The sequence below is a fragment of the Pteronotus mesoamericanus genome, unplaced genomic scaffold, assembly GCF_021234165.1.
Source record: "Pteronotus mesoamericanus isolate MK-2021 breed Mesoamerican mustached bat unplaced genomic scaffold, CSHL_Meso_final scaffold_507, whole genome shotgun sequence".
Classification (NCBI taxonomy): Eukaryota; Metazoa; Chordata; class Mammalia; order Chiroptera; family Mormoopidae; genus Pteronotus; species Pteronotus mesoamericanus.
Genome location: NW_026555319.1, coordinates 7,295,753 through 7,367,651, shown reverse-complemented (window position 1 = coordinate 7,367,651; position 71,899 = coordinate 7,295,753).

Sequence of the window (71,899 nt, the reverse complement as noted above, 5' to 3'; positions counted from 1 at the left end):
TAAAAATAAAATCTAATTACTTCAATGTGTGTGTTTCAGACATATCTCTACAATGAAAGTGTTAAGCAAGACATTCTCCTAAGACGTTCCAAATATAAAGCTCCAGCAACATTTCCAAGGCCTAAGTCACAGCTCCTAGGATGATTTAAAAAAGAAAAAAATGTTCTCCTTCATTTTTCTCCTTCATGCCCAAGAGAATCTACGGGGTTTTGCTTCACAGAGGAGGACGACTGGATAACTCCAAGACTAATTAACCCTCAGGAAGATTCCCATTGTTTTAGAGATCTCTTTAATGTCCACGTAATTTAATGAAAACCCCAAACTCCATTAGCCAAATTGCATTCGACTCTTAAGGCCAGGCTAGGAAGAAAGCTAATGAAATTTTTCCTTCCACGTTTCAGTGAGAATTTACATGTTGATTGCAAAGGTTTGTCTCTTCACATTTTGTTGGGTCTGTGTCTGTGTATACTTAGCATATAATGCAAAAATGCCCGTGGAGACTCAAACACAGCTTCATTCATCACCGGGTAAGATAGCTTTATCCTCTGCTGGAAAATGTAACCCCCACCAAAAAAATATTAGCATTGATAATTGATAGGTAAAGAGAATACTAATTCAAGAATTAACTAATTGCTTCTTTTTCCAATTAGCTGATCTTTCTTCATTGACTGGAATCCTACTAAATTTCCACTTAATCATGTATTGATGGCAGATGATATTCTAAATGGTCTAATTCATTGCTAAGAGAACTTTAATAAGAGTCCTGTGTAAACTCTCATGAGTTCCCAAGAAAAGCCCCTAGACTTTAAGAAATCAGGGCCAACATGAAAGGAAGTGATTATTTCTAAGTTTTCCAAACATACACAAATGAGTAAACTGGGGACAGGGGCTGGGTTTGGCTGTGCAGCCATACACAAAAATGTTAAGCGCTCCAGCCCCAAGTGTTAACACTCAACCCTCACATCTTCCACTGTGGTTTTCTAGTGTTTCCAGGACAAACATCCCTGGAGTTTATCTGATCTTCCTCCCTGTGTTCCGGAAGTTTGTTAGCGCTGACCTATGACTCAGAGCCCTACTCATTCTTTCCTAAGGCAAGTGCCCTGGGCTGAGCTAAGGGCCTAAAGAAGACACGAAGGGACTCAGAAAGACCATGTTCTGGCCAGTGGGTGGACAGAAAAGCCTCCTTGCTCATGTCTGAGTCTCTTCTTCATGGTCTTCGTTCCTCTCCATCTTGGCTCCCCTGCCCAGGTAGCTGTGTGGATGCCTCACTCCTTTGTTAAGGCTCCGGCCCACAGCCCATCCATCACTCTGCATTCCGCCCTCTACTTAAAACACACCTGGGTGGTCCCATCCAGATGCTGGGGATGGTGGGGATGAGCACTGGTCCCAGAATCAGCGTCCATAGTTTGGATTCACCAACTAGCTGTGTGCTGTTCCGTGAGTTCATAGCTAAAGTCCAACGTGTGTGAACAGCGTGTGAAGCTGGGGAGTTTGGGGATAAAATGTACCAATGTCTGCAACTTCCATCCATGCATAAGAAACAAAATAAGGTGGATTGGTGGGTGATTAGAAGTATGGAGGGATGGACAGATCTGTGATAAAGCAATTGTAGCTCAATGTCCATTGCAGCCTCTAAATGATGGGTGTGCAAATGTTCATTGTACCATTCTTTCAGCATCTCTGTGTGTTTGAAAATTCTCATGATGAAATTTTGAGGATATAGAATTGAACCACCCAACCAATTCCATTAAAAATAAGTAAATAGCGCGCTCTCTCTCTCGCTCTCGCTCTCTCTCTCTCTCTCGCTCTGCTCAGCTCTGCTCTGCTTGGAGTTGGTCTGCTCCCATGTTCTGTGTAGCTTAATAAATTGGCTTTCTCTTGCTTTCTGCTATTAAAAATATAAGTAAATAGAGATGCACATACATACGCATGCGACAGAATAAATAATCTCGTGTGTTCGCTAACCTGCTGAAGTCCCTTGCATGCATCGCAGTCCCCTACAGAGTGACTATTTTGCTCCTCACCAAGCCCTGCACACGCAGACGTCATTCTGTTTCTTCTGCATCACCTCTTGTCACCTCCTGCCTCTCGGCGCGTGCATTAGCTGCCCCGCAGAGCTTCCCGCCCGCATTCTTTTGCTTGTGCTGGGTCCTCCCCCCGGGGCACCCTGTTCTCAGCTGTGCTCCCATCCCCAGCCAGCCTGTACCCAACCCCTATAGACCAGCCCTGGCCTTGGGCTTTGCACTTGGCATGTGAGTAACAAAACTTCACTCCCCATATGTCACTTACCTCCTTGCACTGTTTCCTCCAGGTGCCATCCTAGTCGTTCTTCCAAATGGCCAGCTGCTTCTTCCAGCTTTTGGTCATGGGGAACTGTAATAAATAGGTGCGTTCTGTGTTTGGTCAGTTCATTGATAATGATGGTGAACAGGCGAGACCGCTGACGTAGCCCCATGGTCCAAATTCACAACCACCCTGCTGGCTGTCTCCAATTCTCCGGTCACTGCCTCTGCGTTATCACTGTTCATGTCCAAGGAAGCCCTTGGATCGATTCGGGTAGGTAGCACCTTTATCCCTCTTTCCCAAGAGCACATTAACACATGTGCCACATGGCTAGTTAAAATCAAGAGGGACAGCCGGTCATCTTCCCTGATCCAAAAAGAAGAAACGAAGCCGCTTTAGCAGAATGTAGAACACCCGTCTCGTCCCTCTGGTCCCTGCCTCCTTTCTCCAGGGTCTGACTCCTGCCACACGAGGGGCACCTTTCATTTCACGGGTCTCCCCACCCTGCTGTGCTCTGCACTCTGTCCCGCAGGAGCTGCTCCTGTTTCCTGGTGTCAGGTGGGTTTGGGCAGCGGGAGGCGCTGGCAGGAGATGAACGAGGTCGGGTGTTTATTCCCTGGTTTCCTCCCTGCCAGGGCGCTGGGCTCCACCCGTGTCCCTCTCCCTCAGCCCCCGCTCCTGTGAGTTGGCAGTCTCTCTTCGGCTCTGTCCGTCCAGCCGTCCTTGAGGTTGTAAGAGCTTCCTGCATTTGCCGGTCCCCGAGTGCCTCAGTACCCCCTGTCGGTTTCCCTGCCTGTGGTCGCACCCTGAAATGCTCCTCTATTAAACTTCTAAGTTACCTGACTTGGGTGGCCCACCTGCATCCTGCCAAGACACTGACCTGTATTCCATCCATTCTAGCACCAGCCTGGGCTTACTCTCAGGACTGAATATATCCTAAGATCATCCTTAATGTCTGTGTGTTTTGCTGAAGTGAGGCGGTGCTCAGCCGGGAGGCAAAGGCCTGCTGAAGCTCCAAAGCAAGTCACTCGGAGAACTCCCAGGCCTCTGTCTTGCTTGATGATCTGGAACCTAGGCGTGATGACCCCAGACATCTGTGCACGCGGCACATGCATTCGTTCAAGGGGCATTTCCAGAGCTTCTGCGTGGTTCGCAGTATGTGAGTGAACAAACGGGCTGCTTGACAGGAATCCGATGTGGTTGGTACCCTAGAATTCCCAGCCTCGTGGGGAAGTCACAAATTTTAGGACATAACCATAAGGCGATGTGCCGTGGTCAGGAAGAGACACAAAGCGTTCTGAGAGCACAGCAGAGGGAGTCGCTAGCTCCCTTGGGAGAGGTTAGACTGGAATGGGAAGCCTAATAAATATGACACATTTGACCTGGGTTTTGAGCGTTAAGTAGGAGCTTTGCCAGGAGGGCTGTGATTTTCCCGGTCCCAGCCCTGTGGGCGGGGATGAACTCAAGGTGTAATTCGGGCCGTTGAAAAAGCGAATCCCAAGACTTGGGCAGGAGAGCCCCCCAGAGAGTGGCTTTTCCTTGGGACGCTCTGGGGTGAATGTGTGAGGACTAGAACTCTATCCTCCTCCCATTGAAGAAGATCTGGGAGTTACTGAGGGGCTGTTAGGAGGTGTCTGACACACAGAGGCAGACCGTGCCATTGTTTGTGCTGCTGGAACAAGCCTTACTTGAAGCCCACATGGATCCTGGCGTCTCAGTTGCATGAACCAATATAGCTTTACACACACACACACGCGCGCGCGTCTCCATTTTCCCGCCACTATGTTCCCCCACCCTACCCACCCCCACCCTCAATCCTGCCCTCCTTGGCTATGTCCCTGGGTCCTTTATACATGGTCCTGGATGACCCTTCCCCTTCTTTCCCCCGTGTTCCCACTCTGGTTACTATCAGTTTGTTCTTTATTTCAATGTCTCGGGTTATATTTTGCTTGCTTGCTTGTTTTTGTTGATTAGCTTCTTTACTGGGTACTGCTTTTCTGTTACAATATTTTCAGCTGAGAACAGGCAGGCTGGACCTCTCCAGGGAATGAAGGGGAGATGGAGCGAACATCATTCTAGACACAAAGAACAGCAGGTTGACAGTGGGTATACGAGATGAAAACATATGACTAGCAAAAGGAGAGATGGGAGTTTTGGTGAGATTAGAACCACAGGTAAAGGAAAGGATAACCAGGAAAAAAAAATACACAAAGACTCAAGCCAAGTTCTGAGCAGCCTGCTGTTCCCCATGCGGCAAGTGGACCTTTCTTCCCTAGGTAATAGGGAGCCATGGCAGGTTTTGCACAGAATACCAGGAACAGGGTTGCGTTTCAGCACAAACCAGCGCCTGGGCTGGACAGGGGCGGTGCTGGGCGGAGGGTTTGGCAGACTTCTTCCTCCTACTGTGCTCTGCTCCCTTCCCTGAGCCACATAAGAAAAAGGCTATTAAAAATGTAGCTCATCGATTATCCTTGGCCTGTAAAACTTGCTCCAAGGAGAAGCATTTCCCCGGCCAAGCCCTCGCCTGCGGGCCTGCCAACCTGCCTCTTTTCTCGAGAAGAGTTTCGGGGGGGACACCTGGGTATCAAAAATAAGGGTGCTTCTCATTTGCGAGGTCAGGAGAGAGAGGGGAGACCCCCAGGAGCGCGTTTTCTGACATTTCTTTCCCCACCCAGCAGCGTGAGGTGGTTTCCTCTTCTAAATATTTAACATGAGTCCTCTGCTGTGTCCTCAAGAGTTGATGTTTATGAAGAGGGAGGGCCGTGGAGACCGAAAGACACACACTCAGACAAATCCAACCCAACAGCCTTAATCCCACCCCCACTCACAGCACCGGGGAGCCCTCGTGATTTATGGCTCTGCTCGCAGAAGAGGGAGAAAGCTCTCCCTCCCCCTAAGAAGGGCTTCAACTGAAAGAAGCAGCTTTGCTCGGGCTCCCTTTGAAACCAGAAACCCCCCTCCCTTTGCCCTGCCAGCTTCTGAGCAAGCCAGGCAGGCTGCTGCATGGACGCCTTTAACCTCCCTTCCCTCCCCAAGAGAGGGCTCTGGAAATTCTCTTAGTGGATTCGCCTGATGGGGAGAAGGGGGATTCTCACTGCAGCTGGGATGGGGGGATGGTTTTGTATCTACTTTGGGGGAGTCTGGAGGGTGTGTATGTATGTGACTGTGTTTCTACATATGTGTACATGTATGTGCATGTATGTGGGTATGCGTTCACATATATGTGAGTGTATGTGTGCTTGAATCTCAAGGTCAAATAGCAATTTAGGAAGACCTAGCACTGTGCTGGGAGCTGTGGCTTATCACCAACCTCCCTTCCCAGGCACATTTTCTGGGGACAAGAGAGGGAAACTAAAGTGACTTTTTAGTGAGGGAAGGAAGCCGAGGGCTGTGACAGGGTCTGAGCTGAGTGGAGGGACCCGTCGAGGAGAGAGGGGCGTGGGGAAGCTGTTCCCCGTCATACTGCGTGGAGGACCCTGGGTTTCAAGAGAGGGCCGTCTTGAGAAGTAAGGAGTCGTTAGCAGAAGCGACATTCAAACTCCTTAGCGAGCAGCATGGCGCAGCCCCGGGCCCGTGGCCCTCGGTGTCGGCCCGTCGGCCGTCGGCCGTCGGCAGTCAGCCGGACCCACCGCGCACGCAGCCACGCCAGCCCTAGGTGCTGGGGAGGGATCTGCTTCCTGACAGCACAAGAGTAGTGTTCACTCAGATGAATCTAGAATAATGTCGTATGTGCATGACTGTAAAAAAAATTATGAACTACTAGAGGAGAAAACTTTCTAAGATAGAGAAAGTCCCCAAAGTGATTCCACAGGAAAGAAAAGGCTCGCCAGGCTGTCAGTAGGGTTTTGGGGGTCAAACGAGTTTGGAGAGAGCCTTAGAGTCAGCAAAGATCAGCTTTTTTCCCTAAACTGCGGGACTTTCCAGAGCCTTCAGTAGGTGTTACAAACGTCTCTAAGAAGGTGGGCTTTTAGGGCCTGTGTGGCATTGCTGGAGCTTATGTGAATACAGAACTCTTTTCCTGATGGGGAGCTTCTAGAGGTAATGGTACCGTTTTTCTAGAAAGGGGATGCGCTTTCTCAGGAGCTGGGGAGTTCGCGGTCCGTGGAAGTGATATGCCGAGAGCAGGTGGGTTTGCTGGGGCTTTCTCATGGGAGGTCTGGATGGGGGGCTGGGTGCTGGATTGAGGGGGTTCAGACGCCATTCGTACCCTGGGATTCATGGACGTAACAGGACACGTGGGGAGGCCAGACCTTATGAGCTTCTGACCGTTGCCTTGTTATCCCGCAAAAGGAATTCATTTTCCTTCCCAACACACATTGGTCTTCTCTTTCAGATACCCCTCATGGTTATCAATATTGTTATTGGCGGTAGTTAATATTTATAAAGCGCTCACCACACGCTGGGCACCATGCCAAGGGCACACATAATTCATCTCACTTAATCCTTTCAACAAAGTGACGAAGCGAGCTATTATTATCTTCATTTTACACCTGAGGCTCAGAGAGGCCATGTAACTTGATGAATGTTATATGGTTAGTAACTGAAGAAGAGCTGAGAAACAAATCCACGTCGGACTCTAGAGTCCAAGCTTGGCCGCGGAACGGCCGTCCTGGAATCGGCATTGGTATCTGGAGTCAGGAAAAGAAAATCCAACTGACCGACAACTGTGACTCTTCCATCGACTTGCTACGTGAGCTGGAGCAAATGACTTCACTCCTCTGGGCCTCAGTTTTCTTTGTCTAAGTGTAACTGGCTGAACAAATTGTGCTCTTTGGTTGTATTAAAAGGGAAATAGGAGACTAGAATAAGGAATATATTTGTGAATCTATTTACCCATTCATTACTTATCCACCTGTGAATTTGACATGACCCCTGAATACTTAATATCGTTATTTATAGCTGTCTCTGAGTCCAGGCCAATCTCTGGTTCTGCAAAAAAACTCAGTGTGGGACAAGTCACTGCTCAGTGCCTCAGTTTCCTCAGCTATAAAATAAGGGGCTAGACTTGCACGCCTTCCAACTCTGACCTGCTCTAAAGCAGCATTTCCCAAAGTGGGTGCCGTGGATCACCTGCATCCACAGAATCGCCAGAAATGTTTACTAAATAAATATTTCTGAGCCTCCCTTTTAATGTCTGGGGTATGATTTTGCATTTTTAACAAGCTCTCTCGTCAATTCCCATGCCCATAATTTGAAAGAATGTTCCCAGATTAGTAGTTCAGGGACCACATTTTTCAAAGCAGCTTTGTCAAACAACAATTCCTTTGCTCTGCAAACGGGGGGTTAGGGCGTGGCTATAACCAGATGAGAAAGGTTAATAATTTGAATCCCTTTTTGGAGATTTGCCACCTGCATTAGCATATTAAAGGCTCTAAGAAAACTTTAACCAAGGATTTGTATTTGATGATGGAGAATTTGCATACCCCCCTCTCCCCACCTAGGAAGTGTGCTAGAAAATCAGTGTTCTGCAGAACACATTTTGAGGGGGGAAAAAATCGAGGTGATTGATATAAAATGCATTCGTGGGGGCTCAGCGTCGGGGCTCAGCGTCAGATCTCAAGGGCTAGCAGTGAAAAATAAATGGATTCCAGCCTGAAAGGTGTGCTGCGGAGTTCATGGGAACCCACACACCTCTGTTGGAAGTTCTCCGAGGGTGCACTTAGGAACTCCCCAAAATAGCACACTTAATCCTTTACTCCTGACTCAGGCAAGGGAAAGGTGCTGGCAGGGTGATTCAGCCTTCGCTCCCTGTTGAAACTGTTGACTTTGCCATATAACCTCTTTGATGGTGCTGAAGTCAGGGCTTTGCTCATCTCCCAGGCACCCACGTTGAAAGCGCCCAGATTAGCTCCGTGACTCATGCGTTTACCCTGCCACTTACGTGTGTTATTCCAGACCGGAGCCCGGGCTGGCTCCACCGCGTGCGAAATTCCTCTGCACTCCCTGGCCCCAGCCGTCAGGGCCCGGAAAAGTAACCTTCTCATACCAGCCCTGAGGCCTGCAGCTCGGTCCCAGCCTGGACACTGGCTGGTCTGAGTCACAGCAACGCAACACCAGCTTCCCCATTCTCCCTTCGGCGCCCCCTCTTCATCCCACCAGTCCAGTTCCGGAACTCAGAGTTGACCGGGGGCCTGAGGCAGCCCCTCGTTCCTAAGCCCCACAAGATGCCAGGCATCTAATGAAAAGCAGGAGACAGAAACCCAGCCTCTTGCTGTTAAAGAACGTCTCAGGTGTTTCCTTGAGGATGAATACAGATGATTAGCGATTGGAGAACTGACTCAGAAAGGCTGCGTTAAACCGTGTGGCAGAGGTTATCCTATGGGACAGTTGTGAGGGGTTCCAAGTTGGAGACCGGGCGTTCTCAACTTTCCTTTCCAGCTCATTTGCCGTTTATTCAAGCTAGAATGCAGGCTCACCCTGTTGTGTTCATCACGATAGTCCAAGTGCCTCAGTTAGTGTCTGGCATACAGTAGGTGCTCCACAAAGGAATGTTGAAGGAATTCCACTACCCTTTCGGTAGACGGAAGATGATTGTATCTTGTTCGACGCTCATCCCACTCAAAGGTTGCGTCTCCATCCCCTCTCTTGCATGTGGTACTTGGCCTTTCTATGTGGTGGCTCAGAGCTCCAGGAAGCCCAGAGAAGATCAGTCAGGATTCTCATGACTAGCCCTGGAAGTCCTAGGATGTTCTTCCGTCACATTCTGTTGGCCATTGAAGCTCTCCTTGCGGCGAAATGGTCCCCTTCTTACAAGGATGCTTATGGCGCGAGGCCCATTCCCCAAGGATGTGAGTGTGTCCTCTATGGGAGAAGCGAAGGATCTGTTTCTGTCTTTAATCCACCACATCAACCTTCCAGGCTGGTTCAGAGGATTAAATACGATTTACACAAAGGGCCTTGGGTGTTGTCGCACATTACGAAAGCCATCCTTCCCCTGGGTGGCTTCAGCTATTTGGCGAGTGGAGATGGGACTGGGACTTAGTCCTCCCATGCTGCCTGAGCCAGGAGGCCTGGAGGAGGACACGGGCCACACGGCTGTGCCCAGCGGCCCTGCCTGCCACGGGGAAGGACCGGTGTGTCAGCCATTGCGAAGGGCAGCTGAGACTGTCACTGCTGTGGGCATCGGCTGTCTCGGCCACCCTGATCACTCTTCCTGTTCCTTCTGGCCTCAGCACCCCAATTTCCTCTTTTGGACACTGTCCCCACCCACTCCTGTTATAAGCAGTCCCCATGGGGCCGGACGTCAGCTCCTGCTGCCTTTCGCCAACGCGCCACGTGACCCAAGCTGAGCTAATCAGGGCTTTCCTGCCTGGAATCGGAATCTGCAGCAGAGTTACTCATAGACCAAACATCATTGTGTTTATTCACTCCCAAAGCTGTTCTTGGAGGGACTGTCCCTTCTGACATCTGGGCCTTCTACTTTGTGAAGGTACTTCTTGGTCCTCTAAAATTGAAACCACGTTTGCATGCATTGGCCGGACTAGCTTAGTGTCGCCTACTCTCGGATAACCTGGCAAGGACCCCTGTCCTCAGGGCCTTCGCCCTGACTGCCAAGGCGGCTTCTTTGCCTCGACGCTCCCAAACCTGGATCGCTTGCCCCTTCCCGTCACCGCTGAGCCCTGCTGTTGGTAAAATGTCCTCTCTAACACTGGGTTGGTATCTTCTCTTCTGCATCAAATCCTCAGCAAGTGGCTCAGTGTAAAAATGCGTGTGTAGGATCAGTCAGTTTAAACCAGTTCTCAATGCAAGCTGTGTGACGTTGGTCAAATCCATGAACCGTTCAAGTCCCTACTGATTTATCTCTCAGGAGAGAATCATGTCTTTCTCCCAGGCAGGAGGCTGGTGCCCACTGATTCCCTTCCATCTCTCACGAGGGTCTCCTGTTTGCACAGCCCTGGGCTGGGACTGGGAGAGGTACAGAGGTAGGTAAGGCATAAGCCGTACCCGCCTGGGCTTTTCATCGGAGAGGACAGGTAAAGACACTCAACATGATCAGTCACGTACAGGCACGGCGCAGAAGCAAATAAAGGACAGGTACCTTTACCAGTGGATAAATGCTCTAGTCGCTGTCTCCTCCCTGGGGAAAATCCTGTGGCATGTTCCCCTGAGCTCCCCAGGGGGCTGAGCGCAAGGAGCCCAAGACACTCCGTCATCTTCCCTCCCATTCCTGCCTCGTGGTCCTGCTCCCTCACTTCCCTTTCCTGCGAGCATCTCTGCAATAAGCTACCTGCATCCAACCGCCTGCCTCCAGAGCTGCTTAGAGGAGCGACCCAAAGACAGGGAACACGGGGAGCTTTGAAGGCAGGACCCAGAAATAAAGATTAGCATTTGATGATGATCAGATCAGAGGTTCTGAAAGGTCAGTCCAGGGGTGGCTGGTGCGAAAGATGGATTAAAGGAAGGTGGGACCTGGGGTGACGCGGGGACCAGCCAGCTGGCTATGGGGAGTGTCTTCAGAGAACAGTAACAGAGGCCAGGGCCAGGCCGTGGCACTGGGTCAAGCGAAGGGTATCAACTGTGTCAAAGTGTCAGCGCCCAAAACAAAATAATTTTTAAAAAACTCCTTCTCTGGCCCCGCTCCGAGCTGTGTGTCTCCCTTGGCTCCCTGGAGCCACAGTAAATTTCAGACCTACGGTGCCTCCCCGAGCCCCGGCTCCAGAGGCAGAAAGAGCAGTAATCCCTTTAAAAGAGTGTTTAGAAGCTGTGGGTGGAGTAGAAGGTGCTTTTTACAAGGCTCAGAAAAATTAAATTGAAGGCATACACGCACATTCATACACCCTCAGCTATGCTACGGAGGGAGGGGGGCGGGTTGCCTGGGGGAGGAACACGGCAATTACTATTTACTCCAAAGATCTGGAGTGATTTGTAGGTTGGGGAGGGAGAGAGGTTATTTACGGCATGAGGTAGAGAAACTTTCAGCTCCTGGCTCTCCCCAGGAAGGGAAGACCTGCTCCAGGGATGTTTCCTCTCCTTGCATTGAAATCGCTTCCACCAAAGAAGGGTATTTAAAGAAAGCAATATTCATGGACTCAAGAGAAGAGAAAAAAATAAAATAAAGATATATAGATAGAAAGAAAGGGAAAGAAAGAAAAGAAAGAAAGAAATGGAAAGAAAAAAAGGGGGAAGGGAGAGAAGCGGTCTTCGCTGATTTTGTGCTGTGCTTTGAAGCTTCAGCGCCGGGCGTGGTCATAAATTTTCTGGAGCGAGTGATGGGAATAATAGACGCAGCTCTTAACCGTGGGGCTTTTCGGCTCACGTGGCCCCCATTAGCACCCAGGAAGCTCCCTCCTGCTCCCCCCAACTTCTTTCAAGATGCCCCCTATTTCCAGATCAAAATATTCACTGCCATGCTTGGCCAGCGGCCCAGAAATATTTTTGATGAAGCCACTTCTTGCTTGCTCCCTGGCATTTATGGAGCCTCTGAGGCCACACATGTCCGGGGACATTTGAAGGGACACGCTGGGTGGGGTTAAGCTCTGCGGTGTGGCTCAGGGCTGGACCTCAACCCCTCTGAGTCTCGGCGGCCTCACCCAGGCAGCGGGCAAGGACTGTCAACGTCCAGATGTTGTAAAGATCAAGTGAGTTAGCTGGGAGGTGGGAGGGGGCGGGCGTGCACTAAGTGTCGGAGACGTGCTGTGGCCCTTCTTGCCCAGACGACGTTCAGAGCAGCCTGGTCTTCCCCTGCCTCCTTGCTTGTCCACGTATCGCCTCTGCCCCCTAAGGCAATGGTTCCCAGCCTTCTCTGTGAATCAGAAGCACCTGGGGACCTTTTAAAATGCTGGTGCCCAGGCCCCACCCCCCACGGATTCTGGAGAAGGGTCTGGCTCCTGGAATTTCCCAGAGCATCCCAGGTGGTTCAAGTGGGCAGCCAGGGTTGAAAACAGCTTCCTTCAGAAGTCATCTGGCCTAGAGGCCGCCAAACCTGGCTAGCTGTTCACCTGGGGACAGCGTCCTTCTCCTCGCCCTTCATGCACTGAGCCAGAATCTCTAGAGAAAGCGCCTTTGAACCTGCATTCTGAGGTGTTCTTTGAGTCATTCTAATTGCAACTGAGATGTCCCTCCTTCTGGGAAAGTTTCCCGGGTGTTCCAAGTCCAGGCTGCGGAGACTTCTCCTATGTTCCCATGTTCCCCCTGAGGGGGTCCCCAAATGTACTTCATCCTTTCTTCTGAGTGTGAACCAGCTGTTGGTACATCTCTGCTGGCTACTGGTGCTCAGTGTCATTTCCTTGGCTCCTAGCTCAGTGCCTGACACATAGCAAAGCCCCAATCAGTCTCCCGGGGATGAATCGGTGATTAGGACACCTTGATCTCCCCATTCCTGCTTCCCACATTGCACCCCGGCAATGCCCAGCTACTCCCCGTCTCTTCCCATGCTTTTGGCAAATGCAATGCCCTCTGTCTGAGGTCACTTGGAGGGGCTGTTCCCAGGGTTGGCTAACAATGTTCATCCTGGGGTGACAGATGCAGGAAGGAAAATAACTGGCAGAGGAAGCCTCAGGTCTCCCGCAGCTCACGCATGCCATGGGAGCTACTGTGTCTGCGATTGAACAGCTGTCCTGTCCCCTCAACCCCAAGACTGATAATTATGCAGTGTTCTCAGGGAAAGAGCGTAGGCTTGGGAGTTGGAGAGCCTTGAGCTCCAGTCCTGTCACTTCCTCGCTGTGTGATCTTGGGAAAGTCAATAACCTCTCTGAGCTTTAGTCTCAACTTCTTCAATAGGGAGGTGATGATAGTCAAACTGCAGGGCTGCTGTTAGTGCTGACTGAGGTCATAGGTTCATACTCTGCATTAGGTGTCATGCTAACCAACCCCTTGAAATGGAAAAACAGTCCAGGAACGTAGGTGTTAGAATGTTCTCCAATTTACAGGAGCGGGTGAAAGGTCGGAAAGCTTGAGTCACTTGCCTCATCTCATCAGCCACTTATTAGTGGAACCAACACCACATGGCATCTCGAGTATTTGCAAAGTACCCAGTCCAGGCACCTGGGACATAGTAAGTGCTCAATAAACGTTCTTTCCACTCCCTTGGCCCCATGCCGCCTGCACTCAGACTAACACCGCACGGGGTCAAGAAGGTGGATTCTCGGGGAAAATCAAATATTCAGGTGCTAATAACAAAGAACAGAGGAGTTCCTCATCCCAGGAGGAAGGGCTGCTCCTCTGCGTCAGCACTTCCCCTGAACATCATTGCTTCTGCACTTGAATCCCTCAGCACAGCCAAGAGAGACCCAGAAGGGTTTTGCTGGTCAGGCCGGGACCAGCTAATGGAGAAGGGGTCGTTGCTTCCCCTCCCTTGCTGCCCGGGTCGATCTGCATTGATCCCAGTTCGGCTGAGCAAGAGCCGTCTTTCAAAGTTTATTCTGGTGTCAATTTTTATAGTTCCCCCCGTGGATCAATACCATGCAAAAACATTAAGGCAAACTTTGTGAAAGCCAATCGTTCAATATGAGTTTTATGAATGGCTCCAGCCCCAGCTCTAAGCATTTCGAAGTAAGTGGTACCTTTAATCAGATGAGCGATAGGAGCCAGTCAATACGGCTGCTTTCTCAGCTCTTGGAGGAGAAAGGGCGAAGCTTCTGACTCCGTTTATCAAATGCATTTTTGTTTTCCTCAGTTGAACAACCTGGCCGGGGGTCATGGCTAAGAGCTCGGACCTAATGATGGATAAACCAATTTTTAAGTATGGAACAAGGCATGAGCACGCATCTCACAGCAAAAGAAAGTCCAAATAGCCAATAAATATAAGAAAGGATGCCCGCCCTTACTAATAACCATGCAAATGTCAATTACAACTGAAAGGAGAAATTTTTGTTTTTCATACCCATCTGCTTGGCAGAAATTGAAAAACAAGGTGGTGAACCTCAGTCTCAGACTCTGCTGCTGGAGATTAAGGTGGTTTCAACTTAATTTGAAGAGCAATTTAGAATTATTATGTAAAGCCTAAGTGTGCATATTGTATGACTCAGCAGTCATACTCCTCTGCGTGTAATGACACCATGTACTAGGTCTGTTCGGAAAAAGTCCAGCCATTGTTAATATAATGAGAACAGTATGCACAACATCGGTGTAGCCTGGCCGCCAAGGAGAGTAGACTGGAATGCACATGCGTCAACGATGATGACTTCACTGTACTAATCAGTGGGGGTGGTAGACGCCATTGAGTGAGCATGTGTACTGTGTGGCCATCACATTCAAAATGACTGAGTGAGTAGAGCAATGAATCTGCCTCAAATTTTGCATTAAGCTCAAACATTCCTCCACAGAAACTATTTGGATGATTCAGAAGCCTTTCAGAATGATGCAATGAGTGCAGCGCAAATAAAAGTATGGCAGACATGCTTCAAAGTGGTCGAGAATCTGCTGGAAGTGGTCCATGCTCTGGAAGGTCTGCAACGCGCAGGACACCTGAGAATGTTGACGTGCACGGGCTGCAGTCAACGAAGATCAGCAACTGACAGCGCAAGAACTAGAGGCTGATCTGGGGCTTCCTAAAACTACTGTGTCTGAGATTTTGACACAGGGTCTTGGCATGAAACATGTCATGGCAAAATTCATTCTGCAGCTTCTGCTGCCAGAGCAGAAGGAACATCATGCTGCAGTTGCTCATGACTTGATTCAAACTGCTCCCAATGATGCTGGGAGAACTGTGTGAGGTCCCAAGGTGCCAACTTTGAAAGGGACTGAGGCATCATTGTCCTGTGTACAATGCTTCTTGCATCTTGTAGCTCCTTCAACAAAAGTCTCTATTTTTCATATCACGTGGCTGAGTACATCCTGGACATACCTCGTGTAAGAGGTTCTCAAGCATCCAAAGCAATGATAATAGAATGTTAATGAACACATAGGAGATAAGCCTGTGGGTAAATAACTGTAAAAATTAGGATGGTGTTTGTGTCCTGTCTTGGAGGGAGAGAAGTGGGAGAAGAAAGAGCTACATGAGAGAGCTTGCATCATGTTAGCGATGCTGTGAGGAAGTGACGTTTCCTGAGGCCTGCCCTGCGTGTGTGGTCCCCCGCCCGACCCTCAATGTCTAGCAAGAGCCTACAACATAGGAGGCACTTCATAAGTATTTATTGACCGAGTGAATGATGAACTTAAAAACTCTGGGTGTTGGATACACGGGACCCTTACATTTTTCTCCGTGATTTTATTTGCTCACAATACTTCACTGGGGAAGAAGAGGAGGGGCGGGGGAGGAGGGGGAGAGAGTGAGGCAGTCCTGGTTTCAAATCCGAGCGCTGCTAATTAACATGATCTTTTGCTGAGTCTGGTTGTCACTGATGTGTTATGAGTATAGGAAGTTTTTTGGAGGGGTGATGGGATGGACCACGGTGAAGCAAAGAGATAGTAATGACATTGTGTATTTTCCCCCGGTGTTTTGCATACACAAGCTACTCCTCCATGACCCGAAATGCTGATGCATTGCAGAACCACCTTAGCCTGTTTTAAAAGCCCCTGAGTGGGTCTGACTGCCAGCGAATTCAGACTCTAGGGTAGGCGGGGAGGCATCAGCAGCTTCCATAACCTCTCCAGGGGAGCCTGGTGCCCACTGCGGGCTGGGACCCACTCTCTTGACTGGCTACACCCTGCTAGGGGAGACCGTGCATCGTTTCGCTCATCCCCGTGTGCCTTGCACCTGGCCCACAGTAAGTGATGGAGTCAAGATTTGTCAAATAAAAGAAAGAGAATGAAAACATAGCGGCCCTCATGGGTCTTCTGTCAACAGAGTGGTTCTGCATCCCTCCAGCAGACAAAGACGTTGAGAGCAGTGGCCTGTCCCCACCAGCCGTGTGCGGGGAGAGGAAAGGAGCTCAGATTTGAAGCAGGACCTGGGTACTTGACCCACCACATCAGAATCCCTGTTGTTTCTCTCTCCACCAGTTTTTCTGAGCCAAGGACTGGCCCAGAAGCATCAGATGAGGCCGGCTTCGCACCCGTGGCCTTCACGGTCTTGTGGGTGAGGGAAGATGCCCTCTCGGAATGTGGAGGAGACATCCAAGACTCTGTGCCACTTCCCGTACTCTGTCCTCAGCACGTTTTCTATTTTGAGTTCCTGCAACGTGCTGAAGTCATCAAAGGATACAGGGTCCCTGTCTATAAGGGGGACCTGCGGGAAAATGGGCAATTCTAATCTGGCTCGTGCCCCAGCTGTGGTCTGAAAACCTTTGTTAGGCACCTTCTGCTGAGATCAACGAAGTGCTGGCTTCCCAGCTTGCAGAATGGGTGCCAGAACCTGGGAGAAAACCCTCGGAATAATAGAGAAGCACTTTCTGAAGAAATGCCGCATAATCCCTGTCCTGGCTTGTCCACCAAGGAGAGATGCAGGGGAGAGATCGTGGACGTCAACGACTCTGGTTCAAAGACTTGCACTCAGAATTGGAGATGTTTTTGGAAATTCTGAACCAATTTATTTTGCTTCGATTTCACTTTTTAAGTATGCACTTGTGTGATATGTGATGAAAATATGGGTCTAAATAAGTCTAAAAGAGCTGTTTCAATGAGTGTAAAATAAAAATGCTAAGTAATTAAGGAAGCGTGTATCAAAGTTGAATGATAGCGTTGTTTCTCCTTTCCTTGTGAGATAAGAAAAAATGGCCCATCCAAGTGTTATCTTAGGCTTCATGAAATACACTAGTTGGCAGTCTCCCAGAGGGTGCTGGTTGGCCAGCCTACTTGGTCGACAGGGTTGGTATTATGCCAGTGTATGTGGAGAGTATGTGTCTAAGTTTGTGTGACTGTGAATGTGAGCAATTGCATAAAGGTGTGGGAACATTTGTTTGACTAAGAATATTGGTAGATGAGCTGTGTTTTGATGCCGTACTCCATTACCTGTGGAAGCAGGTTCGGGGTCAAGTGCACATTGGGTAGGTCCATGCATCTGCTACATGGGTAAAGCTGCGTTGGGTAGGAATGTGTATCAAATGCAGAGGGAATAGAAATGCTCGATATTTCCATTGCGGTGATTCCTATTAGGAGACTGTGACCCAGTACTGAAATTCATCCAGTGGTGCCCTTAAAAATTGATGGATTTTATTGTGTACAAATTAGACCTTTATAATCTAAAAAGGAGGGAGCCAGTAGCATGGGGTGACACAGAGTGTCCGGGACTGTTTTAGGTGGGGTGGCCTGGGGGAACCTCTCTAAGAAGGTGCCATTTGGTGCCAGCTCCAAGAACAGGGGACACACTTCCTCCTCCCTCCCCTGGTGCCTAGTGTGGCTTCCTGGCTCCAGAACGTCCCTGGGCTGCCCTTATATTCCTCCTGGGCTTTTCTCTCTTAAATAAGATGCTCCATTTCCTGGATTCCTTGCCCGCGGGTCACTGGCTCACATCCCCTGGCCAGGGCATTGCCCAGTCTGGCTCTCCCTCATCGATATTTCAGTGCCCATGGAGATCAATGGCGCATCACCGATGGGAAGTTGAACGTAAATCATCGCGGCTTTGCCGTCACCCCAGAAATCAATGTTCACACATTAGGGTTATTATCTCATTAGGAGGCCTTTGACAGATGGCCAGCAGGAGCCAGGACGCCGCCCCTGGGGCCCCCTTCCTCTTCCTCCGACAGCGCGGGAGCCAGCGGCAGGGCAGGTGCCAGCGTGGGGCCGGTCTCCGGGACGCTCTCCCTGCCATGCCCGTAGAAGCCGGTCCACGGTGGGACACCCCACTCTCAATCTCCTGTCACAAGCCCCGCGACCTTATCTGAGACTTGGATTGCTAGAAGGGCGTTGATTCTGAGCGCGCGGGTGCCTGTCTTTCTAGAGCTGGGCTGGTGCTCGTTCACCACTTGGTTCACTCCACAATCATTTATTGAGCGCCGATTGTGAACAAACACAAATGGAGGACATAACCCATCAACCTCTAAAGACTCTTTGACCTGGTAACTCCTCCTCGTCCTTCATGCAAAGCAACGAACATGCAACCTTGGCTAAAAGGAGGCTGCTTACAGTTTAGTTCATCGTGGACAAAAATGATCTAACTATTTGCCAGTGGGTGATGGGCTGAACGCTATACCCGCAGTCTGTCCATGCAGTGGGCCACTGTGCGGCCACGGCCCGTGAGCACGTGAGACAGGAGCTGCAGCCTAAAGGCAGGGGAAAGGTTGTAACAGAGAAAAAGGAAAGGAAGTGTATAAAACTCTATGCAATTTATGCTTCTACTTTGGTAAATTTTATACTTCGAAAATTTATAATCTCACTCTGGTAAGTGTGCTTTCAAATAGTCATTCACTAGTCATACCTCTTTATGTAATCTCTTCATTATACAGTCCCTCATTATAATTAATATATAAACGCACACATGTACCTGTAAGTGTGTGTGTATTTGCTGCGTATGGAACGTGTAGTGGTGGCTGATACCAACACCGTTCTTGCTGTCATGGAGCTTATGTTTTAGGTCATCTATTTAAACAGCAAAATACTAGAAAAAATACATAATGCGTTAACAGTGGCTATCTCTGGTGGTAGGTTCATGTATCATTGTCCATATAAATTATATAGTATTGTCCATACACATGTATTAGATATGATATTATTAGTTTAGATTGTTATATATTAGAGATAACCAAATATATATTTGTATGTGTCTCTGATTTCTAGCTTTTATATACCTACATACATACATGTGTTGGTTCTCTCTGCTTTCGAACTTTCATGTGCCATGAAGAAATATTACTGAGTGAATTAAAAGTTGAAAGATAATGGCTTCCAGAGTGTGAAGAAAACAGACATATAAATACAGTGCTTTCATTCAAATCACAGAATCGTGCTCATCTCCAAGAAAACACAGAGATCGCGTGCACAGGCACACCCACTTGAACACGCAGCCTTGTACCGCACACAGACGATCTTCAGCTGTTCATGTGGACGCACAGACACAAACCTGCACGCCCAGCTGTGTGTGGATGCAGACACACAGGGCCCGAGGGCCTCGGCCCCCGTGCGCCTCTGTCAGAGCTGGGCTCCCTCATGCTACCACCTGCCACTTGTCTCTTGGCGGAAAGAGGCTGGGGACACTGTGGGAATTCGGTGTCTGTTTTCCCAGACACCCAGCTCTGCGTCTGCAGCCCCATGTGGCCCTTGAGCACAGGGCAGCAGCCTGGCTTCCTCAGGGAGGCCACAGGCCACCCCAGCTGCGGAAAGGGCGCCCCGGCCTCCAGTCTGCACACACTGGTGACGCTGGGCCCCCGGGTAGCCGAGCGGAATCTCTCCTGCCCTCGGAGTAGGCGGGGAGGCCCAGGGGAACAACCTCGCTGAGATTTCTAGAGCTTCCTATTTGCCGAAACAAGCCAGTTCCCACAAATCCCAAAATAGAGTCCCTGGCAGAGACGTGAACTCTGAAATGCAGAGACAGCTGCAAAGAAAAACAGTGGAAAGTGACCGGCAGGAGAGCTGTCTGCTTTCACCTCAAGTCTCAGAAGGGTCCCTCGAGCGGCAAGGGCGTGCGGGGGTCACCGCTCTCAGAGCCGGCCCTGGTCCCCAAGCAGACAGAAGGCTGCGCCTTGCCACGATGTGGAAACGTGCTTGGGGAGCTCTCAGGAAAGGCAGGAAACCTTTTCCCTCGGGGAAAAAACAAATCTGCGGTTTCTCTGCCCTCCCTGGAAGTTCTGTCTGAGTCTAGCTGAAAGCCGCCCTGCTGCACCTGTATCTCACCGTTCTTCCTTCTGTCCTTTTGGCTTCCTCCTGAGTTAAGTTCACTCTCATGTCCCAGCCAAGCAAGTCAAATACCCTTTGAATATGTTTTTGTGAAACAACTACTCTGGGCAAGTCACCGTGATGGGACACAGAATAGCTAGACGTGGACCCAGGCTTCAAGGAGATGACGACTAAATAAATACCAGGTTATCTGACAACAAGAGAAAGGAAGAAAAAAAGAAACGGAATATCTAAATTTTTTTTTGAGTGCTTACTAGGTGCCAAGCTCTGATCTTAGTAATTTTCAAACATTATGTCCATCTCATTATAACAACTTCATAACCATAGTAACTGCTGTCATCTTTATTTTACAGGTGAGGAAACTGAGGTACAAAAAGTTAAAGAAACTTGCCCAAGAACACGTGGCCACAAAGGAGAGTAGCCAGGCTCACACTCCTAGGAGAGGTCCTGAGTCACTTTCTAGTCCCTCTGGCTTGGAGACATGGCTAGTTCCCTGAGCCTCAGTTTCCTCATCTTTAAAATGGGAATCATGCCCCAGTTCAGGTGAGAATCAAACCGTATACTTATAAAGTGTTTTGTAGGGTCTTCTCACTCACAGGAAATTATTTGTAATACCAGGAGTGATGATGATTGTATCAGTTCATTATTGCTGCGTAACAAACTATCCCAAGACTGCATCATTTATTATCACAGGTCTTGGAGTCAGCTGGGTATCTCTGCTGGTCTTGACAGGGGTATGCTGTGCGGTGTTTCTGGTCGCCATTGGGCCTCACCCACACGTCTCGCAATGGGCCAGCTGTTGGCTGCTCTGGGTGGCCTTGGCTATAATAACTAGCTCGTCTCCTTAGCGAGGAGACACGACCTGTCATGTCTTCCAGCAGGTCAGCAGGCCTGTTCTGGTGGCAGTCACAGGGCTTCTACAGAGTGCCCTGGGGAAGGCACCCCCAGACACCAAACAGACAGAAAGTTCTGCAGAAAGTCCAGGAAGAAACACCTGAGTGATTTTTTTTCAGGCCTCTGCTCACTCCTACCAAGTTTGCTACTATCCTGTTGGCCAGAGTAAGTCACATGGCTAAGTCTAGAGTCAGAGGAGAGGACAAAGTGGCAGGGCAAAGAGCACAGCTACAGGGAGGCCATCGGTGCAACCATTTAATGATAATGAACGCCTACAGGCACTGCGTATGCAGTGGGCCCTGGCCGCTGCTCTGACTGGTGGGGGTCACGGTGGGGGTCACTGTCAATAGGTCCTTGGAAGGTGCTCCAAAACCACAGAGGAGACAGAACCAAAGCAGGCTTCTTGCAAGAAAAATCATTTCCCCCAGGCCGTGAAGGCCGAGCAAGACTTGGAATGCAGGTCGGCAGCAGTAGGGAAGGGAAGCAGGCCAGGCGGGGAGGGCGCCTCGCGTGCAGACAGGAAGGTGGGAGATTCCGCGAGACCCCCACGTGATGGTAGTGGGAGAGCCGAGACCCAGGGAGGCAGGAGTCCCCAGGGCAGGGGCACAGACCCCAAGAGGTGGCATGAGGGTGGCCATGGGAGAGGCAGACGAGAGAAAAGAATGAGAGAGAGGAGACAGAGACATGAGAAAAGTCAGCAGACGTGAGGACAGGCAGCCTGGGGAAACCAGCTCCAGTAAAGAGAAGGCGCGAGGGCAGCATAGAATGCTCTTTGAAAATGTGAGGCAGTGATCAGAGCGCTATCAGCATGCCCATTTTACAGGTGCGGAAACTGAGGCTCGGGGCCCTAGGGAGTAAGTCCAAAGTCCCCCACGGAGTACAATGGTTGAGCTGCAATTGAACCATCACACCTTCCAAATCAACTCAAAGGTCACATTTCTTTTGAAGAGAGAGGCTTGGGAAGACAATGTCCTAGAGTCTCAGATGGGGACAAGGACAGGAAGGAGCACACAGGAGGGGGCGGGCATGAAGGAAGCTGCAGGTGATGACATCACCATGGTGTCCTGCTGAGCCCGGCAAATCTATAGGCTGTCTCTTAGGGCCCTGTGCCCTGCCAGAGGTGTTTTGAGGAAACTGCTGTGGAAAGCCCCCTCTCCCAGGGCTCAGTGTCCCCTCCTGCAGCTCCTGGGACATCAGGGACACCCAGGAGCCTCGCCTGGGTGGGGTCTGCTCTGCCCTTTTAGCTGAACACCCCAGAAGTCCAGCGGGTATCAGGAAGTGTGGGGCTCAGTAAGGCTCCTTCAAGAGCACAAGTCTCAGCCGGGCCACGGCTGGCTGACAGGGCACGAACATCAGCGAGGACTCTGCCAGCAGCTTTGCTTGGGGTTCTGGCCTGGGAAGGGCTTGGCCTCCTGAGCACAGGGGTGGGGGCGGGGGGGGGGAGTGGGGGACTGAGAGCGAGCCAATGGCCAGGCTGTGGGACAGGGCAAAGAAGGCGTGGTGGGAGGAGCATGCACATGCGCGATGTCTGGCATACAGTAGGCAATTAGTACGTGCGTGCTTGTTGAAGGACTAGGGGGAGAGAGGGAGAGGAGAAAGGAGGAAAAGAAAGAGGGAGGGAGGGAGGAAGAAAAGCGCTCTGGCTGTAAGTCAGGATACCCAGGTCCCTAGACCCCCTCTATTGCGTCTGATAATTATACTTGAAATTTGAAAAATCAGGCTCAGAAAGCATAGCCTTTGAGATTTAAGCAGTCAACAACCAGTGTGAGAGCCTTGAAAATAATAGATCACCACAGACAAGCAAAGTGCCGACTCTGGGTCCAGAGGGCCTTGAATTGAATCCTGGCCCTGCGGCAAGCTGTTAGCTGTGTGACTCCAGGCGAGTTGCGGAACCCCGCTGTGCCCCAGTCTCTTCATCTGTAAAACAGAGATAATACTCACCCCTGCCTCCGCGGGTTGTTGTGAAAATCATGCTACTTTAATGCTCATTCTGAAGTGCTCACAACAGAGCCTGCCACAAAGTCAGGGTTTAATCAACATTAGCTACGGTTATTATCAGAGAGAGGAAGTAACTTGTCCAAAGACACACAGCCCTAACGGGCAGAGCCCGGACTCCAGCCCAAGCCTGTCTGATCCCCAAAGCCACACTGTTTCGAAGCTTAACCCAAGCAATTGAGACAGAAGGAGGCCTCTCCTTTCTCTGCCCTCTTTTCCTGTCCCCAGCTACCCCTAGACACATGTGCCCCTAGGTGCCACATCCCTGATCGGGGCTGAGAAGCCTTCCATTTCTCTGTTCGCAGCGGGGGCATGTTCTTGCTTCAGTCGCCGTCCTTGAAAAGGGACCAACCTCTATGTGGAGGGGAGGGAGGGTCTGTAGCAGGCTCGGCCACCCAGCCTCAGACGGCTCTGCGGGATTCCTTCCTCTCTGCTTTGCGCTGCGTGTCACGGTGACAGAGACCAGCCCTGGCCTGGTGTGTCTGGAGACTGTCTGCTCCCGCCTTGCCCAGAACACCCCAGGGCAGTCCTCCAACGCCGGGGGCCGAGATCACAGGCAGCAGGCGATGGGCTGGCCACTGGCAGGCCAATAAGAGTAATAATAACGGATTATGTTGTTTACTGCACTTTAGAAACTGAGCTCTTTACAAATAGTACCGTTTAATCCTCACTTCATCCCAGGGAGGGCTTTCTCACGGGTTCCAATTTATAGATAAGAAAACCAAGGCTCAGAGAGGTCAAGATAGTTGAACCTGTCACACAGCTTTCAAGGGCAGACCCAAGATTCAACGCCAATTCTGATTGGCTCCAGAGTCTGATTGTTGCTCCATGCTTCAAAGCCTTTCCTGGTTGGTGGCTCTGAACACTATTATTTCTTCTTCTTCCAAACCCAAGGGCCATCTGAACAACGAGCAATCACTGAGTACAGCCATTAAAGGGACACCGAGGCCATCTTAGCCTGTCTCTTACTGGCCCTTGTGCAAGAGAGCCAATATGATACATGCAAATACATGCAAATGACATGCAGAATTGCCTGTAGACTGGTATTTCTCAAGTTTTAGACATTTAAATGCCACTTGTCAATTCATAAAACCTGCATTGTTACTTACCACTATTTATTTTCTTGGAACTCGATTTATTTTTCTGAACTTAAATAAATTCACCCAAAAAGAGGAAAATGGAAGTCAGTACCATAAATAGAAAACTATTACCACTTACTGTAAATGGAAGTGAAACCTGGAAATAAACACAATAAAAACCGTACAATGGTCCTAAATCTTAGCTGGGGTAGCATGACCTTCCTAAAGTTTTGAGTGGCAGGGCTTCTCTCTCTCTCTCTCTTATTTAATTAAAAAAAAGAATGATATAATCATTTAAAACAACAGATTAAGTTACAGACCGGGAAGTAGAAAGTCTCAGTAGGGCAGGGCCGCGTCCCTTTCCGGGGGGCTCTGGGAAGGGTGGTTTCCTTGCTCAGCCAGGCATTGGCGAAATCCAGTTCCACGTGGCTGTAGCCTACAGGTCTCGGCTGGTTGTCTGCTGGGGGCCACTCTTCCCCCCGGGAGGCCTCCCTCCGGCTCTTGCACAGGCTCTGCTTTTTAGGACCGGCCACAGGTCACCCTTCCTGGTCAAGCTGCCATCTTTCTGGTTCTCTGAAGCCAAGATCGGTTCTCAGACATTAAGGACTCATGGGATCAGATGGGTGCTGTCTGCATAATCCAGATAATCTCCCCAACATGAGGGCTGATCCTTCATCATGTGGCAAAGTCTCCTTTGCCAGGTGAGGTAATATATTCACAGCCAAGGACATCTTGGGGGTTATTCCTCTGCCTACCACAGGACGGCAAGCAGAGACCCTCTTCCTGGTAGAATCACAGTGGGAGGGAAGGAGGAAGGGAGAAAGGGAGAAAGGGAGTCCTTCTACATAACTTAAAGTTCTGTCTATGGACAACGAAAAAGAATTCCCTGAACAATGCCCTGCTTAGTCATGGGCCTGGCCTTGCCATCGTCACAGCTGATGCGCTTTGGGAGCCCTCAGCAGCGGCCCATTATTCCTTCACCCTAGTCGCCTTGCTGAGTCTGTCCTGGCGGCCCCTGTCTGAAACAGGAAGGAAGCAATGAAATGTCTCAGACTCCCCAAGAAGTTTTCGCTGAAGGACACATCTCTTTTAAGCCACCTACAGATCCCCCCAAAACTCTCCTGGCTCAGAGTTGGCTCCTTCTGGGTTCACTTCCTGCCTGATACCAAAGGCACCCCATCCAGGGCCCCACACCCCGCCCTGCGCCGTTTCCCCACGCCATGGCATGTGAGGGCCTTAGCCTAGCCTGGGGCCTGGGGAGACTAGCCGTGTGTGTGTGGAAGGCGTTGGGTGGCTGGCTTCTTTCTCTAACAGGCCTGGTCTCTCGCCCTTTGCTAATTACTTTGATCCTTTGCACTTTGTAAAAAAGCCCCACAACACCAATTGGTCCCCTCTGGCTTTAACCTTGCAACCCAGTTGCCCCTTGTAAAAAAGTGGGGGTGGGTGCCAGAAAGAGGCTGGGATGGAGCACGCCCAGGCGCACACGCTCCCCAGATCTGCGCTGGCCCTTTAATGATGTCCTCCCAGGACCCTCACAAAAAAGGACACATAAAACCCTTTTTACAAGATGGCAGGGCTGCGTGCAAGATCAACTCCATCAAGCACCGGTTCATTTGTGAGCTCCCTGGCCTGTTCGCAGGCTTTCCTGCCAGATCCGGGGCTTTCTGCAGCCAGCCGGCTCCGTCTTGCCCCTGCTTCGTGCAGCCCCCAGGACAGCCCCCTGGACAGCCCCCGCCCCGCTCCCGGCCCCCGCCCTGCCCTCGCTCCTTCGTGCCACCCTGCGCAGCGTTCGCACCAAGCCGAGAGAATCTGCCATGGGGAGATAGAGTATGGTTTGTAGGAATTCTGAAGCTGGAAGATAAAAAAAAAAAAAAGAAAAAAAGTCAGTTGAATGAGGTGAGCCTGGGGAAGAGAGCCTCGTGGGTAATATATCTAGGGAGCAGGGTTTTTCTCCTGAAAAACACAAAACAGATACAGCCCAAACCCCACGTTTGTGTCTTCAGGCATAGTTCTTCGTCCCAGCTTTTGTTGACGCACACACGTTTGTATCAGAATCATCATTTGTTATGAATAACCAAGTCCTAAAAGTTGAAGATTATTTACTTTTTGAAAATATACTAAATTCAAGGCAGTCCCTATGGTAGAATATATTCACTCAGGCCACCTTTCAGTGTGTGATGAGCTACTCCCAAATTTAATGGTTAACAGAATCGCCATTTATTTGGCTCATGGCTTTTCCTGGCAGCTTCTGGGCGGGGGTCGGTCATGCCGTTCTGTGGTCTCGGCTGCACACACGGGTGTGTTCGCCGTCAGCTGCGTGGATAGCTGGGCGCGGGCTGCGTGAGGGGACCCTCCGCAGGGACGTCTCGCCAGACCTTCAGCGGTCCTTCCTCCCCCAGCAGATTAGCTCAAGCTCGCGTGGCAGTGGCCTTCTCAGAGAGAATGAAGGTGTGCGAGGCCCCTCGAAGCCTGGGCATAGACTGCCGCCCAGTTCCGCTATATTTTATCAGCCAAAGAAAACCACCAGGACAGTGGATCCAAGGCTGAGGAAACACCACCCAGGGCTGAGTGAGAGATGCTGCAGTCACAAGACAAAGAGCAGGCACCCTGGATTGTTTTGCAATTGATTACACTTTATTTCCCATTGTTACCCAAGAACGGATCATAGGGGTTCTGGGAAATAGAGCAGTAGATTGTCCAAGAACTGGGGAAAAGCAGGGCTCCATGAGGTCATCGGGCTTTAACACAGGACGCCTCACAGCCCTCTGTCACCAAGGTGCCAGGAGAGCCTTAGAGTGAGAGGTGGCGGGCCGTCCAGGTGACTTCACAATTCACAAGTGCATTGCCCTTGTGGAGAAAACGCCTCCTGGAGTTTCCGGTCTAGCTAATGGCTTTAGGGAAATGCTCCTGTGATCACAAAGCTCCTGCAGCTCTGCATCAGATAGGGGCTGCTGTGGGAGAGCAAACGTGACGCTCTAACAAGATGTTCTTTCTGGCCTGGCCCCCACCCAGGGCAGCCGTGGTTACTGATACAGAGCTCAAGTTGGAGAGAAGCTCTTGTAGGAATTCACTCCCAAAATGTTTTTGCTGGGAGAAGAGCTGAGCAGTGAAGTTTATCAACTTGGTGATAAATAAAACAGTCACCAAGATTCCTCCCACCCAGAAGCAAATGCCCTGGAGTGATGGTCTGGGATATTTCCCTCCAGTCGTTTTCCCATCTATATTTATTTTCTTTATGTGGTTGAGCTCACCCAAGTTTCTGCCTTTTTCTTTTTCTTTTTTTTTTTTTTTTACTCACATTAAATGAGAGGCATCTTTTTTTTTTTTTTTTTAAGATCAGTTCGGTGGTAGCTCAGTGTTCAGCCATATGGATGTAATATTATGCCTAATAACAGCCCCTCCCCTAAGCTGCATATTTATCATTTGGAATCAGAGCTCCTAGATCCGAAGAGAGTTGAGTTTGTTTGGTTTGGTTGTTTTGTTCAGGAGCAGAAAGGTCACAGGGTAATTGATGGCATCAGACTCTTCCTTCTCGTGCGTCTGCCTTTGTGGCACAGTGAACAAGACTGGGATGCGTTAGATCGGCCAGTTCACGTTTCCACTGCTGGGGTCCCAGCTGGCAGTGGGAGGGGGAGGATCCCTCCCATGTTTGCAGAGAAATTGCACTTGTGGTCTCGCCAAACAGCGTGCAGGGTTCAGGTTTGGCTCGGTCTGAGGGCTCACTCACAGCTGTTAAATCCTCTCCAAACCACAGGCCAAATGACTGCGTTTGGGGACTCTGAATCATTTATCTCTCTCCTATTTCTTACCTACCTCGAATCCAGAAATCATAGAAGAAAACCTATTATTAGTAAATGGGTTTTCTGGTTTTTCAGAGTTGAGAGAGCGCAGGAGAAAGAGGGGGGAAAAAACCCCAAAACCATAGCTGGTGTGGAATTTAGCTTGTGCGTCGTTCCTTTTCTCCCTCTTGGACCGGAGGTGACTTTTCCACACTTCCCGGAGCCTTTTCACAGTCTGACCTGAGGAAGTGGGGTGTCGGTGCTCAGCCTGGGAGCCTGCTGAGTCCTCTCAGACTCGCGTCATGGAAATGCAGGTCCTGGGAATGTCCCCGGTCCCTCCAAGTTCTTCGATGCCTTCAGGACACAAGGCCAATAGTTTAAGGGATCTGAACCTCAGATTCTCCACCTGTAAAATGGGGAGGTGTCATAAGTAAAGGAAGTGAGTTAGCAGGTTAATGTGGCAGGCACTATTCTAACGGAAACTCTTGCACTTCTCCTAACAACTCTATAAGTAAGTCCTATGGTGAGGCCACGGCAGATGAGAGAACGTCAGTCAGTGAAGCTGCAAAAAAACACTGTGTACCACTTCTGGCACCCAGGGGGCCCTCGGTGCAGCAGCGATCTCGAGGGTCCCGAGCAGTCTCATTCATCGCGGTGTACTGGCCTTGCCCGTCTAACTGTCCGACACCCTCCATCATCTGTAAGCTCTGGGAGGGCAGGGCTGTGTCCAGGCCACCACTCACTGTGTCCCTAGATCCTTGTCCCGGTCCTGGCCCGGAGTGGAGCCCCATAAATGTCTATTGAATGAAGTGAATGAGTGAATGAATGAATTCCACTGATAGTAAGAGCTTCACAGGGGAAAAAATCTCATATAACATAGAAAAAAGAGGGAGGGACTAATGAATGCAGACATGGACCGCCCCTTGGACCTAGGCAGCAAAAACAAATATTCCTGTCCAGAAATTGCTGAGGTAGGGTCTCCCCTCACCCTCCCTGTTCTTGGTCTGGAAAGGAAGGAGACTAGATGCAAACCCCGCGAAACAAGAAACTCCTGGAACAAGCTGGATCAGATGCATCTAAGTTAGCAGAAGGAGCCCAGACTCATGACATTATTTGCAAAACTAAAGAGATAGTTACAATGCAGAAAACAGATGTGCAGAAGCATTATTTACTGGAAGGCATGAATTCTACACATGAGATGCAGCAGGCAAAGAGAGTCGATTTGGCAGGACACGTACAATGGCAGCACACAGGGGAAGACCAGGGTTTTAAAGGGGAAGACACCAGCCTAAGTTGGTGGCAGAACAGGATGCATGTTCAATTCAACAAATATTGAGTGTCAGCTATGTATATGACAGTTGATGGGTGACAGGCTGAGCTCATTCCAGGGACACACCGTCTCCCTTGCTCTTGAGAGCCTGTATCAGATAGGTAACCGTGGAGGAACCTGGAACTTGAACAACTGTACAGAAAATCTAGGGAAAAATCTAGCCACCAGGTTCAAAGCCAAAATGAAAGTACAGGGATAGTTTTCAGGGCAATCAGTTATTCATTCAACAAACACTGAGTTTGTCTTAGCCATACTGTGAAATGGGGAAAGTTTATCATCCTGGCTTTTCTACATTCACTTTCAGTACATTTTTATCCCCTCCTGACTTCTCTCCCTCCCACCCTCTTAATTCTTACTTGCCCTATCCCCTCACACCACATAAACCACAATTTTAAAGTTGAGTGTCAGCTACTTGTCAGTGGAAATAGAAATGGGGAAACTAACAAACGCACGCACATGATGATGCGAGTGACTAATTACAGCTTTGTGACTTTTGCACAATTAGTAATCAGGCGTAAGCCAACACTTGCCTTCAGTCCCTTATTTACTTCTACCAGGGAACCAGATCTCTAATTGCAAAGTTTCCCGAACAGAGGTTTTGCTGTGGGAAGACACAGGAAATGCAACCCTGTTTAGCTGTGGATTTCTTATAAGGCATTTCTTTCAGAGTCAACAGTCCCAGCCAACCGTTTATTAAGCGCCTAATACATGCCAGGTGCTTGAATGGGGGCCATTTTGCTTCTTCCTCACAGCAGCCTCAGAGCTGCGCCTGGAAAAGTAAAGAGGGGTTTACAGGATGGGGAAAGGCACTCCCCGCAAAGGCTGCAGCTCCTGCAGTAGGACTGGAATCACGGGAAAGAAAGGCCGTGGTGTGAGGGGGCGGCAGAACTGGGGCAGGAGAGGAAGAAAACTGGCAGCCGAGAATGAAAGGAAGAACCAGACAATGAGAAATAGAATTACAATGGCTGATATGTGTGAATCACTGAATCAAGGGCCAGGCCCCGACATATAGCGTCTCCGCAAATTCTCACAGCAGACATTAGGATGGAGGTATACTTGTCGTCACCATGTTTGCTGGACAGTTGAAGAAGTGACCTCTGAGACATACATAAGTGACCTGATCAAAGCTGCCCGGTCGGGTCACCGAGTTGACGCAGCCAGAGCCAGCGCCGCCTCCTAGGACCGCCTCCCAGGACCGCCTCCCAAGCCCCAGGATGGCGCCATGAGAGCCTCGGGCAGTGGGGATCTCCAGATGGTATGAAAAAGGCCAAATTCCTCCTCAGGTCAGACGTCTGGTGTGGGGACAAGTCGTGGAGGATGGTTAGAATGATACCTCATCTCTGAAGGTAAAATATGAGTCATCAGCATCTTGGAACTCTTGAAGAATAGCTATGGGATCCTCTCCCCTAGGTCTTCCCAAGCCTCTCACCAGTGGTGCCGTGTGGGAGGCCAGAGGAAGGGAAGCTCGGTACCGCAGTCCCCCAGAGGATCTGAACGAGCCCTGGGCCCCGATGGTTCCTGCCCCACCTGCCGCTTCCTGCATCCAAAAACCAGAGCATTTGGGAGTGGTGGGTGGCTTGTTGGTTTCCATCCATGAAGTCCAGACAGGGCAGGAAGACGGTGGTGAGACACCCAGGCCCAGTCTAAAGAGCTTTCACGCCGTATTGTGCTCGACTCCTCAGAAACTAGCTCGCAGAGAAGGCTTCGGGGACCTTCAGCCGAGGCCGAAGTTCACCGGTCTGGCGACTCCAGGCTGAAACGCTGTTAAACACTGAGAGCTTAGTTTCTTTCTAACCATTAATGTACATCAGCGAGTATCTTTCAATGCCTTTAATTCCTAACAGTGACATCATCCTCTTTCTCAAAGCAGAATCAGGCCCTCCGTTGGAAAGTGACTCTCAGGAAAAACCTCAGTGGATTTGGGTAATATTCAAGCCGTTCCCTCGGCCCCCAACTCTAAGGCGGACTAATAGGCAGGGTGGATAATCTGGTATTGCCGGAGATTCCGATCTCTTGACTGAGATGAAAAGGCCAGACTGGTCTCCATTTCCCTGGCTCAGTGGTCAGTAAGAATGCATCTCATCTCTCAGGAGCCATGAGGGCCCCGGGCCTTGGACAGACTCCAACATGCTGTGTCCTCCCTAACGAGGCCCCGATGGTATCTCAGAATCACAGCACAGCACGAGAGGCCCTTGGAAATGCAACTGCGCTCTCTCCCCATTTGGGACCCCCTTCAGTTCAGGGAGGTGAAGAGCAATGTAACAGAGTCACTTGCTCAGTTAACAAATATTTATTGAGTTCCTGCTGGTCCTCAGCTCTGCGATGGCCCAGGGCAGTGAGGTGGTGGACAAGCTGACCCTGGACCTGCCGCTTGGAGTTCAGCGGCTGAGGGAAGAGACAGACATTGGCCCAGCCATTGCAAATCACGAAGGACGCCAAAGCGGGCGTGCGCGGGGCAGCACAGGGGAGGGTGTGGGGGCGAGGGGGCCTTGGCTGGGGTGCGGGTGAGGAGCCTGCCAGGAAAGCCGTCCTGTGAGGGTGATCAAGGAGAGGGAGCCAGGGGTGTGCGGTGGGGCAGAGGTTTTCAAGGTCAAGGGTGAGGTCCCCAGGCAGAAGGGGACACAACACATGAGAAGACAGAGAAGGAGCTACATGGCTGGAGGAGAGGAGTCCGCAGGCAAGGCCAGAGAAGAAAGCCCAGCCCTCCCAGGACTAGAACTCAGGGCCCTGGGCTCCTTCCTACGTGGAACGTGACAAATGACAGAGGGAAAAAATGCAAACAGAAATAAAATGTGGACTTGGCCAACGTCCAGAGTAGGAGAGTTTGCCGTGAAGATTCCCCCACATCTCCTTTAAGGGCTAAAGGTATTGATGGGCACACGGTGTTTCGAGGGATTATAGGGACGATGGCACTCGAGGCCGCCGATCATTCCCCAGGCACTTTTATTGGCGACCGCAGCTCCCTGCTTGAGCAGAGGAGGCCTGCAGGGGAGGCGCGCCCCAGCCTGCACTAGGTACAAAGAGGCAGTGACCGCACTCAGGCCGAACTGCTTCTGATGAATCACCTTGGAGACTAGCTGGGTGAACAGGTGAGCGCATGGGTCAGGGCTCCCAAATGCGCGACAGGGCCAGGACTAGGGTAGGTGAGTGAGGCGCTGTCCTTGGGTGCGAAACCTCGGGGGGCACCAAAATCGTCCTATAAATAATACTTCAGTGCAGTATTTCAACCCTCACAATGAATGCATAGAATCCATGCTGGAAAAAAAACTTCAAAAGGGTAAATAAAGACAGGGTCCCACCCTTCATCTCTACAACTCAGCCTCACCTGACTCACCCTAATCCCAGTCCTGGGTCTAATAAAACTTTATTTACAAAATCAGGTGGCAGGCCTATAGGACAGAATTTATCCATTTGATTTTGTTAAAATACTGCATCCAGCTGTCCTTGAGCTTGAGTACTGAGGTTTTTTGGTGTCCCTGAAAGTTTTGCTCTTCTAGCTGTAGCCCCAGGCCTGCTGTGTGAGTTTAGGAAAACGACTTCAGTCTCTGAGCCAAGGTGTCTTCCCTTACAATAAGTGTGATAGCGGTAGTCCCAGCCTACAGGGCTGTCGTGAGGATGAAGCACGTAAAACGTAGTCCCACCGCTAACTAGCCCTTGAGACATGGTGATTGCTCCTCTGGCTGTGGTAAGCATCCTGATGGAGTCGATGTTGCTTTTATAGGAGTTTCTCCAACTAGAGCTCGTTCTGGGCCTTCAGGCGACTTCAGAGGACGTAGGATTTTCTAAGACGGTGGCAACTTTCTCACTTGTGAACAAAGTCTCACTTTGGCCACTTGAGCCCCCTGGAGCTGCCCGAGTCTGCCGAGACCAGAACCAGGTGCCTCGTGGGCTCCCAGAGTTCAAACCCCGCCCCCCCATCACGGGGTGGCCCAGGCTCTTGCTATGAATTTGAACTTGTCCTGCAAAACTGAAGTGTTTCAGGACCCAGGCACGCAGCGTTGTAAAAAGGGGCAATTAAACCTATAAAACCAGGGTTTACAGGGGAATTTATAGTGTCAGAGGCTTTTTATAGCTTTTTTAGATTAGTTTAAATAGAGGAAAAAAGAACAAGGGAAAGAAAAAGAGAGGACTTGAAACTTGAGGAGACTTAAAAGTCCAGAAAGAAGCTTTTAGGAAGCACAGAGGGGTCATAATCAGAGGCACATTTTTCCATCCTGCTGTCTCTTGCAAATTAGAGCAAAAAAAAAAAAAGTTAAGAATTGCTGTCTCCCACCATTTTTTTTCTCGACCTCAGCTGTCTGAGAAGACCTGCAGGGGCCAGGAAAGTCCCGGGGCCAGGCTGGAAAAGAATGCAGGCTCTCGAGGACAGCGGCAGGGCCCGGGGCCCCAGGGTGCCTCAGGCCCGGGGTCGAGCAGCCTTGCGTGCTGGGCCCGAGCTGAGCTGTAGTGATGGAAGTTTGCTGTGGGAGATGGGATGTGTCCTCGTCCCCCACAGGATGGCTTTGGGCCTCAGGGGATGAGCCCCATGGAGAAAGCGAGTGTCAGGCTGAGGTCCCTCTGACGGGGGTCTGAGAACCGGCGTTCCTCCCAGCCACTCGCCCCCTGTCCCCCTTCCCTCCAGCCACAGGGGCCTCCCGCCGCGTTCTCGAAGGGTCAGTTTCCTTCTTGTGTCCAGGCCTGGACTCAAGATGTTCCCTCCGCCAGGAACGCCCTTCCACCATTTTTCAGGTTCCTCAAACTCATCTTGATGGTTCACTTCTTAGCAAAACAGCTCTCGAAGACATTGAGCAGAACAAGCAGAATACATAATTGTGGATATAGTATGCTCTCACCTGCAGGGAGGAAACACACACACAGGGTTATAGGGCTTGTAAATTTAGCAAATATTTGAGAAAGGATATATAGGGAAATTGCAATAACATTTGACTGCAGGAAGAACAAATGGGTGTCTGAATGGGACATAAGAAAAAAGACTCACTTTTTCCCTTTTCCTGATTTTGTAAATTTTAACTTCTGGTCCATGAGCACAGATAACCTATTTAAAACTCAGGGGAAAAAAATGCGTTTTAAAAATATTTATAAAGTCTTCGTTTGAGCTCTCTACCATAGCTTTGCAAGCCAGTACCACTGGGGGAAACTGCATCAAGGGCGTGTAGGATTTCCCTGTATGATTTCTAATAACTGTATGTGACCCTATGACTACCTCAACATAGAAAGTTTAAGAACATTAAACTCACTTCCTCAAGAGAACTCTCTCTCTCCCCCGTGCTTTCTAGTCTAGTCCTACGTAGAAGGGACCTGCCCTGCTCAGGTGTATGGGTTGGTTAAGCCCACATCCGTAGTAATTGCTGGGAGACTATGCTGGTTGTTACATATTGCAAATATCACCTCTCGGTACTTATGCTTTGATGGCTACCGAGACTCCTTCTTCCAAGGCACCTATCGAAAATGTAATTACATCATTGGAAAAGTTTTCAAATTACGTCTGTCGTGATAGACTACAAACTCCATTAAGGTTGGAACCAAAACAGTCCGGCTGGCTTCTCCCTCCCAGTGCCCAGCCCCATGCCTGGAAAATAAGAGGCCCCAGGAAATATGAAGTTCATAGCAGAACAATCACCTGGAAGAAACAGTAACTCAGCATTGTTAGCAACAGAGATCTGAGCCCAAATAGGGCCCACTTCTTTGATGCATCTAGGACTTCCAGGTACACTTCTACAAGAGATCATTGGATTGTCTTGATTTGCTGTTTAGTATTGAGCAGTCCCATAGGGCTCCCCGCCCCCCGATATTCACTATGGAGACCCCCGGTTGGCCACCGCAACAGGTAAGAGTCTGATGCCCACTGAGGTGTCTCCAGTCAGCTCTTCCACAATGGCTTCCCAGGCTGTTTCTCTTCTGTTTTTCCCCTCTTCAGTCTCCCAAAATGCCAATTTGGTGGTATTTGCATTTTCTATCGTGAGATAGAGGGCTTTCTTTGGCTGGAATCTATCACAGAGCAGATACATGAGAGGAAGTAAAGGTCAGGGTTAAGTGCAGGCACCTGGATTTGTTCCAGCTCTGCCGCTAAGTGTGTGGTCTCCTGCTAGTAACTGAACTTCTTTGTGCCTTGGGGACCTCGTCTGTAAAATGGGGCCAGTAACAGTGCCTGCCTCATAGGGCTCTTATGAGCGTTAACTGCGTTAGGACATGTCAAGCGCCTTAGACCAATAACTGATACTCACTAAGCACTTAACAAATGTCAGCCTAAGGCACTATTTGGAGCATTTCAAAGACTCCTCATAGCGTAATGCCTGGTTGATTTTCTTTCCAAAGCTGATCTAACTCAGTTTGAAATTTTGGTTCTACCACAAAAGTCGAATTCAGTTCTCTTGGTGAAAGAGCTTAAACTCTGCTATTTCCTGTCCTAATTATAGGCTTGTTTCAGCTGATGTAACCCTTGTTTTCCATTAAATGTACTCAAGAATGTCTGGGTTGATTATTTCTTTGTCTAGGTCCTGAAAAAATTATTGAATATTTATCGAGTTCCAGGAATTCTACTAAGTGCTTAAATACATTATTTTATTTCACCGTTTTTAACCATAATCCTGATTCTGGAATAATAATTTTTAAAAATGTATCAAGCACCAGTCGTATGAAGTATCTTAGCTCATTAACCCTGGGCGGGGCGGGGGGGCTCTAAAGTAGTATCATTATCATCACGTACAAGGCAAAGTTTCGCGAGAGCACAGAGGTCAAAACTAGAGCAGCTATAAGGTGAGCTTCGGTCTGGCGCATGCCAGAGCCTACAGTGTATTTCCAACCCTACCATCTCCACTCTGCCTATTAAATAATAATAAAAATGCAAATAATTGTTGTATGCAAGAGCAATGCATGAATTTCATACCCAAAGTTATCTATGATTTTCTAGAGAGTGGGGCTTTTGCACAATTCAGGCAGATTTATGAGGGAGAGAGAGCTAAAGATAGAGAGAGAGAGAGATTTCTTTTCATGCAAGCGTGGTATTCCCCCCCCCCCCCGCTTTCTTTTCCTTCTCCAAATCAAAGGTTAGACTCAGCTGCTGTGAATCACAGATACATCCAAACTTTAGGCAAATTTCTTTAAAGGCTATTCATCTTGTTTTTTGAAAATTAGATTAAACTTTTAAGTAGAGGGTTTAGCTACTTTAAAAACTATATTAAAAGAACACATATTACTCATTTGGGGAAAATTAAATCAAAATTTAAGTAGAGGGCTTTGCTATTTTAAAAAACCATAGTGAAAAGAGATGCATCTGTCATATTTTTGTAAATTAGATAAACTTTTAAGTAGAGGGCTTAGCTATTTAAAAACTATGTTAAAAAATGTATCATTCACTTTTGGAAAATTAAATGAAAATTTAAATAGATGGTTTAGTTATTTAAAATATAGTAAAAATATGTTTCACTTATTTTTGGTAAGTTAGATAAACTTTTAAGTAGGGTTTAGAGAGTTTAGCTATTTAAAAAAATTTAATGTATTCTTATAGGAGGAAAATGAATTTTTTTATAATGTAAATAACCATCTTTATGTGTCTGTCCACACCCCCTACATACATCCAGTTTTTCCTTTTGGATTTTCTCGTATTAGGCGCATCACCCGGTAAAGAGGTGAGTTAGGAGCTGGGGCTGATTTTCCATACCCAGGCATCCGCAGGCCACTCCGATGGCATAAAGTTCCAGGTATTTACTTTGGTAGTTCAGTCCAGCCCAGTGTACAAGCAGGTTTTGCTTCTTTGCAGTTTCTAATAGCCTTCCCTTCCTCCTGCGCCATTTTTCCTGGGCAGGAACCCCAAAGGGACAGCAGACAGCAATCAGGAGGGAGGATTCCATTGCTCTCCCTCTCCTTGGAAGTGGGATAATCCAATCAGTCCCTGTGAGGCCGGCCTCGTCCCCCAGCGAGCCTGGCGCTAGGAGGCCGAGCCGATGCAGTGCGCCTTGTTCTCTGTCACTCTTCCTCCGTTCTTCCCTGCAAACTAAATTCAATGGAAGGAAAATCAATCTACACTAGAAGGGGAAAAAAGCCCCGCTTATTTTCACGAATTTTTTTTTTTGTTTTTTGTTTTTTGTTTTGTTTTGTTTTTGGATCAGAAACACAGGCCTTCCCAAATCAAGTTAAGTGAGTCCCAGATGTGGACTCATTTCAAATGAAAAACACACCCCATCATCCCGGGCAGGGCTCTGCCTAAGGAAACCGGTGATTGCAGAGTCTGATACCAGAGTGGTTCTCTGGGGAGCCTGCCCCAGACAGTGGGGAGAAAGAGCAGCGGAGCACAGGAAGGGCTGGCATGCCCCCCCGCCCCGCCCGGGAGGAGACAGGCGGGATTCAGGTTGATTAGGCTTGGGGGTCACTGGTGAACCAATCGGAAGAGGGCAAGGCATCTTTGAGTGCTGCGGAAGAATGGCTGGCATTGAAGCTGTTACGTGTTGTGGGCTGGCTTTATTCACGAGAAAGAACCGAATCCGTATTACACACCCTGGACATACATGCACTGCCAGGGACTGACTCTCTCGCTCTCGCTCTCGCTCTCTCATTTCATTCATCCCCGCAAGAAATGACAGTGATGCTCACACTGGTGGACATTCTGGAGAATTCTTTTTCCGAGGGAGAATGGTGTTATGGCAGCAAGGATGCCGAGACATGACGTGATGTGCAAATTAATCTATTTCTTTTCAAGGCCAAGGGTGGGGGAGGGCCTTTTGACAACTTTTGATTCAGCCGTGGATTTGCAAATCCTGGTCAACACGCTAATGTGTCAGATGGGCTTTCTTCTAGCGTGAGACCAAAAACTAAGAAAGTGGGACCATGGAACCAAAGACATCTCTTGGTGAAAGATCCTCCTTTTAGTATCTATAATTCGCATTTTCATCAATGTCATGCTGCCTGTAGATGAAAATAGCTATTTCAATGTGTGGCTTTTGTCTTCTCGTAATAGGTTTGATTTTACATTTCTTGCCATCTGGTTTGTGGAACAGAAATATGGAAGTGCTTTTTCTCTCTATAGCTTATGGGGCTTAGTCAGAGCTGTGGTCCTTTCCTTTTCACTGAACTGGACTCTAACCCAGATTTTCCCCCCAAACAGGCCATTTGGATATTTTCGTAAGGCCCTTGCCTATTCTTAAGCAGTCATTTAATCCAGCCTAATTACTTTATGATGAGCCTCTCAGCCATTGCTTCCAGAACACACATAGCATACTACCTAGCAAAGCATCACAACAGAGCTTATTAAACTAAATTGAGCCGGATGAGTTAATGTAGCTTTTCGATAATTCTATTCCTCAAATTGGCCCCATAATAGCAATAATTGCCAGCACACATTCAATGCCAGCACTCTGCTTAGACAAAATACACTTTGCCATTTAAGCCTCATCCCAACCCGATGAAGTTTCAAGGGGGGCCATTTTGCAGAAGAGGAAACTGATGCTCGGCAAGTGGCCGAGGTGGAATTTGAAGGAATTACCATTTACTGAGTTGCGTGAACTTTGCTTGTATCTTGTGCTGTTGTTGGTCGGGGCACCTGACCTCTAACAAAGCCCAGCCACTTGGGAGGGGGTGTGGACAAGCTGTCAGAGAAGGTGAGAGAGGGGTGTATCGTTAATGGAGGCCAAGTCTATTACAAAGTTGCCTGACTGTGGAGTTCTGGCTTTGGATGGAGGCACGTGGCATCAGACAATGGGTGAGCACAGGCCGGGGGGCGGGGCGGTGGGTGGCGGCAGCTAAGGAGATGGGCAAAGAACTGGAGTTTTGATATTTTTAACTAGTTCAATCCATTGCCCAAAATAGACAACTTGAAAAATGTCCTGGGCATGAATATGTGTACTAGTTTCCTGGAGCTTCTATAGCAAAATACCACAAACTTGGTGGCTTAAAACAACAGACACTTATTCTCTGGTAGCCCGGAGGCCGGCAGTCCAAAGTCAAAGTGCCAGCGGGCCTGTGCTCCTCCAGAGGCTCTCGGAGGGGACCCTGTCTTGCCTCGTCCAGCTCCTGGTGGCTGTTGGCTTTCTTGGCTCATGGCTACATAACTAACCTCTGCCTCATGGTCACCTGGTCTCCTCTGTGTCTATGTCTTCTTCTGTCTCTTGTAAGGACACTTGTCCCTGGGGTTAGGGCCCATCAGGGTAACCCAGGATGATTCCACCCTGAGATCTTTAACTCAGTGACACCTGCCAAGACCCTTTTTCCCAAAAAAAGTCACACTGAGAGGTTTGGAGGGATAAGGTGTGGACCTATCATTTTGGACTTCTACCATTTGACCCACTGCAAGTTGTGATCAGGGGTGTCCAACACTCTGGCATCTCTGGGCCACACTGGAAGAAGGATTGTCTCAGGCCACACATTAAATACACACTGTGATGCATAATCACAAATAAAATCGCATGATGTTTTAAGTAAATTTACAATTTTGCGTTGGGCCACATTCATAGCCGTCCTGAGCCGCATGCAACCCGTGGGCCATAGGTCAGGCACCCTTGTGTGTGAATCAAATATTAAATAAGTGTAATCACTGAAACCCTGGACTCATAAAATGGGGTTCTATTGAGGAGAAGGCAAAGACCATGAACTCGAACTCGTTGCCTCCCCCTTGCACATGGCTCCACGCCCATACACCCAGGAGGTCTCACAGACAGCTAGCCTTTGAGGGCTCGTGCAGGCCGGTAGAAATGGCCCAAGCTTTGGCAATCCCCAGGTTAAATATGGACTCTGCCATTTTCTAGTTCTGGATTCAGGTAAGTCATTTTACTCCTGGAGCTTCAGTCCTCTCCTCTGTAAAATGGGACTGAACCCTGGGACTACCCAGCAATGTGAGTGGGGGAGCTTAGCTAAGTAGGAGATCCAGCTGCACATACTAGGCCTTAAACTAGGTGCAGCCATCGAACTGTTCATTCATGCATAGGTAGTGGACATGTATATACATTCCACATAGGTTTATTGAGCACCTACTATGTGCCAGACAATCACTGTCCAAGACAGTGGCACTCAGTTGGAAAGATCAGTTGTGTCTGCTAGATGGTGTCTGCATTTCAGCGTGGGGGCGTCCACAAAGAGAATGAGTAAATATAAACATGTCTGTTTGTTTGTTTTTTTAAGAAAGACCATTTCAGATAGTGATAAGGAATAGGAAGAAAATTTTTCAGACATGACACACAATAGAATGACTGGTTGTGGGGGTCACTAAGGGAGGGCCTCCACAGGAGGGGGCAGCTAGGCACAGACCTTCGTGATGAGAAGCAGCGCACCAAGGCGCAGCGGGAAACGGTGTCCTAGACAAACGCGGCAGCACACACACAGGCCTTACGGCCTTGCAGATGGGTGCGTTGAATTGCTGATGACAATGATGCCCTTGTCTAATAGCGTCTTTATATTTGTAAAAGCAGTAGTCGCCTCTCCTATTGTGGTGGTCATTCACTAATTTGGTCACCAAATATTTCTGGCTCTCTGCATTTCCTGGCCCTGATACTTGAGTGGGGTATATGAGAAGTGGAAAGGATGTGTCACTTCTGGGAAGGAGCATTAGATTATTGGTGTGGCAGCCTCCAGAGCTCTCTTGCTCTAGGATGGAGACTGACAAGTTTGAAGATGGTAGCTAATCCGTTACCCTAGGAATCCGAATGGCTACCATATGTAGAGCCACCCTGCTGACCCAGGGTTGACATGTCGAGCGAATGAGAATAATCTCTAGCTGTTGTAAATCACTGAGGTTTTGGGGCTGTTTGTTACTGCAACATCATCCCACCTACCCTGACTTATACACTTTCTTTTGCTGAGTACCGCCTTACACCTTGCCATGGTAGTCCTTCTGTACCTCTCTGAGTTCAGGTCAGTGTGAGGTCCAAATGTCATCTCAACCCAAGCTACTTTTGCACCGACAGGTTCCCACACCCCTTGCAGACAGGAATGTCTGGAACCCAAAAGGTTGGTGTGGGTAGTGACAGCTCCAGTGAAATAGGAGATTTCCAGGAGAAGCAGCTGCCTGCCTTAGCTCGCCTAGCCCAGGTGCCCCTCACCGGGGGCCCGGGCTCTGCGAGTCCTCCTATGTGCGCAGCTTCCCTCCCCAACTGCACAGATCCCTTCGACACTCCCTTCGTGGGCTGATGGCCGTCTCACTGTTGCCAACAAGCCTGAGAGCTACCAACAGCAAGCCTGACCCCTGGCTGTGCAGGGCACTACCAGAGCATTAGCCTGACTCAATGGGGTTGGACAGCAAGTGCATCGGGTGACGGACGGACACAAAATGCTGGAACAAACACGCAATGGCTGCTTTCATCCTTGTAAACCAGAAGTCTGAACACCAGGTGCTCCCAGGAGCTGGGAACCTAACCAGGATGAGTGAAGTGTGCCAGGTGCAGCCACTGCTGGCCAGACCTTCCAGTTCTGTCCATAGAAGCCAGGTATCTATATTCATATAAAATATTTGGCTATAAGCTATTTGCAACAAATTAAAAACTAGGTAAGCACTGTGGTTTTCACTGGTGCTATGTACCAAATATTTTTAGAACTACCCCTACCCAGGAACAAGGTGGGCTTGCATTTTCCCCTTGATGTTAGGCATGGCCATGTGACTTACTCTGACCAGTGAAAAGTCAGCAGAGGTGACACACATCACTTCCAGGTAGAAACAACAGAAGCCAGAGCACCAAACACCCGACTCTTCTCACAATCTCAGTTACTACAGATGCACACAAAGAGGTGAGGACTCCAGCTCAATCCTTGAGTTATTATCATAACAAATGATCAGAGTAACCCCCACTGATCCCATGGGCAGAAGAAATGCAATGAATGTGTTGCCAGAGCAAGAAACACATGCTAGTTGTTTGCACTTCTGAAATGTAGGGGATGTTTGTTACTGCAGCATAAGCAAAGTTGTCATGACTGATACACTCTATAGATGACACTAAACAAAGCTGTGGCCAGGCTTTCTGATTCTCAATTTCAGATGAATCGTTTTTCTCCTTTCCTCTTGTTTCAAACATTTTCTCCTTTCATCGTCTCTATGTATTTGTCTCAAGCAGCAAATATTGATGGAGACTTCTGCAAGGAAAACTGCTCTAATCATGCCCTAGCCATCATACCACAGTGACGACAACAACGACAATAATTATAATGAGAGGGTGCCGTCCTCAGACAAGCAGCTTTTCCAGAGCAACTCACCTCCTTGGGCCAACAGGCAGAGGCCAGAGTGCCTTCCAGCTCCCAACCCACCCTAGCTGCTGGACCCTTTCCTGGCTTTAAAGAAACTCATGGTTTCCATAAGGATTGTGCCTATTCTCAGACCCCAAAAGATGCTCATGTGTCATTTTGCATAACACGGCCTCGTTGCAAGCAGGTTTGCTTAGGAACCTGGCCAACGACAGTACATTTCCTGCTTAGCCACTTACTAGCTGTTTGACCTTAGGCCTCAATTTTCTGGGGAATGAGGGAAAGTCCACCTCCAGTTTGGCAGAGCTATAACGAGGTTTAGGCATAACATAGAGCAAGCACCCAGGAGAGCGGCCCATAGTTGGTGCTTTATTAATGGCAGCTTTTTAAGGGAAAGAGATGTGGCAAGGTGAGGCAAAGGGGTACTTAGAGTCACTTTCCGTTAGAAGTTAAGCTCCCATGTAGGATAATGAGTTAGGCTATGGGCTCTGGAGTGCAGCTGCCTGGGTTCAAATCCCGACTTCACCTCTCTCTCTAGCTGGGCAGCTATGAGCCACAGTTTTCTCACCTGTAAAACAAGAGCAATAACAATGGTACTGTACTTGTTCCTGGGGTTGCTGTGACAAGTGCCAGGCACAGAATAAAGGTAAAATACGGATGAGGCCTTTATGTCCTTATAGATGGAACTGGGACAGCTTCTCCTAATGTCAAGCACAGTTAGGACCCTGCCAGTCTGGCATTGCATGAGACCTCGCTTCCGTAGGCTGCTGCCTGAGAAGCGCCCTCCAGGCTGGCCCTCTGGAATCCCGCTTTTGAAACCGACAGTTTCCAATATCCAACAAGGCTTCATTGTTCCCGCCTCGGCCGGGAACGTGTTCCTTCCGCACACGCACTCACCTTGCAAAGGCTCAGCCGTTGACTCGCACGCCGCCTTTTCTGCCTCCGCGCCTCTGGACAGCGGGGCAACGCTGCCCCGGACACCCGATCTCCCAAACCCTCCATTCTAATCATGTTGTTTCTTAGGCTTAGGCCCACCTATAAATCATTTTTAATGACAGTTTGAGAAGAAAGTAGTCGCAGAGCAAATTTTACATGACGTTCTCATCACCCACGGCATTTAATATCCTAAATCAAATGCTTTATGGCGCTGCATCACGGGCCTTCGGGGGAGTGAAGGGGAGCTGTTATGCTTTGCCTTCTGCGCACCTCTGGTATGCTCGGGGTCACGCACTGTGGGGAATTCCTGGCTGTTGTGCTTGGGGGTGCGTTTTGGGGGGAGTTCGGATGCTCGGAGGGCCCACCAGGATTCTCGGGGGACTGTCGCACAACGAGGCAGCCTGTGCGGTGGGACCCGGAGCCGGTAACCTGAGAAAGCTGCGAGAACGTAAGCCAGGCCTGATCTGGGGTTCCTCGCCATTCACCTGAGGGGCCCCTTCCCTCCTGGGGAAGTCGATACGGTGAAAATCAAACCTAAGCGACAGCAAATAAAAACAGGCCCAGCCCCTCCCCTCCGCAAACCCCAGCAAGACTTGGGAATAAAGGTGAATTCTACGCTCCAATTCCCTTCTGCCTGACAAATGTTTTCTGAGCATTTGCAACATGCCTACCGTGTGCCCAAACCAGAACTCACATGGGGCAATACACTTCTTCCCGGTGCGATTTCATCCACGTCAGCCATCGACGTTTAAGCACCAACCGCGTACCGGGAGCTCCTAGGGTGAGTGGCACAGGCCGCTGCGTTCGCAGAGTCAGACACACTAATGTGTCAAAGGTGAGCTCAGGGGCCACTCGAGGCACCTAAAACAGAGCCTGGCATGTAGCATGTGCTCAGCGAGCGAATGATATGGCCAAAGGGCCAGCCAGAGAACAGGAGCCAGACCAATGTGCAGGACCACAGTGGCTGCCTCGGCCCCTCTCTTTATTCCCTGACAGTGAAGCAACTCATTGAACTCCCTGGAAGGCGGTAATCCACATCAGCCCGAGAGACCTGGGAGCAGTCTCCAAGGAGGCACCTGGAAGACTTAAACTCCTCCCCTGCCTCTGACTTCTGAGGAAGGAGCCACAATGGGCCAGGAGGGCGGGGGCAGGTCGCAGGGCATCTGTCCTCTGCCCTCCTGTTCTGAGAGTGGGGTTAGGATACGAAGCAGGGCTTCTGCTATGAGCTCAGAGCTCGGCAGAAGTCAGCCCCCCAGCTCCCTCTGCACCCGGAGGTACAAGGCTCTGAGTGACCTCCACAGTAGAGAGGCCTGGGAGCCGAAAATCGGGCGGGGGGGGGGGGGCGGCTCGAGTGCTCAGCACCGTGCCTGGTGCATCCTAAATGCTTAGTGAAGGGCAGCTTCCTTGTTATCACCCTTAGTTTACAAGTGAGGAAACTGAGGCTCTGAGGAGGGAAGGGAGGAAAGTGGCTCTGGGCGGGGACTGGGGAGCTGTGAGCACCTAGAACACCTGAGCTTCCCGATGGGTGTAAGATGCTGCTCCTAACACTGGGTCTGGGTAACTTGGGTAAGTTATTGCACTTCTCTGGGACTCCACTAATTACAATGACAACAACAGACTGAATCCTATGAAATCGCCAATATCATCCCTTAGCAATATTTCAATATAGCAATTTCATAGCTTCAGTTTAATAAAAATAACTTCCTTGTTGAGGCCGCATGATGAGGAAGATATGTAAAAACTGAGCACAGTGTCAGGCACATGGGGATCCCTCAACACACCGGAGTTAGTTTAGTTGCCATCTAGCAAAGCCACTACGGAACTTTTCACTCCTGGACAAGCCTGCGTCACAGGGGCCCATCCCCACCTCCTGGGTTTGGTGATATGGGATCAGCAATTTCCTCGGCGCACTCACCTGGGGAAATGACTGACCAGCTGCTCCTTAAAGCCCGTTCTCTACCGCAGGGCAAGCTCTCCCAGCCCGCGGTCCCTCCTGTGAACCAGAACTCTCCAATTACTGTTCAAGTCCCAGTGCCCTTTCTTCTTGTCCAGGGGAGGCTGGGGGATGGGAAAGAGGGCAGGTGTGTGTTCCAGGCCAGAGCACAGTGAGAAAGAAGCCAGTCCCAGAAGTCTGTGCTCATTAGACCTTGGCTTCCGTGGTGTCCCTGAGAAACATCTTCGGCAGCAGCAGCATCTCCATCATCTTTCTCTTTTCATCAGCTATTGCTACCGATTCTTCTTCTTTCATTCTCTTTTCTCCCTCCTCCTTCTCCTCTTCCTTTTCCTCCTCCTCCTTTTCCTCTTCTTCCCTTTTTTCTCATTCCTCTCCCTCCTCCTCCTCCCCTTAACTCCTCCTCCTCCCCTTCCTCCTTCTTCACCATCAGACCATGCCATTGTACTGCTGTTTCTCTTCTACCTTCTCTTTCCATCTTTCTTCCTGGGTCCTCGTTGTACCTGGGGTTTGGGTCCCGCCCCCCCGCAACCTCCATCATGATTCTGCAACATTTAAAGCTTCAGACTTTCTCTGACCCTGCGGCCCCGTCGCCCCTGCCCCCTGCACTACAAAGCTCCCCCATCCTGTATCCAGTGGGCTCAGTGGCATGTCCCAGATCAGAACAAACTGTGGACTGATTGCAGCCCTCAGTTATTGAGCTCACGCCTCGAAGCCCTGGGCTAGGCAGGCGTGGGTATAGGGTAGATTGAACCACTGTTGGGGTTCTCAGTGGGGGAGGGGATGGATTGACTAGCAGATTGAAGTGGCGCGGAAGAGAACACCCACTGAGCTAGTTCTCTTCTCCTTCCTTGGACAACTTTAAGGGTGTCCTCTGTGTTCACAGCCTTGGCCGCCAACTGCCCTCGTCAACAGTGATTGATTGGCTTTCAGGAGGCCCCCACCTAAACTTGGCCATGATTGATTAGATCAGAATTATCCCAATTTGAGCCGATCACACTGCCTTTCTGAGGATTTTGGAATAGGCACTGCAGGAGGAAGGTGAAGTCCTTGTATGCTCAAGACCGTAGCATGTGGATTCATGGATACTGAGGAGCTCTCTTCCTCTCCTCACACGCACAGAAATGGGAAATGATGATGACAATGATGATGATGATGATGATGATGATAACCAAGCTGTATTGAGCACTTGCTTTCTCTCAGCCACCTGCTTGGTTTACGTATATTGGGTTCGATGAGACACCCCATTACCATTTTTCTTAAGCTTCAACTGACTTAGTACGTCCAATCAGCAGGATGCTGAAAAATAGAGTCACTGGACTTCTATAGGGCGGCAGGGATTCTTCTAACAGAGGGTGCGGTGATTTTTGGAAAAGTGCCTTTGAACCAGGACCAGGATTAAGGCAAGACAAATGAGACACCTGAGGCACATAATTTAAGGGAGCAGTTACTTCCAGGTCATGCAAGTGAGAGGCTGGCATTGGCACAGACCTGAGAGGAGGTGCCTCCTTAAATTACGCACCCTATGCTCCTGGCTTCCCTTAGGCTAGTCTCAGTCCTGCTTTGCCCAACTCCCGCTCCCGTTCTGCCCTATTTTCTCCCACGTAACAGTGAGTGCACTGAACCCTGGATCACAGAGAGCCATTTGGAGTGTGATATTCTGGATCTGGCAAGTAAATGACACACGTGCTACAAGCCCCATGCCCCGTGTCTGTGGCAGACATCACTTGTCCATCACGGCCTCTTTTTGCTGAGCGTAGAACATGTTCCCAGAATCGAGCTTTACATGGAGGCATGGGGATCTACTTCCGAATATCTAGAGCTGCCAAATAAGGCAGCATGCTTCTGAGGGCAAGAGCTGGGTTTTGCTCATCTCTCTGTCTCTCCAGCACTTAACATGTTACCCGATACAGACAAAGCTCTGTGCAGATTTTCTTATTAAACTGAAACCTGGCCGGGAATGTGCATGGAGAACTACCTGCACACGCAGTTACTGTTCATATGAATGCACTCACTTCCATAAACCATGCATCATAGCCTACAGGTAAACTGGAGCCACATCACACCCCAAGAATGAATATGTTCTGATTCCTTCAACTCTTCATAAACTTCAAAATAATAACATTAAACAATAAGATCCAGGAGTCCTAGAAGTTCTGGGATTTGTCACAGTAATTATCTTAAATTCTTTTCAATATCAAATAGTAAGGCCATTAAAAAGCTGGACGAGGGAGTTTGGTGTCATGATTTGCTGGTGCCCAACCATGTTTTAAGACAAGTTTTGGGATCATGTAGCACTACAGATAATCTCATATGCACATGAATGTGGACATGTACACATGCATGTACGCTCACTCACACATAAATATTCACAATTGCACACTACATTGGCACACACAGTTCCCATGTGCTGTTCACGTACGTGTGCATGAGCATACATGCATGCACATATATGCACGTGACAAAACACAGAGGCACAAGAATGCACAGGTTGGCTCTCACATCCACCCAAACGTACATGTGCAGACACAGAGATGCAAGCTCACCCTTTTAGGTCCCCATGTGAGTCTTTGCACACATGTGCATACTTGCACCCACACAGCCACTCGTACATACATGTGCTTCCACACACACACAGACCCAGTCCTGAGTCCTCACACTGCTCTGCCATATGCCCACATTCTTTACACACGCACACGCACACACATTTATACATATAGATATGCAGGCGTGCATTCTCCTGCAATCCCTCCCTGTCTCTCTCTTTCCCCTTCTTCCCCCTTCGCACCCCTCTCTGTCTCTCTCTCTCTCTCACACACACAGTCTGCCAGTCCTCCACCGTAAGAGACGGCCAGGCTGCCCCTCCGCAGGCCTGAGCCATCAGGGAGCCTGGTCAGAATCACCGGGGCAGCTGGACAGTGATAACAGTGTCCAGAGCTAACAGGAGGGAGCCTCATCCGCAGTGAAAAGCTGGCAGGGCCCGCACCTCCCAACTCAGCCCAGCGTGGGGAGGCGGCAGGCTCTTGGTGCCTCAAGCCGTGTCAGCTCCTCTCTGACGATGCCAGTTTTGACAAAGCCAAGCAACACTGCCGGTAGGTGTGAAGTTGGAATTAATTTCCTTCTGGAATGTCAAGTGCATTAATGAGCTCTTGGCTGGCTTGCGTTGGTATTCCTTTTCTCCTTTTTGTAAGAGGGAGAGAAAACGAGGAGCAAGGGACACTCTTTCCTGCAGCTGTTTGCTTCTTTCTGTTAGCCACCCTTCCGTAGACTTGGCCTCCTTTCCAGAAGCTTGGTAGACCCCCACGGGCAGGCAGACAGGCTCAGAGACAGCCTCCCCCAAGCGCTCAGTGCCCCCACCGCATCTGGAGAGTCTCAGCATTAGGTCTGCCTTGAGGGGCAGGGGATAAGTAAATAATAAAATATATAACTTGGCCTTTAAGCAGTTTAAATAGATACAAATTTGCAGGGGGGCGGGGTTCAATTGTATAGGCCACTGTGATTGATTGGCAGAGGCTGCCCAGAGTGGTGTGGGAAAACAAGGGCCCATGGAGGCAGCTTTGGACTCCGTGGGCTGGAGAACCATGATCCGTTAGTGATGCCTGCTTGGACATCCCATTGGGCAGTTGACGCATCAGTTTAGCAGCTTAAAAATAAATAGGAAACTCGGTAAATAAGAATATTTAAAATCTAAAAAAAAAAAAAAAAAAATGAGCCCACAAGAAAACAAAGCCATATGGAAAGCAGGCATCGTAAACCGTGAGGCCATCAGGGGCCCAGGAAGGCAGCGCGATCGGCACAGCCCAGGCGGGGCCTCTGCGGAGCTCGAGGGTGTGGCTCTCCTGTTTGGAGTGGGGTCACCTCTTTGCTCAGCCACCTCCTGCAGCGCAAGAAGGTGGCCTGGGTGTTATCACCTCTGCTAATTTTTTTTCCCAAGAGGAATGAGAATTGTGATTTTTTTCAATATGAAATTTTATGATTTTACTGTTGCCCAGAATTCTCTGTTTAAAACAATGATTCTGTAGGCCACTGATAATTTTGGATTTGTCCAGGAAGTGGCCTGTCCAGGCCTCTGGGAGCAAGCTGTGGAGGCGATGTTCAGTAGGACCCCTCTGTTTCTCCCCGGACTTCCCACTGATGGAAGGCACAGAGGGCGTGTGCGCGCACTTGCCACCCTGCGCCCGGGCACCCGCAAACCTGGCCGCACTCACACTCAATAAAAAGCTGTAACATGAACACGTAAAAGGATCAAATCCCACCCTGGCCCCTAGAAAGCCATTTCAAAGTGCCCGGATGTTTCCCAGTTTCTAATGACACATCACCCTCTCTTCTTTAATCCTCATAGATAAAAGTTTATTTCCTCTTGTCCTGCTTTCAATGATGCAGATTCAACCTGCCTGAATTCACATCCCAGTTCTACCTCTCACTAGCTGTGTGACTTGAGGCAAGCCACTGCACCTCTCTGAGTCCCAGTTTCCTCACTTGTATTGATAAAACAGGGCTAATAAGAGTATCTACCCTACAAAGCTGCTGTAAGGATTAAACCAGGTGCCCCTGCAATGTATCTCATGAACCAGGAGGATTTTAATAATGAAAAGCAACACTCAGTAATTGCTCTGGGACATTGAGTGTTAGCTTGAATTGTCCCACGCCGCCCGGCTCCCTAGGCACCCCTCAGTGAACAGCCTCATGGCACAGGGCACTTAGAAGGGTACCTACCTGGCAAGTAGGGCTCCATCCTAGTGGCTGACATTGTGAGAAAGCCACCGTCACATTCCCGTCTCACCCTTTCTCCCCTGAGACATGGAGTGCACAGGATTCTCAGTCCTGTGGCCTCATCTTCCGTTCAGCGCCTATTCAGAGGAGGTGGCAGCTGAGTCGCACATTGAAGGGTGGTGATGATTTGGTCAAGAGAGAGAAAAGGGGACTTTCAGGCAAGGAGAAGAGCTTAAACAAAAGGTTAGTGTCCAGTTGCTGGGCAACTGGTCCCCACCTGGCTGGAACCAGATCCTTAAGGGCAGCAGGTCGAGGGGTTCATGCGTCTGAGAAATCGAGCTCGAAAGATGGTGTGCGTGAGCTTTGGATGCATTCTTATCTGTTACGTCACCAGTCAAAGACCTGCCAAAGAGGGTTGTGCGCCAAGGCACCAACGTGACAACAACTGCTTTTCCTGGGAAGAATCTCAAAGACCAGTGACCCAATTACTGGATCATATTTTAAAAGGATATTGTAAAATCCCCTTATTAAAAAAGAGAACAGGAGATGGCCACCACCACTCCCTTTTTATTACTATTATGGAATGTCATGAGCAGAGAAAGCAAAATTTAAAAAAAAAAAAAAAAAGCCTTCTTCCTAATCTGGGAAAACTCAGTGAGATTTAACTGAGATAAAGTTCCCACCTCCCATCTCAGTGACCCTCTGTTAATTGCAAGCGTGACATTTGCTCATGTCCATCCCCCGCATCCCGTTCTCATCTGTCTTTGCGTCCCAAACAGGAGGACAGCAGCGGGGCAGATGCGCAGCTCACTCACAACCAGAAACAGCCGGGTGCCGCTGGGACTGGCTGCCTCGTTTCCTTGGAGGTCACAGTATCTTCAGAAAGGCGCCAGCCCAGGAACACAGAGGCCTCCCCTCAAAATCTCGGGTTGCCGTTCTTGCAAAGTGTACCTCCTCTTCAGAAAAACTTGCGCCGCCTTCCCCTCTGTCATGGTTTGATCTCCTCTTTTCCCCGCTGATGGTTGCCACCCGGGTCACCAAAGATCTTACGCTGTATCATGACTCACAATGTTTCTGGTCTGGGGGCAGCTCCTGAGGACAACAGGGGAAGCGGTCCTTATAGAAACAGGCCCCAGGCCATGCAGCTCAGAGCTGGGAGGAAAGGATGCAAACTCAAACAACTGAGAGTGCGCGCTCCATGCAGGTTGGTGGTTCCTGTGCTGCAGGTAGTGCATCGGAACCACCGGAGAAGCTGATTCGAACTACAGACAGGTATCCACCGCCGGTGTGTCCAGTTCAGAAGGTCTGGCTGGCCAGGCGTTCAGAACGAATTTCAAAAATGCTCCCAGGTGATTCTGAAGGGAGCACCTCTACTGACCAACCGCTGGAGGCTTCAGGGCCTTGAAAACCCTGGTTCCGATTCGGACGTCGCCCTTAGCCAGCTGTGTGACCTTAGGCCAGTTGCTTCACCTCTCTGAACCTCTGGTATCCCGTATGGCTCATGAGCTCCTAAGGCCATTCTGTCTTTTAATGAAGATTTTATAAAGGGCGCGTGGGAAGGTGTCTGCCTCAGGTCCTGGCATGTACGGAACACCCGGGAAATGTGAGTTTCCTTCTCTCCCCCCGTGAGGAAATAAAGGGGAGACAGCCCTTTCTGTCGTCCCCCCACCCCGCCTCCCTTCGCCATAAGAAGCCTGGGAAAGGTTGCGGGGTCAGGGTGGGGGGCCCCTTTTGAAGGAATCCCCTTTTCTGGCAGCCAGCTTTGAGATTCTCAGCTATCATTTGGAGCTCAGGGTTTGCACCTTCATGATGGATGAGCAGGGAATAGAAACACTTCATTAGAGTTTGCAACCCCTGGCTGGAACTGAGAAGGAAAACCAGCCAATGTCCAGGACCTTGAACCGAGACTGATCCACGCTTTCATACGAACGAAAGCTGGGCCGACCAGGAGGCCACACATCGTGGCCCTGAGGCACCTGGCCCTCCTGGACGCGCGGGCTGCAGGTAACAGCCAGCCTCTAGCAGGGTATTAACACACACAGAATGCAGCAAGGTATTTCTCACATGGCCCTCCACGAGCCTCAGGAAGTCATGAACTAAGAGAAGGTGGTGTTCTGGATTATTCAGTTAAAGATGCCCTCTGGATGAGCCCAGGGTGGACACCCATGGTCAGTCTCGGCAGGAAGGGTGATAAAATAACCATCGTTATGAGGCCCGCTGAGCGCTTGCCACGTGCCAGGCAAGGCACTGAGCGCTTCCCCTGCTCTGTCTGATGCACACAATAACCCTGCAAAGAAGATGCTCTTAGCACCCTCGTTCTACAGGTTGCGGCCAAGTGGGGTTGAGACAGATGGACAGCAGTTTGCCAAGCCAACGAGGAGGAAAGGCTGCCAGGCGGAGGGAGCAGCATGTGCAGGCAGATAACGGGAGTGGAGTTTGACCTTCCAGAGGCCCGGGGAGAGGCGCGGACGAGGCCAGAGGGATGGCCCCTTAAGGGCTGTGGATCTCACACATGGACATGCCTCTTCCTGGGACCCCGGAACACATCTCAGCAGAGGAAAGGCCTGACCAGCTCCTCACGTGGACCACGTCCGAGTCGGTGCCGCGGGGGCAATGAGCACGCAGGCGAGACTGAGACAGACTTTGACACAATCGCAGGCGGCCAGGCTCCGATGCGAGGGCGCAGAGGGAAGCCCCGCACAAGGGAGCAGCCGAGAGCCAGGCATCTGCAAGTCAGCGGACGAGGAGCTGCCTTTCCAGCTTCCATCAGGGCGAAAGATTGGGCCTGCCCAGGAAAACACTGGACAGAGGCGCTACATGCGAATGTCTCCTTAACGTACAGCGTGGGTGGGAAAATAATGCCTTCAGGTTGAGGACGTTTGGGATTCCTATACCCCTGGGACGATCGAAGGGGCCCCAAAGGGAAGCAGGAAGAGGAAGCCGGGAAAGTCGGTCTGTAGTCGTTGTGCTGTGGTTCCAGGTCTAAGGGTAAAATATATATACATTCATATTTATATGTACGTTATATGTATTTAATTTATTTTATTTATATATTTTATATATGTAAGTACATAAATTAATATATATAAAAATATATATCCTAGCACTTGAACCTCTTGCCATCCTGAATCTAACCAGAGCTGCTGTGTCCTGAGCCAGTGTTCTGTGCTGAGCATTGAGTTAAAAGCTTCACAGCAATTATGTGATTTAGTTCTCACAGCAATCCTATGAGGATTAGTAAAATCACATCCATTTCACAAATAAGAAAACGGAGGCTGTGGTCGATCCCCTAGTCACTCATCTAGGGAGTGGCAGAGACCAAGGGCCCTGGCACCAGTGACCAGAGAGCTTTGCTCCAGCGCCCATGCCAGAGCCCAGCATTTCCCAAACGGCCGTCCGTCGCGTACCGCCCCTCCGCAGTGAGCCACTCAGTGTTATCTTTAAGCCCGTTTTGACTTATCCTGAATAAAATGTAACAAGTATCCCAAAATCCCTAAACATTAAAACAGAGTATAACCCTTCAAATAAGCGCTGTTTATACAAGACCATGTATCAAGCTCAAGAGGTCAGCACAAAAGAAATAGTCGCTGTGTGATGCCACTTGTTGGACATTCCAGGTCAGGCACACTTGTCTGCGGGGATGCAGGTGGGCGGAGCGGCTGCGTGGGAAGCCAGAGGGAGAGGCTGGATGGGAAAAAGGAGAAGAAGAAACTTTGTATGGTCATGCTGGTGGTTTAAAGTTAGAGTAGGATGTTAGTTACACGGGCGTACACATTTGTCAAAGTCATCAAACTATAAACGTAAAGTCTGTGCATTTTATTGGGCATAATTATACTTCAATAAAAAAATTTGGGTTTTTGACATTATCTTCAAATACAGTTCAACAGACTCACATAGATGCACTGACTCCACATAACCTCAAACAGGTGCGCTCTTGCGCAACATTGGCTGTGCCTCAGGACTGAGTATGTTGTATAAAGCATGAGTGTATTGGGTTGCGTTTTTGTGTAAATGTTATCATTTTTTAGGTGTAAACATTTAAATATGTCATGCTTTCTGTTCAAAACAAACATTTTGCGAGAATACGTTTCAGACTCTGTCACTTAGAAGCTGTGTAACCTTAAGCACATCATCCATCTTTTGTCTTGGTTTCTTTTTTTCTTTAATTTTTCAAGTTTATTGGGGTGACATTGGTTATCAGCATCATGTACGTTTCAAGCGCATAATTGTATAATACGTATCTGTATATTGCATTGTGTGCTTACTACCCAAAGTCTAGTCTCCCTCTGTCCCTGTAAATTTGACCCCCTTAACCCTCGTGACCTTCCCCTCCCCCTTCCGTCTGGTGGCCACCCTTCTGTGGTCTGTGTCTATGAGTGTTAGTTCGTTGCTTTATATCCCACAGAGGAATGAAGTTGCGGCCCTTTTCTGCCTGACTTCTTTCACTTAGCGTGATGCTCTGGCGTTCCATCCACGTTGTCCCAAAGGGCAGCCCTTCATCCTTCCTTCTGGCTGAGTAGTAGTCCCATGTGTGTGTGCGTGTGTGTGTGTGTGTGTGAGACCTTCCTTAACCAGGCATTTATCAGCGGACACTTGGGGTGTTTCCATGTCTTGGCTACAATTTCTTCATCCATAAAATATGATGATGACAATGAACACAACCGTGCGTGGATTGCTTGGGGCTATGCCCAGGACTCCATACCCTGACTTAAAGCATTGCTTTCTTCAGCCCCCTCCCTCTCTGTAACCCTCACCCTTCTCTGCTCTGGCTGGGGAAGGATCCTGCGCCACACCTTTGTCATCCTCTGGGGGTGGTCAGCAGGGCCCCGCCCCTCAGGCACGTGACATTGAGGGGAAGGGTGAAGGGTGCTTCCCCATCGCGCAGCAGGCGGTGTTCCCCAGGGCTCGCCCCCTTCGTGTCTGCAATACCCGGGGGGAAGAGGGAGCGCGGGCCTTGTATGGTGGTCACCTGGACCAGAGCAGGGGTGGCCAGAGGGTTTGTCCTGCAGGGCTCTCTTCTCCCGGGTCCTTCAACTTGAAGCAGCAGGCTTTTCAGGGGGCAGTTCTGACCCACAGCCATTGGGGTTCCTGGGCTGCGGGCCACTCCCACACCCGGCGGGGACTACACATGGAAGGCAGAGGTTTCCAGCCAACCGCTTTCTTTCCTCTTCCTTTTAGAGCCTTTGGATAGTTGCTCTGAGCGCATTTCCAGGGATTTTCGCTGCAATGGCGGGAGGAACAGAGTGGCCGGAGCTCGCTCCATCTCCTTGTGCTGCGTTCACTTCAGTAACTCCCTGTCTTTGAGAAGCTGGGTTTTTGATGACAGCGGCTGTGTTAAAACAAAACAAAACCAGCATCTCAGGAAGATCAGAGTGGAGTGTGAAATGAAAGGGACAGTGACCGTTCGGTTCCAAGGTTTGAGACATTGTGCTGTGTCCCACCAGCACGCGTATCCCGTTAATAAGAATGAAATAATATATTTTTCTTCAAATTTGTATGTGTTATTCTGCCAACAGTACTAACTTGTTAGGGCATCCAGGCTAAGTTGTTTTTGGAGCTAATGACTTCATAAACAGGATTGTTAGAGGCTTAATGAAATAATTACTAAGCTACTAAAGTCACCATGACCCGAGAGAGTTTGGGGACCTCTAGTCTAGAAAGAAAAAGACCTATTCAAACCCAGAAGCAAACAAATGAATTAACCCTGCGAGAATTTGGAGGACAAACAGGACTTGGCACTTCTCTGAGTGTAAGGGGGCAAAGAAGCACAAAAAAGCGAAACAAAGCCGGGGCTGCTGGGCCCATTAAAAAACAATCCGCTTTGAGCTTTGTTAATGCAAAGCTCTTTATCTGAGGAGCTCAAAGAGCCGTTTTACAGGTAAATATCCTTGTCTCCATTTGCTAATAGGGGAGGCCAGGCTGGGGGAGATTAGGGGAGAAGGCCTATTTAAGGTCACCTAACAGCCAGTGGCAAAGTGGAGACTCACAGAGTGCTCTGTAATGGGATTTGTCTGCTGCCTATTGTATCAGCCGGAGACCCCGGGTGTGTGAGGGCTGGGTTCCAAGGCAGGAGCTCGCAGGAGACTGGGCATCTTAGAATGGCAGAGTGCTACCGCCGAAGCGCCCTGGTGGGTCTCTGGGTCCAGCGCCCTCTGTTCCCAGACCTCACACTGAGGCTCGGAGAGGGCCGCGATTTGCTCGGGTCGGCAGAGCCTGCTGAAGGCAGAGCTGCGAGTAGAACAGAGCTCCCAACTTCCACCGAATTCCCTCCGGGAGCTTGCCTGGTTCTCCTGTGATTTGTCTAGGAAAACCTATTAAGGAAATTCAATTTCTGTAAAGCTGGCTCAGTGGAACTTGAGTTGGATCAAAGCGGGTGTGGATTTGCAAGGAATTAGAGAGGAATGGAAAAGCACCAGACTCGGGGGCGGGACCCTGGCTCCGCTGGGGACTAGCGCGGGGTCTGAGGTGAGGGACCCCCAGTACCAGCTCCTCTGTGACCCCTAAGAAATGGCAAGGGACCTGGGCTCACTGACCCCTAAAACACCCTAGCCATCGTCAAATCCACTTATTTGCTGCAAGATAACCAGACCTCAGTTTTCCATTCTGCAGAAGGGGAACTCTGGTAGTGCCTACCTCACGGAGTTGTGGTTGCTCCCAGCAATTGAGTGAGATGCTGTAATATATACAACCCTTAATGCGTAGCTTCACTGATTTAATCAGCAAAATGAGTGTGTACTATGTGTAAATAGAGCAATATTCTAGTTTTCTAAACTCTGTTTTAAAACTTTTGAAGAATCTGTCAAATGAAATAGTATAAACTGAAACTCTGTTGCACTATTCACTTGGCTCAAGGCACTACGTATCTATTTGTAGAGGGATGGATGGGGGTGCATATACATATGTTTGTATATACATGATATTGTCATTTGCCCTCTTTCATACACTTAATAAATTTAGTAAGTGTAGTAAATCCTTATATGTTTAAGCTCGTGGAATCCGCTAAGGGCACTAAGTAGATTAAATGAAAGGAAGTGTGCACAGGAGCTTCAGGTCCCTGCCGTTGGCCCCTCCGGCCCTTCCTTAGCTACAGGGTTGCCAGCAGGCATAAGATAGTTGCTTTTACTGAGCCTCAGGGGTTCTCACCTGCGACCTGCCAGCCTGCCCTTTCACCCTCGGCTTCTCCCGGCTTCTCCCTTCTTAGCAACCGAATGCTGCCTTCTCAGCTTGATCCCTGCAGGATTTCCAGAATCTTTCTCCTTAAACACACATTGACCTAGGCCTGCCTTCCCTGGGCACAGTATGCCCCAAGCAGCAGCCCCTCAGTCCTCAATTAGTCTGCAAGCCAGTGCCACTGTCTGCTGAGGACGAGCTGGCGACACTGTGTCTTCTTGGAACTCAGCGAACAGGAGTCCTCTCAGTTTTGTTGGCTGACAGCTCCCTCTCTTCTCCTCACCTGGCTGGCTCTTCTGTGCCTCTCTGTCTGGTTTCATCTTTGCTCTCCCGTATGCATTCATAGCACAGATGAAGGGACTGCCAGCATGCAGGAAGCCAGGGACAGGAAAGCCCCTGACACATAATAAGTGTTCCATGCATGTTTGTTGAATGAATTTGATGCATCGAGAGCAGAGCACAGTGCCTACTTTGACAGCTGCTGTTATCCTCATTATTCTAGAAGTTTCTTCCCACCAACCCAGAGCCTTAGCCAACCTGGTTTCTCCAGGGTCTCTGACAGTGCCTGTTGCTCAACAGGCAGTCAGCTCACTGGGGCAGGGGTGCAGTGCCTTCTGGGGATCTGCGTGTCTTCCTTCTGGGGATCGTTTTTTCTTTCTCCACCGGTGTCTTTGCCTTGTCACTTTCCCTCAAGCTGCCTAGGTGTGCAGAGTTGGGGTCAGAAAAATGTATTGGTTCAATGAATATTTAAGTCCCTGTCTCCTCTCCTTTGTGATTTGAGAAAACTCCTTTTTTAATCTAACTTATCTTCTCCTTCAGGAGGCCAAGAGAGAGCAGCCTTGCATATGGATTTGACCTGATAGATTTTGTAAGATGTTAGTTAGCACCATAGAAATATGTGGGGTTAGTCATCTACCAAGAATCTAGCTCTCTTTGTCCCACTCTTCCTGGAATATTAAGGGATTCTCCCCCACCCCCTAGCATATGGATTTGTAAGACTCCCCCCTCTCCAACTCAAGACCAACAAAACTTTCCATGGAACAGAGTGCAGTAATATCAGAGTCACACATTGGTGGCATCTGTAGGTAAGGAGCACTCTCCTTTCGTTCAGCATGGTTGTGCCTCCTGATCTAGGCTGTGTGTTGATGGGACAGGGCTGTGAACAGCCCCTTTGTCAGGTTAGAAAACTGAGGCCTAAGGATACAAAGGGTCTCCTCTCCCAAGAGTCTCTTTCCTTGGCCAGGCTGAGAAGAGGCGGGGAATCACGTTGTAATAAAGGCCACCACCAATGGCGCTATTGCTACCAATAACACATGTGCTGAACATTTTACCTGCGTGAATTCCTATAATCTCCCCAACTGTATCAGACGTGGGCCTGTAGTCACAGACGGGGAAACCGAGGGTCAGAGAGATTAGGGAATTTGACTGAGGTAGGAAGAAACGCCACGGCACCGTTCCGAGTGGCTGCTGGACTCTGGGGGTTCTTCACTTGAATCCAGGGACCCCCAAGAAACTCAGGGATGGGCTTCGGAAATTCGATATTGCATTCACAACTTTCCCTTTCTGTGTGCCTTTTTTTTTTTTAAACGAACATCCATAGATCTCAATAGATTATCAGGGGGTCCATGGCCCCCGGCTCAGGAGCCACGGGTCAGAGCAGTACCAGAATCGGAACAAGGGTAGTAAGAAGCATTTAGCAACATCAGAACCATCCAACGGATTAAGCCAATTCATGCTCCCCAGCAGCCTTTTCATTTCTGAAATGCTGTCCTCACCTCTTGCCAATTTCCTCTGGACAAAACCGAGTAAGTGAAGGAACTGTTGACGCTGTCACTATCCTAGGAAGCCAGAAGCAAAGAAGCGGGGCCCACATTCCTCAGGCCGGGAAGAGCGGGGATTGCCCAGCTTCGCCCCAGGATCAAAGGGCCCAGGCAAACCCTTCATCACCAGGCCTCGCCTCAGCAATGTTTAGGGCAGGGAGCCGGCAAGGGAGGAGGCTTTCTTTGAAGTGTCAAGATAAGAACCATCTCCACCTCCCTTTAGTGTGAAAGTGATTCCTCCAGGAGCGGGGGAGGGGCTGAGGCACCCGGCTGCCCGTACCGGAGCCAGGGGGAACTTATCGACCCCCCAGACACCTCCGCGGCTCCAGGCTGTGTCTGGACCGCGCCAGACATCTCCAGCAAACAACGGTCCTTAAAACCATATGAAATGTGGAGCCAACTTAACTATTTTTTCCAACGGTTTTGCATCAAGGATTGTGTCTCCTCTGGTTTCAGCGTTGATTGGTTGCATGGCTAGAGCCTTGCACTCAGACGGACTATTTGGACCTTACGCCTTCTGGCTGGGTGAGCGTGGACAAGGTCCTTAGCTTCCCTGGACCTCTGCTGCAGTGGGAGTTACAATAATAACGCCTCTATGTAGGGTTCATTGGGGAAGTAAATGGGATTATACAAACTAACCATTTCCTTTCCATAATATCTGGTACCTAAGCTCATTTGAAGCATGTTAGCTAATGGTTTTCTCTGCTGTCCAGTTCAATACATCGGGTTTAAATGGGCTTTTGAGTTGAAATGTCTGACTGTATGATATTCTTTCCACAAATATTAATTTTGCCCAATTTTTAGGGCTTCGAGTTGAAAGATGAGACATGTCGGCATGGTTCGCATAATGAAGATTGTCGGTATTTAAAGTCTCGCTTTGCCATTTAATAACCGTGTGCAACAGGGAAATCACTTTGCTTCCCTCCGCCCAGCTTCCCTCTCTGTGCAATGAGGACATTTTACAGGTGTTCACTGTGGGAGTTAAATGAGTTGCTATATTAGCAGTTAGAGTAGTGCTTGGCACATAGTAAGTGCTCATTAAGTCTTAATTCTCATTTGTTACCAATAATTCATTGTTAAATGGAATTGATTGAAAAACCCAGTGTACCCAACCTTGGGTTCCAGACTTCAGCAGCATCAATTGGCCTTGCCCCTAGGAGACTTACATTTTAATGGAAGAATTAATACATATTCACTCTGTCACTCCTTGAACAGAAAATTTTAGGGCCAAAAAAAGATTAGACAGTCATTCCCTCTGTTACAGGGAAAGCTTTGATGTACCAAGCTCTGGCCTTCGTGTGGACTTTTTTCTCTGCCTGGAACACCCCACCACACTCTTGCTGCCCTTCCTTGTCAGCCTGCTAAGGTTTTCAAAAGTGTTAGGTCTCAGCTTAAATGCCACCTCTTCTTGGAAGCCCTCCCAGATCATGGATTAAGTTAGTTCCTCCATCATATGCCCCAAACACCCTACTTCCTCAACGTTTTGAATGCTCATCTTCATGTCTGACTTTAACATTCTTTTCTTCCTTGAGGGTAAGCTTCACACCTGCCTTTTGTTTTCCTTGTCCGCAGCCTCTAAAGATGCTCCTGGCACCTGCCGGGACTCAAAAAAATATTTGTGAATGGACGAATAAAAGAGGGACTCTCTGGGTGTGGATTTCCCCTATTGGAAAGGATTTTTACTTTTGTCAGCTCACCCCAGCAGTAAACAGCTCCTCTACCTTGCAGAGTCCAGCAACAAGGAACTCTGAAACTTGTAGAGTTTGCAAGATCTTCTGAGGTAGCTAGTCCAAGCTCTTTGTTTTCCAGATGGAGAAACTGAGTCTGGAAAGATAAAGCCTCTCATCCAACTGTACTGAGTGCACAGAGCTGGGGCTAGAACTCAAATCCTTTGCCCCCAGAATCCTTTGCAAGAAAAAAAAGGAATGAGTTAAAGTCCCTCACTAAAGTCAACTGTTCATTTAGGATGGAAAAATTAGGATCCGCCATTGGTGATAGGGGACATTGTGGCAGTTAATTGAGATAAAGTAGTTTTCTCGTAAGAGGCAGGCATTGGGGTATAGTAAGAACAATAAATTAAAACATGCGCTCAAATCCTGCATGTCCCTGGATATCCACAATGTTTTCATTTTAAGTGGGAGCAATGATGTTTCTTAGAGGAATTTGGTAATTTTAATGAAATAATGCATGCATTGTACAATGGAGAATTTGGTTGACCTTTGTTCCGGGGGAGGAGACACTGAATCTTTGGGATTTCCTGAGTTATGGAATGTTTTTGTTATTCATGAGCTCCTTGGAACACACCTGCCTTTATGCAGAGAGTTGGGATGATTCAGGATGGAGACTGGCCAACCAGAAAGACCGACCATGTGATTGGAGGGTTGGGGACTTCAGCTGGCCTGGCCCAGTGGAAGAGGAGGACAGTCGGGAATGAGTTCGGCCCCATGTCCAATGATCCAGTCAAGCATGCCTATGCAGCGGGACCCCAATACAAGCTCCAGGCAGCAAAGCAAAGGTGGCACTTCCTGTTTGGTGGACACATTGATGTGTTAAGACAGTGATGCACCGAATTCCGTGCGAAGAGAACACCCATATTCTGTGTTCGTGGTCCTCCCAGACCTCACTCTGCATGTCCCTTCCTTTGGCTGGCCCTGACTGGTATCCTTTTTAATAAAACCGCTGGCAGGATTATAGCACTTTCCCGAGTTCTGGGAACCCTTCCAGTGACTGGCACCCCAAAGAGGGTAAGCACTACAGGTGTCTCCATTTTAGAGAGGAAGAAACTGAGGATCAGAGAGAGAAAGTCACATGCACAAGGTCACACAGCCAGGATGCAGTGAACCAGGACTTCAGCCTCTTGGTTTCCAGAGCCAGACCCTTACCCACCACATTCCACTGTCCCTTGATTACACTGTGAAGGGCGGCAGGGTAGCCCTTCTGGACCTAGGCCTAAACCACAGAGTTTCTGTCGCCAATGGCGCCCTGGCAGGAACCAGCACACTCCAGAGTGGAGGATTTATTCATGATTCTGTGGACAGAGTTAAGAGAAACCAACTAGCAATGGTGCAGAACCTTCTGGAAAGTCAGGAAGATGCTATTGACCCCCTCCCTGCAAGCTTATCAGAACTCGGTGAGGGCTGCAGCTGTAGGGAAGCCGCAACAGGAGATGTACCTTCACATCTGCAATGAGAAGAGGGAGCCAAAGGGAAGAACTAGCGCAACCTCTCTCCTCCCTCCCTCCACATCTCCAGCTGGTGCCTCCCATTGGCTAAACCCAAATGGAAGCTAGAGGACAAAGAGGCCCCTTGAGGCAGCCCATGCAGGGCAGTTTCTTGGGCACCCAGCCGGGTGGAGAAGGGCGCCGAAGAGACCAGGGCCAGCAGCATAGCTCTGTTCATGTTTTCCATATTTCCCGCACTTGGTACAGGTGGAAATTAGACATTCCAAGACTCAGATGAAAATACATGGGATATATTGTCCCCCCGGGGTTTCTGGAGTAACTAAACCCCAAACTCAACTCCATGGGCTTCTGTCACCTTCCCAGAGCTCATTTCCAAAAGGAAATAACACCTGGCCCAAAGCTCCACCTGCCGCGGCCACCTCTCTGAACCTCCAGCTGCCAGGGGCTGACGGTAAGTCACAGAAGCAAAGTGATTTCTCAAGGGAAAGATGAGGGAAGTGAATGCAGAAGTCGTCCATGCACAGGATGAAAACCCTTGTGCAGGAAGGCAAATGAGGTCAGTGGGGAAGGGGGGGGCGGGCCGACCCTGGCTGCCCCAGCCTCCTCCACGGGCAAGGAGAGCTCTGCAATACCCTCCACTGAGCGCAGTCGCCGCTCAGCTAAAGAACTCCTGGCCCTTGCATTTGACTTCATTAGGCGCTTTTTGATTTCCTGGGCTAGCAGACTGCTATTAATTAGTTTTTGTTCAGGTTAATCCAGCTTTTCATTCAGGGACTTATTTTCTCCCACTAAGTGTTTAAGTTTGAAATGTCGCTAACAACCTAGATAATTTAGGGTCTAAGCCCTCAATGGCCAGGGACTTATAACTAATGAATAATATGTTCAACCAATTTAATTCTAGAAGCAGCTCATTAACATATCAAAAGACTTTCAAATATGCACCCTCTTTGACCCTAAAATTTCCTGTCTAGCAAATTTTTTTTCTTTTGCCCTAAAGAAATAATTATGGATGTGGAACAGTATTCGGTTCAAAAGGTGCTCAGTGAATTATTGTTTAGATTAGCCAAGACTGGGAGTAATTTGATATTTAACAAAATAATAATAATAATAATTATAATGGCAATAGGAATAATAAAAATAGTAACAATTATCATGTTAAATATCTAGTTTTTCCCATGTGCCCCAGCACTATTATAAAACACTTTGTTTATGTTATTCAATGTTACTTCATTCATCCACACAACAAGCCTATGAGATTGGTACCATTATTTATCCCACTCGAGAGCTGAGAGGCTTCAGCACAGGAAGACTAAGCAACGCGCCCAAGTTTCACTGCATGGAAAGCATCGCATGAAGGCTCCCACTTAACCACTGCCAGGCCCAGGGCAAGAGAAAAAGTGGAGGCCAGCAGGCCACTTGAAAAGGTATAAATCAACCTAATCTACTGTTAAATCATATGTTTTCTATCCTCTGCTCTGATCAAATATGCTGTCATCAATTATGACCCGGGAGGCCAGAGCTGAACGTCGAACTGCCAGACTCCTTGGCGTTCTGTGTCTGGATGAGGTGCAGGGGACAAGCCAGCCCACTGCCAACAGCTTCCTCACTTTCTCTCCCCACTCCGTCTCCATCCCATAGTGTGAGGAGCCACGTGCAGACGTGTGTGGACATGCCAGCCACAGCAGCCCATCCACGCTCCGTCAAGACCCCTCCGTCTAAACAGTGGCCCCCTGGTCCAGGGCTGCACACACCGGAGACAGTCTTGCTCAGGAAGACATGCCAGAGGAAAGCCAGTGCAAGTCCTAGCAGCAAGTTCAAGGCCACGAGGGCAGGAAATTCCAGGGTTCCAAGTCCCTGGAGGGTGATTTAGAAGGGCACATGTGTCCATGAAAGTGTATCTCCTCACCCCTCATAAAGCCCATCCTTGGGTAAGGGTGGAGGTGAAGGTGTCCAAGTGTCAAGGGGAGCAGAGTCTCCACTATCTGGTCCCTGGTGTCATAGCTGAGAGTGGCAGAGTGTGTGTACTTTTGGAGCCCAGCGAGAAATAGCAAGCTTCCCTGGGGCCGCTTTCACAGTGGGCTTTGGATGTTATTCTTGGTTGTTGATGCCTTAAGCTTACAATTAACTGTGACCCTCTGGGGGATTCTATGAGTTACCTAGTATCTTTGAACAAATTCATATTGTGCTCTGCCCAACTAAATTGGATTCTGTAGTTTGCAACTAAGAATACTAATTAGGTAGATAGATAGATTAGACAGATAGATAGATAGATAGATAGATAGATAGATAGATAGATAGATAGATAGAATGATAGATTAGATAGGTAGATGATAGATAGATAGATAGATAGATAGATAGATAGATAGATAGAAAGAAAGAAAGAATAATAGAGAGATGAATAGATTCCAGAAGAGAGCTGATACAGGCAAGAAAGGAACAGCATTGGATAAGCTTCCCATATTCGTTGCTTCCAGCCTGAGAACAACCATCGATTTGCACCAATCCTAAAAAGGAAAACCCAGAGAGGGAGTGCCCCAAATTGTGTGTACCAACTCTGCCCAAATCTCTGCTGGCCTCCAAACCACACAGACAGGAGTAGTCTCCAAGCCACCTAGCCAAGGCTCAACAGAGATTGGAGCTGCTACCTATCGAAGGAGAGTCAGTACTTGTAGTTCTGTGGCACAGAACAGACTTCCGGATTTCCGTAACGTGGCCTTCACAATGTTCACAATACAATCCAAAACCCTCAAAAGACGAATGGGCTGCTTGACCGGAAATGAACCATCGTTCATTCACTCATTTATCTCACAAGTCTTTATTGAGCTCCTCTTATGTGCCAAGCATGCTCGATTCTGGGGACATGATCATGCATCCAGATTGGCTTACGCATTAACAGACATTTGTTGGTGCTCCCGCTGCATGTCAGCTACTCTGTTAGACTGGGATATGGTGATGTAACACTTGACCCTCATGGAGCTTTCTTTTTTGCAAGAAAGGCAGCTATTAAAGAAATAATCACACAGTTGATTCATTAAGACGGATTGGGATGCATGTTATAAAGAGTTCAGGAGAAGGTAGGATCCAGCACGCTGCTCTGCCAGAACCCCCACGGAGCTGGGGGAAGGCTTGTTTCATCTTGTTAGCACTTGAGCGGGGACAACGGCACCGAGCGCATTTGACCTCTTACTCCTTACTAGTCATCCAAAGGCTCGGCAGCTTTTACATGTGTGTCTTTCCCACATTCCTTTGTACTAAGATTTTTTTTTTCTTAAAGAAGGAAAGCAAAGCAGCAGGAAACACACACACACACACACACACACACCCTTTTTTTTCTCCTAATGATTACGTAAGTCCAAGACAGCCTTCCAAGACTTGTCCTGTAACTGTACCAAACCTATAAACTGCTTGAAGCTTAGTTGGCAAATAGGCCTATGCCAACAACACATAAAACCCTTCGCGGCTGGGTGTTCCAGCGATCTGAATTCATATAAAAGTGTCTGGGCCCTGAAATCTACTCAACAGGAGCTGCTCGCCCAGCCATCAGCTCTCCCAAGCACACACTGGAAACCCTGGTGGGAGAAGGAGGGTCGCCGTGAGGAGGGGGAGACGAGGAGTTGTGCCGAGCGGGACCCAGGGGGTAGGGGGAAGGGGTTGGGAAAAAAAGAGGTGTAAACTCCAGTTGTGAGTGTTTCTTGGGGGAGAGGAGGATTATTTGAAGGAAATTGCACCGGAATATGTAACTTCAAGGAGGTGGCTGATGGTAAAATCAGTTTTTCGTGCGGGCAGGCAGTAGATTCAGGAGGCCGGGAGGGGAGGCGGGGGGTTGTGAAAAACTGAACTCTGAGTCAGAGTCTGCAAGAGTTGTGCCAGGCATCTTGGGTGGTAGGCCGGGGCCTAAGGTGTAAACATTGGAGGAGAAGCAGAAAAAAGGTTTGGAGAAACACTGTCCTTTGTAGAAGCAGCAGCCCATTGTCAGGGACCTGGGGCCTTCACCAGCCACCACCCCACCCTTCCTTTTAGCCCCATTAAATTCTAAGGATTGTGGGAAGCCAGCATGGGAACAAGAGAGGAGAATGTTCTACCCAAGGCGGAAAATGATGACATGTCATGTGCCCCTCCCCCCACCCCCAGTGGTGTTGATGGAACCAGCGGATGGAAGAGCAGAAAGCTGCCCGTGTGCTCAGAGGCCCTCTGGCTTTCACACAATCAGAACAGAAGACAGAAGGGAGAGTGCCCATCAAAGATAAAACCAGGGAGAACTTACGAGATTAAGGCAAGTGAGAGCTATAATTCCATTCACGTGGAGACCCAGAAGCCACTGGGTATTGACCAAGTGTCTCCATGTACTTTCAAACTCCTGCCCCAGACTTTCCTGCTGAAGTGTGTCAGCACCGTGGGTTAGCGCGGAAGCCCAGGCGCCCGATGCCAGGGCCTGGGCCCTCAGCCCCACCCTCCGGGACTTAGGCCAGATCTGTGCACACTGAGGTTCCTGGTCGTGCGGAAGGCACTGGAAACTAGATCCCAGGCCTGTCTCCCGCACCCCCGCCCCCTGCCAGGGGCTCCTGTCTGACGGGGACGGAGGACGAGGACCGTACAGAGATGCTGGGAGGAGGGGCTATTCTCTTCTAACTTGAGGCCGACCTCAGTGCATTGTTATGCTCAGTGTTGAAGGAAAAGCAACAGATTTTTTTTTTTAAGATAACCTTTCAATTAGTTGAGCAATAGCTAATAATAATAACAACATCTACTGGGTAGCCTAAAAGCCCAGGACAGTATTTCCAGGGCACTAGATTTAAAAAGAAGGAAAGAGAATGTATTTACATATTTCCTTGTATGTGCATAAAATATTTCTCAAAAGGTAAATAAGAAATCAGTCTAACCTGTGGGCCCAGGGGAGGGGGGAAGGAATGGGTGGCTGGGGGCCAGAGTCGAGAGACTTTTTACTCCCCTTTTAAATGACTGCGTGCCAGGCATAGTGCCCCACACTGAGATTTAGAGATGAATAGTGGAAAATCATGGCCTATAAATACCTGACCAGCTGGCAGGGAAGGTGGCAGGTATCCTGTTAGCTAGGGGGCAGGAGTTCGGGGTGGAGGGCAGGGAGGGCGGAAGGCAGAGTGGTTGGCTGAGTCCCTGACAGACGGGTTCAAGGCAGTGCGCTGGGGTTCAAAGCCTGGTTCATTCACTTACCTGATGTGTGAGCTTCAATGAGTTGTTAAACCTCTCTCAACTTCAGTTTCTTTGCTTACAGAGTGATTATAATAATAGTAAAAGAGAGTGAGAAGAAAGAGGAGAAGGCAAAGAGGAGGAAGAAGGGAAAGAAAATGATGGTGATAGGATGGTGATGAATGAGAAGGAAGAGGAGATGAAGAAGGGAAGAAGACAATTTTAACAGATTGTTGTGAGGATTAAATGAGATAATATATATGCAAAGCTCTCAGCACAACATTCGACACGTCATCAAGTCATCCAGGGCGATGATTAATCAGATTCCTAGCAGTAACGAGGGCAGTGTGACTAAGGAGAGGCTCAAGGAGTGATGAATTCTGGTTGGAGGACTGGGTCAGATTTCAGCATCGGCAGGAGGACGACCGACAGACGGAGCAGCCCAGGCAAAGGCTTGGAGCTAGGTTGGCGTGGTCGGACTCTGTCTGTGGGCTCTGGCTCACCGCGTGGAGCACGGGATCGGGTGGGAGGAGGCCGGGGCAGAGAGGACGATGTGTGTGTGGGGATGCCCGGTCCTGGGGCGCCTGGGAGGTTAGGGTAATGCTTTCTTGCCTCTCTGTCTCTCTAGCTTAACACCTGGCCGTCTTCTTGTCGATCCAGTCCATCCACACCTTGGCGGGATGTTTCATGTGTGTAGGACACATGGAAACTCAGTCATTCTGCAGAAAGCAGATACTGCGCTTTGTTTTCATTGCGTTTCTCTTTGTCTTTAATAATATGCAAGATAATTCAGTGTCTGTATTGCTTATGCTGCTATTGGCCACGTTTTCTGCTACTTTGATCAGATTTATTTTGATGATCAAGTGGTACTATTTTTTCATTTCTGTTCCGTTTGCTTTGGGTCTTTGCGTCTTGGGAGTGGTGATACGTTTGTGTCCAGGATTTGCTGTAAGACACTAGTTCCAATAAAAGTTGAATGTGAACCATATTATTATCATTTTATTATAGGTGGTTATTACACTAATAGTACTTTAAGGTACTTCTTACCTGACTTGTATGTACAATAACAGTTACTAGATATATTTTAGAGATACAACCCTAACAAGTAAATTTCTTATTGTCCTTTAACCATCTAGATCAGGTTGACTGAAGAATATCCTGAGACTCTTAAGGAATTCTTAAAGAATGTCCTCTTCTTAAAATGTTATTTGTAGTTGCTAAATGTCTCTTAACCCATAGTATTTTGATTTTGTGACAATGAAAACCTCTGTAGTAAGAGGCTGAATGAAGTTGTACAAGACTCCAAATATTATAGATAATACCTGATTTTGTATTTTTGTGTTCATCACAGTAGGCTTATTTCCCCAGGGCACAATTTTGTTTGGTATATATTAACATTTTGAGTGTATGAAATTTAAGCTGAAAGAAAAAATTCCTGCTGATTTTATCTCCTTTCTATGTGGGCATTCCCAGTAAGCATTTTTTTTTTAAATAACAATTTTTTTTTTTTTTTTTTTTTTTTTGCTAGGCGATGACATTAATGATGATGGTATAGTGATCATGATGATGAGACAGTTTAGAGACACGATGTTGACTATGAACAGCTCTTTCAGGCCTGGGTTCAAATCTTGCATCTGCTATTCACCAGCTGCACAACCTTGAACAAGCGAGCTGACTTCTCTGGGCCTTCGTTTGCTCATTGTAAAACAGGAATAGTGTTCTTGAAGAGATGACCAAGAGGTCACATCTTTGAGCCGAGGCAGACTGGTTAGTGGAGGCTGCCTGGAGAACTATCTCTAAAAGGCATCTGAGGCTCACTCTGGGCTCCCTGGGAAGCTCAGACATCGATTTGTGGCATTTGCCGTGGGTACCAGAGGGGGACATGGCTGCGGCAAGGGCTCAGATCTGCTACCCTGAGGTGTAGAGAGAGGCAACTCTACAAAGGGAGCCGATAAACCCAGGAGCAATAACAATAACGGTGTCCACATAGACTCCCCTGAAGTTGTAACTCTTCAGAATTATACGTGATGTATATATGCACAATAAACTTGTCTATATGTCTGTCAATCAAATCACCTATTGAGAGAGAGTTCAAAGCAACCTACCCGCCTGAACAAGATAGATTTCCATCAAAGCACAGTTCCAACGCTTTGTTAACCCTGCTGGCTTCAGGCCTCCCGATCTCAAGGAGACGCCCTGCGGCCTTCGTCATGGTCCTGTGTGCTGTGGCCCTCCCCCACCCTGTGTCCCTCTGGTAGTTGGCTGGTCTGACCCACAGAGCTTTGCTGTGCCTGCCTTTGCCTGGAAGGGGCAACTCTCTTTTGCCAAATTGAGAACTTGAAGGATGTTTTCGTTTTATTGTCTGACTTGGTTTCTTTGGTGGTTAGAGATGATTAATTCTTAGCAAAATGTAGCTGCTTGTTCCTTAAGAGAAGAAATTGTTAAATGTGTGTGTGTGCATGTGTGTGTGCTGTTAAAGTGTGGTATACATGCATTTAATATATATTTCAAAAAGCTTTTTTCGACATCAAATGACTCTTGCAAAACAACATGTTGATGAGTTAAGTGTAAATGAATCAGAAACATGTGGCTTGAATTCCCTTCAAAATACCCTAGGGTTTAAAATGAGGAAAAAAAGGTACTTGGAGGAAAAAAAATCACATTTTGGGTCTTGCTGAATCTAAATCATTTGAAAAATAGTTTAAGATGTTTGCTAAATCCAAAAAGCAGCTCTGCTCCCACCATATGGCCATGTCAAAGTGGCTCTTCAGATGAGCTTAAGCCTAATTTTAATTTCTTGCACATGTGGTAAAAACATCTTTGAGGACTCTCTTAAGCCACTGTTCAAGGGAACACGCAGCGTTTGGGGGCTTTTTTTGCATCTCATTTGCATCACAATGGCCACAGGCCCAGCTTTCTCTCTCCCTGTCTCTCCCGCAGCCCCACCCTTGTTGTCTGTCCGCTCTGTTTCCCTGGCTCTTGGGCCCTGGTATCCCTCTGGGGTTATCTTTTCTCTCCTCGCCAAAGGGTTTGGGGGCTGGCCCTCCATTCCCCACTCTTACTGGTTTCTGCTTTTCCACTGGGAGATTTGCTTTTGCTTGACCGTCCATGGGTGGGCTTTCGGAGTATTATTCTGAGGTCTTCGCAGGGTGCCCTCCGAATCCACACCCACGCGACCCCCACAGGATGCTCCCTGTGAAGCAGGCTGGGCAAACGCCCAGGCACCAGGCCATTAGGCAGAACCTCCCATGGTTGGAAGTATCCTGTGGTTCTTTGCGGTGTCTCTCCAGCCGCACAAATTCAACCAAACTGTCCAGAACGGAGCTGGGAAAGTTCTAGAACAGTGGTTTTCTGCATGGTAGCAGTATCACCCCCTAAAGGGAGTGTCAGAAATGGGTGGGGACTTCTTAACTGTGTCAGTAATGAGGGAAGGGCACTACTGACATTTGGTGGCCAAGGGCCAGGTGTGTGAGGTGTCCTGAAATGACCAAGCCACTCTCACCCTGTAACAAACTGTCCTACATCCCACAGGGCTTTCAAATGCATCAGTAGACATTTAAAAACCTGTTACTAATTTCCCTGAGCCCAGAACTAATCCTGTTTTACACACACACACACACACACACACACACACACGTTCCTTTTTTTAAAAATTTCAACATATCCTGGGTTTTCCGTCCATGCCGCTCCCGTGCAGTCTGAGGGAACGTTGAACTTGGCTGTGTTCAGGATGAGATGGAAAACTATGTCCCTCATAGTGACGCCTGCAGTAGGGTCTGATTCGCCAGCCCAGTCAAACCCGTCGGTTGGCGTCAGCAGCGGCTCCATTCACGGCAATTCTACGTGTAGGCGCAGATGAGACTATTTGTCGCAGCTGCTCTTTGTCCTGTGTCTCATTTACCAACTTAAGTTCCTCAAATGTAGTGAGGATTACTTATCAGAAAAAATTTTTTTTGGTATATCCCATAGCGAAATGTGCCCTCTAGCATCTTTCAAAAACCAGGTAGCACTTTGGGGCAGTGTTTCATTTTACCTCTTTGTATGGGGATGCCACCACTGAAGAAATTCTGTGGGCTCTGAGAGTGCAAGTGTGGTGAGTCACGTGGCAACTGAGACATGGCCTCGATGATAAAGAGGCAAGAGAGAGAGGTAGGGACTGTGGAAAAATACAACTCTTCTTGGTAAGAACAAGGAAGACCCTTCCCCCAAACACTCAGTTCCTGCCAATGGTTGCTAAACATTCATGTCCCCAGATTTTTGAATTATCTAAGAGAAGCCATAAATCTGAAGCTTGAAACATCCCCTTATGTTTAAACATTTTTCAATTAAAAATAATTTTTTAAAAAAGAAGAAGTACATGAATCAGCCCATGAAATGTCTGTGTGTTAGATCCTGCCCCAGTTAGAGACCTCTAGATGAAATAAACTCGAAGATCACTTCGCTCTGAAAATCTCTTATTCTAAGCCAAGTGTCAGCAAATTGTCCTATGAGGGACCAAACAGCAAATACCTTAGGTTTTCCAGGCCACTAGGTCTCTGCTGCAGCTTCTCAAGGTTGCCTTTGTTGTGCAAAAGCAGCCACAGGAAACATTTACAAATGAGTGTGTTCTGTTCCAAGGAAACTTTACCAAAAAAGATTGGGACCACCGGCTGCATTTTGCTGACCCCTATTCTAAGCATTAAGCCACTCCCTATATATATATATATATATAGGCCTGCAAACAATTGTTAAAAGCAAATAGTTTGGGTTGGTTTTTTTTTAAAGATCTTTAGAAAACAGTTCAGGACCTCACTTG